Source organism: Esox lucius, chromosome 25 (assembly GCF_011004845.1).
Source record: "Esox lucius isolate fEsoLuc1 chromosome 25, fEsoLuc1.pri, whole genome shotgun sequence".
Lineage (NCBI taxonomy): Eukaryota > Metazoa > Chordata > Actinopteri > Esociformes > Esocidae > Esox > Esox lucius.
The window spans coordinates 20,795,478-20,861,036 of NC_047593.1; the positions used below are offsets into that span (position 1 = coordinate 20,795,478).

Sequence of the window (65,559 nt, forward strand, 5' to 3'; positions counted from 1 at the left end):
TTCGCTGCCCGCATGTACTCCAGGTTTCGGTTGTCCGTCCAGACGAGGAAAGGGTGTTTAGCCCCCTCTAACCAGTGCCGCCACGCCGACAGAGCTCGAACCACGGCCAGCAGCTCACGATCACCTATGTCGTAGTTCCGCTCCGCCGCACTGAGCTTCTGGGAGAAGAAGGCACAGGGACGGAGCGTGTTACGACTCCCCGTCCGTTGGGAGAGGATGGCACCGAGCCCACAGTCGGACGCGTCCACCTCCACGATGAACTGGAGCGACGGGTCGGGATGGGCCAGGACCGGAGCGGTGGTGAAACAAACGCCCGCTCCGCCTCCGCGATCCACCGCAACCGGGTCGCCCCCCCCTTCAGAAGGGAGGTGATCGGAGCCGCGACCTGGCTAAAGCCCCGGATAAACCTCCTGTAGTAATTTGAGAAGCCTAAGAATCGTTGTACTCCCTTAACCGCCGTCGGGGTCGGCCAATTACATACAGCGTCAATGTGATGCTCCTCCATAGCCACACCCGTACCCCAGGAAGGACACAGACAATTGGAAGAACAGACACTTCTTGGCCTTCACATACAGGTCATGCTCCAGCAGTCTAACAAGCACCCTGCGCACCAACGAGACATGCTCAGCGCGGGTAGCCGTGTAAATCAAGATGTCATCGATATACACCACCACGCCCTCGCATAACCTGAACATGTCCCTGAACACATCGTTGATGAAGGATTGAAAGACTGAAGGGGCATTCATCAAACCGTACGGCATCACTAAATACTCCTAGTGGCCAGAGGTCTTCCACTTGTTCCCCTCCTGGATACCCACCAGGTTATAGGCGCTCCTGAGGTCTAACTTGGTGAAAAAGCGGCCCCGTGCATCTTCTCCACCTACGCAGAGATCAGAGGAAGAGGGTAGCGGAACGGGATGGTGATCTTGTTGGTGAGTCATGTTCACAAAAAAGAAACTTGAGGAGACCTGTGACTTGGAGGGCCTAATGTACCACTGTTCCAACGCCTCTTCACCGCTCCGTCAGTGGTCTGTGTGGTGGTAATACAGTGGCAGTAGCCTTGGAAAAAACCCCAGCCAAGTCCCTGTATTCGGGGGCAAATGACAGGGTCATGGAGAGACAAGCAGGGTGGGACCCTTGGTGTGCCATACGGCGGTGGCCCACTCCCGGGCTTTCCCGGACAGGCAGGAGACGAGCGAGGAGATCTTCTGGGCGTCTGTCGGCGCAGCATGGAACGCCTGGAGTGCGATGTCGACCTGCAGCAGGAAACACTGGCGACACAGCCTGAGGTGGCGCCAACAAGGCCGGTGTTGCGAGGCTCTGCTGGCTCAGCTCTAGGCACTGTACCAAAACGGTGTCCATCGCGGCCTAGGCTGACCAGCGTAGGTGAGCTTTCCTACACTAACTCCGCAACACTGGCCTCACCTTCGGCTCCCCTTTGCTCCATATTGTATTCAGGGTGTGTTATTCTGTCAGGTTCGAATGGAAATGAGGAGCAGAAAGACAAAGTCATACTTGTTCACTGTATTTAATAGATAGATAAATGGCGTAGCCTGACAATGCTCTTAGCAGGCGAGACAATAACACACAAAGACAGGGGAAGCAGAGGGAACATATATACTGGGGGGAATGATGAGGATGAGAACAAGGTGCGCTAAACAAGACAACAGGTGATATTAATGAATGAGGTGGGCGTTGGTGTTAGAAGACCGCTGGAGCCTGCCTGCTGCAGGGGGAGGAGAGGCAGCAGAGGGGGCAGTCGTCACAATGACAGAGGAAATTTCGAGATCTTTCCAGATCTAGAATGTGGCCTTGAGTGTGTGTACGCTCTTTCACATGTTGAGTGAGATCAAAAGTGTCAAGTATTGCAAAAAGTTATTTGGCATTATTGTCTGTACTATTATCTATGTGGATGTAAGAATCCCCTGCAATAATAAACAAGTTATAATCAACTGATATAACACAGAGTAGTTCAGCAAAATCGTCAATAAAAGTTGCAGAATATCGTGGAGGTCTGTAAATGGTTAAAAACTAAATTCTGGGGGTACCCTTCAATGTAAAACAGAGGTATTCAAAAGAAATAAAATGACCTAGTGTATTTTCTTTGCACTGGAATGTTTCTTTGAACAGGGCAGCCACTCCTCCTCCTTTCCTACCATTTCGACACGTATTCATATAGACACATTATTCAGGTGCTGTCTGGTTAAGAATAGTAGCACTACAATCTACTGTTTATAGCCACCTTCTGTTATAGCCACGTTTCAGTGAGAAACATAAAATCTAGGTTGTAGGATATTATAATGACATTTACCAAGAATGATTTGTTGGCGAGAGATCTGATATTAAGTAAAGCCAGTTTAATAGATATAATAGGGGTTCCTGGACGAGTAGGTTGATGTGTTACAGTTAACAGATTAGACAGGTTTTATTATAATTTGCACGATTCCTTCTATTTCTAATCAACACAGGAGTAGAGATACTGGGTCCTAGCTTATAATCAAAACAATCAGCATTGCTATTTCCACAATAGCAGGGACCGAAGCACATTACTGAGTATATTCTGTGCTCTGTGGAAATAAAGGACAAGGTTGTTAACGATGTGGCTGTTGTCTAAGCAATCGTTTTACATGAGGGAGAGGAGTGGGACATAGGGAAAGATGAGCTCTCCTCTCTTTGGTTAGAACTAGCTCCCTGATTGGTGAGTGTGGTGGGGGAGGGGGGGGTGAGTGTGGTGGTGGGGGGGGGGGGGTGAGTGTGGTGGGGGGGGGGGTGAGTGTGGTAGCACATGGAGGTCTGTGTGACCCTCCAAGGACATGCCTCCCCAGACCATCACTGACCCACCGCCAAACCGGTCACACTGATTCACAATCGTTTATGCTTCCTAACTGGACCTAACTGGACAGACTGATATTCCTGAAGTATAATTGACCTGGTGTTGTACTGGGATGATTACCTGTTCCTTCCATTTTTTTGTGTTTACAGCAGTTCGGCCAACTTGAGCAAAAAAAGTCTGTGGAAAGTAAAATTGTTAAAAGAAAAAATGATTTCTAAAATCGATCAACATATACTCTTCTCAACAACGTGTCACAATTAAATGTGTGGGTTCTCTGACCTTTCTCATGTAGACGGGTGACTGGGAGGGCTTATTTTCATACACCTGTGCCGTGAAACGAAACGTAATGAAAGCCCACTTAAGAGTTGCTAATCACTCAGATGAAATTGGAAATACATACAACAGTTGTAAGATGTATAGCAATTGTAACAATACGATTTGGTACATTTGAATTTGTAGTGGATGCCAATTATTGTGAAACATCAAGGAAAATAATTATTTCTTGATTAATAATGTCTTTTCACAAAACATGGTACTTCAGTCCAAGGTTACATTTCAGGGTGATATCAAAATATTAAACAACAATTATATTTTCACAGCATTTTTGCATATATTTATAATGGGTGCTAATAAATCTATAGTGGATATAAAGTCTACACACCCCTGTTAAAATGCCAGGTTTTTGTGATGTAAAAGAAAGAGACAAAGATAAATCAATGTCAGAACATTTTCCACTTTTAATGTGACCTATAATGTGAACAATTCAATTGGAAAACAAACTGACATTTTTGAGGAATAAAAAAATAAAACTCAATAATAACCTGGTTGAATAGACCCTTGGGTCATAGGCTGGAATACACCATACAAGGGTATTTTATAGGATAAATCTTTCTTACAATTGTCTGTGTAATAGTGTGCTATGAACACTGACCACCTCCTGTGTGACCTGGCATGTGTTAACTCTGTAATTATTGGAGATCATGTAAGAACAATGGAAGATCAACATTTTCGACTCATGCTCATTAAAGATTCTCCCCTGACTTGTTGGTTTAAAGACTCTGTTCATGGATAAAAAATGAACAGAAGCTAACAGAAGAGATCTGGTAGAACACACAGGCATAGTGGAGGTTTAGAATGACACATTATGGAATATAAAGTAATAACTACTCTATATGTTTGAGTACATTGTATGTAATAGAAACATTCCATTTGTCTTGATCACACCATAGATGTTAAGAAATTATTTTCCAACAACTTGTTAACTCAGAACTGGAGAAGCCTCACTGGGAAGGATTATTGTTTAATTTCATTGTCGAAATCACCTGCAGCACTGAAGTAAATTCTGCTGTCTCAGTCCTTGTCACTGAAAACCCTCAAGGACAGTTCAATAGGATGTACATTTTTTGAATGTTCAGACTGAATGAATTGAAGTGGTATTTTATGTTTGCTCAGTTACGTGTCTGTCCTCCTCAGAGAAAGTACGACTGATGCCATGCTGGTGTTTGCGCTGCATTTTTTAAAATAATGTGTTTATTTTATTTTACATTTTGACATTAAGGACATTTGTGTTGGTCAGTGTCCATTTTGTTAATTACATGTATTTTGATTTTATGTTGTTAAACAATAACTCGTGGGAAAGTCCAAGGGGAATGAACACTTACAGTAAATCAGATCAGTTTACAGTAAGTAACCCGTTTACAGTTCTGAAAGTCTGAACAATTGGTGCCAACATGGATTGACTCAGCTCTGGCAGTACTGAGGCCAGCTTCCCTAATGTTCAAGAACAAGGTCAAGTGGTGTCACAAATGTCATTTACGGCCGTTTTCATTCTTCCTCCTCCTTCTCTGCTTCGTCACCTCTTATACTTATTCTTCCTCTTGCTCTCTGATCTTCCAAAATACAGGTGAGCTCACCTGTAACCCGTTTTATTCATCCAGGCATCCAGACAGTGTGTTTTTATGCTGGTCAGTGTTTACTACTAGACAACTGTTGGTGGAAAAATGATTTGAGTTTGGTATTTTGTTTTTCACATGACAACAAGGAGACAACTGTGCATTGCAACTGTGCATTTTTTTAAATTCAACTGGAATATGTGTGGGGACAGGTGAATAATCCTTATGGGTTAGGTAGATTCCTTCTGGGACTTTGGCCACTCATTTTGGGTATATCATTCACTTTACCAGTTTTAGCAATGTTATCGATTCTGTAAAACTATGTACCCTTCTCCACAACAGACATTATGGTACACACCCCAAAACCTGGAAGACCTTGATCCCTGTTTATGAAGCTGCCATTCATCACTTTGAGGCAATTATCTGCTCACTTCCATAACATTTAAGGGTGTGCCATGGTGGTGGTTGATAATAGCATACCAAAGGCGTGGCATGAACTGTGAGACAGACCAAAATAAGTTTCTGTTTCCCCATGACCTGAATTTACATATCGGTGTGAAAATCTTCTCACTCAAACAACATCTAGATACTCCATGAGGGACAATGGAGCGAACAGGTTTAACTGTCACAGTTACACCAAAGGTAAAATATTTGAACAATGGACTTCCAAAAATCTGCCCTCACTAGTTCTTGTAAACCTTGGTGGACTGGTGGTTCCAGCTGATACAAAATAGTAGTATTTCAGTTTCAAATGCCAAATCAGTGGTGACCTGAACCAACCGGAGCTGTGCCAAAAAATACTTTTGCGAAGAAACTGCCTTTCCAGTGACAACACTGTGGAACCTGACACAACTCAGATCCCACCATGCAGAGAGGCTGGTAGGACCAAGCAGCTGGCAGCACAGGCATCAGACACCAAGACTGTAACAGACAACAGACATCCCTTTTACCCTTACACCACAACAGACACAAAGAATCACTGACCAGTCTGTCAGTCATCCGGCCACATCGTCCCATTCTCATTTCCACCGGTCAGATGAACGTCCTCCGTGTTTCTGTGTCCAGTGGGAAGGAAAAGGTGGGTGGATGAGCCAACGCTAATTAGCATTACCACAGTGCCTGAAAGTTTACAGGATCATAGCTAGCAATTGGGCTGACATTAGTTACTTTATCTCAGCTTAAGTTTATAAAGGCCTGAACAATTTATTTTAAAATGTTTAGTAAATACAGTCACACGTTTTTGTCCATTATTTTATTTAACCTTGATATAAACTGGAAGGCATTAAGGTCTCTTTCTACTGACAGGTGGATAAGGACACAATACAATAATATGACCTTTCTATATTCAGCCTCAAAGTCTCTCTATTCTCTCTCACACAGAAAACGCACAAAAACCTGTTCTATGTGCATAGAAGTTATGGCCTTTAATTCTCATTGTTGAGGCATTGCGTTACAATGCACAGGTACGTCAACATTTTGATCTCACAACTGGCTGCTGTTATTCTTGGGTCCTGTCCACCCCCTTTTAGAGACCTGCCCAGCTTGCTCTTGTGCCTTGTCATTCCTTCATCATTATGGTTGTTGGGGAATGTTAATCAGGGAGATGAGAACCATGTTTAATTTTATTCAACCTCACTGTTAATCAGGATGATGAGAACCATATTTAATTTTATTCAACCTCACTGTTAATCAGGGAGATGAGAACCATGTTTAATTTTATTCAACCTCACTGTTAATCAGGGAGATGAGAACCATGTTTAATTTTATTCAACCTCACTGTTATTCAGTGAGATGATGCATGACAGCCCAACCTCAGTGTGCCTGGCCTTTATATCAGCAGGTTGGTATCAGACTTGTTTAAAAGTCCGTTTTAGGCTAATGGCCCTTAAAAGGGTTCTGGGCGTCACTCATCTCAGATCGAAGCCACCAAACATTGAAATGAATTGCAAGAGACTCTTAAGCTTGACTCCTCCCACCTCCCCCCCAATAAAATCAAGTCTCTATCTGACAGATGTGGCTCAGGCTGCTGCCTCCACTGCATGTGAGCACTCTGAATCAGGCTCGCTGGCCTTTCCTGAGACATAAATCATGCAGAAATATGGGGAAAAGACATATTTAGAATATTAGGAATGACATAAAACCTGAGGTATCAACTTGCTGAGATAATTTAATTGAGGGAACCTCAGTCTTTTCTGTGATATGGAGTGGTCTTGGATTCATATACTCTATGTTAGATCATTAACTGCGCGTGAACGTCTACAGTTGGGCGTGTGGGAATACCTGTCCTCCCACCTGACATTTCAGAGGACCTTTCCCCCACCCAGAAATCTCGTAAAATATCTGTAGAGGAATGACATGAGTCAGACTGATGTTTTCTTGATGTCAGGCACATTTCTAACACACGCTGAGGGACTCTTCTGGAGGTGTCAAAATAATGGCTCTCACCCGCAAATATCAGTAGAAGGTATTTCCAGTTGAGGTCATAGTCTTTCATCAAAAGCCCAGGTCTAAATTCTCTGTCTAGTGTCCCTGCCTCCACCCACTAGAACACCACCTAGTGCAGGTAAGAATGGAGGAGGGAGTGGTTGCTTGGCAACCGGATCATTAATGACACTAAGATGAAAGGAGGTGTTTTTGCTTTCAAATGAGGGTTGTGCTTTTGAGAACGGGTTCATGCCTACAAAGTGACTTCACCATAAACACTGTGCCAGTAAAATCAGGGGGTGGAAATCCTGACACTACAACAAACCAAAATGTGACAATGTTTTCAGAGCAGTAGGGAAATATGTAGTTTGGAAGAGCCCTTCATTCCTCCCATTTGGATTTACAAAGGTGCTTTTTAACTATTATATGTGTTTTAGACTGCGACAAGAGTTGATGTTATATTCTAGTTGTTTACAACTTTGCTCTGACTATGGAGATTTTCTAAGATAGGTAAAACAACTACAGTGTGAAAATTCTTTTTTTTAATTAATTCATCCCAACAAGGAGTTTGCCAGTTTTTTTTAAATGTTATATTCGTTTATAGTTTGGCTAAAAAGGGAAGAACACATCTTTGTAACTGCAGTCCCCAAATAGAACTTAAATAGATGTTCTAACCAAGATTCCACCCTGAATGCAGGTTGAATGGAAACGCTGTCCCACAGTAGACTGCACTCAGTGTTTACACTCCCCTATCGCCCAGCTTTGTTCTGTGACTGGGGAGTTCTATTCTCTCCATGTTACTGTTAAAAACAACACAGTTGACCTACAGGTTGGAGTCTGGTGATTTCTGAACAGGCCTAAGTAGCGACGTCATGGGGTTAGTGACCGTCGCGCGTTGTGTGTCTTGGACGTGTCCGTTCAAAAGCTACGGAAAAGATTCTGCGTCATATTCTCTCGGGTGATCTAAACATGCCCCCTGAGACTTAAGGCGCTGGCAAAATATGGGAACTGACAGATTAGTCAGCCACCACAGGAGGGCCCATTTGGGTTGGGTCCCACTGTTCTCCAAAGGGCTCTTACCAGGACTGTCAAAACTTGATTCTTCAGAAGTTGGCTCCCACACGGCTTTATTTTCGCAGGGCTTTATGATGCATCTGACTGTTCCTTTTCTTTGTGTTCCCGGAAAACCGTCCACCTCTACAGATCCACTTTCAGGAAGCCTTTTATATCTGATGTTATCAAATACTGTGGTGTGGAGGTCTGTCAAAGCCAACCAGTGAACTCTCCAGTATGGCAGGAATGTAATTCAAGACAGCTGACACTCAAACGATATTCACACTGATGTGTTCCTCTGCCTCCAGCCTTGTTCAAAACAATAAATGACCATACTAGGAATCTGAGGCATGGCTTAACGGCTCTTTTGTCCGATTCCAATAGAATCTACAGTATGATATTATTACACAACAGTATTCCTTATCTTTTCCAGAAACTATTTTATATCAGTTTTCAGAAACTATTTTAGATATAAAAACAGACAGTGAAATAAGGGAAGGATCTCTGCACACAGGATCAATGCAGTTTTAAATGTATTGATCTACCGGTATACTGACCCTGATCAGAAAATATATATATATATATAAAAACAGAACATTTAACAGAGTTGTTCCATTTGTTTCCTAGGAACAATTCACTCCCCCCATCTGACTAATTGAGATGTTCAGTTCTGTTCACTTCTGTAGAGTTTCTCTCTGAACCCTTCTGTTTCCACGACAACAGAGTACAGGATAAAGCATTGAATCTGACTTGGGCGGGAAGGACACAATCACTGATCATCTTCTGCCTACACAGGAATGCCGTTCTCCAACCCTGCTCCTGGAGAGCTCCTGTCCTGGTTGTCCTCACCTCAACCCTGCTCCTGGAGAGCTCCTGTCCTGGTTGTCCTCACCTCAACTGTAACGGTCCCAGCCTGATGGGACCGTTCCGCTTCGTGTTTTCTGTTTGTCCTTGACTTGTCTTGTCCTTGTTTGGTCCTTCCTGTACTTCTTTCTGTTTATCAGTCTATTCCTTTCACCTGTGTTTAGCCCCCACCTGTTTCTGTTCTCCTTGTTACTCTGTGTATTTAGTTCAGCCATGTTCTCCCAGTCCTTGTTGGTCATTGTTCCATGTCTGTCAATGTATGTGGTGAGTGGTTTGTTTTGGTTGAGACCTTGTGTTTCGTTTAAAGGTTTCAAATGCTTGTTATTGTTTCAAATGCTTGTTATTTTCAATAAAAAACCCATAACATTGACTGCCACTCTGCTTGTGCCTGGTTCCTTCAATCTCCACCACTAAACCAACCCTGCTCCTGTCCTGGTTGTCCTCACCTCAACCCTGCTCCTGTCCTGGTTGTCCTCACCTCAACCCTGCTCCTGTCCTGGTTGTCCTCCCCTCAACCCTGCTCCTGTCCTGGTTGTCCTCCCCTCAACCCTGCTCCTGTCCTGGTTGTCCTCCCCTCAACCCTGCTCCTGTTCTGGTTGTCCTCACCTCAACCCTGCTCCTGTCCTGGTTGTCCTCCCCTCAACCCTGCTCCTGTCCTGGTTGTCCTCACTTCAACCCTGCTCCTGTCCTGGTTGTCCTCACCTCAACCCTGCTCCTGTCCTGGTTGTCCTCACCTCAACCCTGCTCCTGTCCTGGTTGTCCTCACCTCAACCCTGCTCCTGTCCTGGTTGTCCTCACCTCAACCCTGCTCCTGTCCTGGTTGTCCTCATCTCAACCCTGCTCCTGTCCTGGTTGTCCTCCCCTCAACCCTGCTCCTGGAGAGCTCCTGTCCTGGTTGTCCTCATCTCAACCCTGCTCCTGGAGAGCTCCTGTCCTGGTTGTCCTCACCTCAACCCTGCTCCTGGAGAGCTCCTGTCCTGGTTGTCCTCACTCCAACCCTGCTCCTGGAGAGCTCCTGTCCTGGTTGTCCTCACCTCAACCCTGCTCCTAGAGAGCTCCTGTCCTGTTTGTCCTCACTCCAATCCTGCTCCTAGAGAGCTCCTGTCCTGTTTGTCCTCACTCCAACCCTGCTCCTGGAGAGCTCCTGTCCTGGTTGTCCTCACCTCAACCCTGCTCCTGGAGAGCTCTTGTCCTGGTTGTCTTCACTCCAACCCTATATATATGAAAGTTAAAATGCTGCCGCTTCTGTATTGAACCACCAGGCGGCAGCATTTTGCTACTTACAGCCATAGCCTCATTACCAATCATTAAGATTTTCATGCAAGCTCCTTGAAAGCAAGTCCTGGTCAAGAACGCGGCAGACATAGTGTAAAGCACCATTTGGAAGATTATGAGAGTAAAGGATAATCTATAAAAACGATAAGACTCGTACACGAGACAGCATACGAAACTCAACTACACCAGACTTTATTTCAAGTCAAGCGATCTGACGTGACACAGGTCAATTTATAGACCCAGGTCAGGCATAAGCAATTAGTGACAAAAAACCAATTTGCTCTTTTACAATAACAAAACAGAACATACTTAATAAGGAATAAAACACCTACAGTCCAATACATGCATTTTCTTTTACCTTCTCGTTCATTTTTAGATTAACTTTTCATAGATAGTTTTGCAATTTGATATAGTTGTAGGACCGTTGTAGCGTTGACAAAATAATAAATGGAAAATAATTTGCGATGAATGTGAAAGGGCATTTAGTTATATTGTGCATCACAGCAGATTCTATAAAATTTCCAAAGAATTGTTACGCATTGATGTTTTGCATTGATGTTACGCATTGATGTTTTGCATTGATGTTACGCATTGATGTTACACATTGATGTTACACATTGATGTTACGCATTGATGTTACGCATTGATGTTACGCATTGATGTTACTCATTGATGTTAAGCATTGATGTTACGCATTGATGTTACGCATTGATGTTACGCATTGATGTTACGCATTGATGTTACGCATTGATGTTACGCATTGATGTTACGCATTGCTTATTTGTATCTTATACAGGGCTGTAGAATTAGGGGAGGGGGCGTCATGACCCCCCTTCCCCCCCTCCACGGAATATTACAGACAGGTCAATGTGACCCCCCTGGAAAAGCATTTTTTTTTTTTTATTTGATACTTTCTATGCCAAGTTCTTTTCGAAACACAACACCCTACAGTACACAACTGACCAAATACCGATATAACGTTGTGGCACCACCGTATTATTCCAGAGCGCCGTTCACATGGTTACTGGTTAAATTCTTCCTGTTGCGGGTAATACGATTTTGTTGTACTACAGGACCATCCTTTCTCCCTCCTCAAATTACCGGTTTATTGAGGTTAACCTTCTCAATGGTCTTCATTATTCATTCATCCTTACCGTTACTTCCAACACCGCTCTCGGCTAAATACATCACTTCTAAATCACACATGTCGTATTACATGTTCTCCAGAAGATGACCCCCTTGTGCAAAAAAGCTTCGAGCAATGAAGCATTTTTTTCGAAACAAGCCTCAATTGTTCAGAAATACTCGGTTTCCTGTCCCGAGTCTCAGGCATTCAACATTTAACAACTATAGAAGCCAGGGATTTACAAGGCTTGGGAAAAAGGCGCGTGATCATACGAAGCTTCGGAAGCCATTCATCACGTAGTGATCATATATCCGAATGATAAATCTATGAGGAATGCTAGATTTAAACATATGGTCATAACATACCGTGGCTCCAATGCTTGATTTAAGATGTGATTTTAAAAACTGACGAGCAAAGTTTCCTGAGGTAGAAATGAAAAAAAGCAATATTACAAATGTGTCAACAAAACAATACATAATGAAGTTTACATTCGGACTCGAACTGTGTTTTCCAAAGTAATTACGCATCTGTCCACAACTCTACACGTTACACGCTACAGCTATAACCAGCAGATGTGCTCAAGTTTGTAAGACAATTTTATAGTCTATATCATTTTTAATCTTTGTATGTTTTCTTATTGTATTTTTTCTTATTATTATGTTTTCATTTGTTTTGATGTTTTCATTTGAGTTTGTTTTATGTAATTATATATATATTATTTTCTTTGTAAAGCACATTGAATTGCTTCTATATAAATAAACTTGCTTGCTAGCCTAGTGCCTTAAAACGCAACACCGGACCCCGAAGCCAGTTTCACTCCGTTTTTTCAATGCAACTTTCTAATCAAAGGACTTGGACACAATATCAGTGCAACTGATCAGGTAGAACAGAAAACCAGCAGGTTCCAGACCTAGTAGAGCAGTGTTTCCCAATCCTGGTCCTGGGGACCCCAGGGGGCACATTTTAGTTTTTGCCCTAGCACTCACACACCTAATTGTAATGTTGTCTAACCACTACACACTCGATTGACGCAGGTGTGTGAGTGCTAGGGCAAAACCAAAAACATACCAGTACCGGGATTGGGAAACACTGTCAGGTAGGGTAAGAGTCGAATACTCCTGATCTAGGGTATATTGGATAACCACCTATTATTGATAATAAATTATGTGCAGCACAAAATAATTGACATTCACGGGTCCATCCATCCATCATCTTCCTCTTATCCGGGGCCGGGTCGCGGGGACAGCAGTCTATGCAGAGATGCCCAGACTTCCCTCTCCCTAGATCTCTAAGGGAGATTCAAAGGTTACAATGTGAATCTCATAACTTCAAGATTTGATTATTAGGTTGTAGACTAATCTAGTTTCCTGTGTTTTAAAGCTTAGTTGTAAAGGCCATTTCAGACCCTATCAGATGGTTTCGTGACGTCTCATTACAACAACGCTTTTACATGTTCTCTAAGCCATATTGCAAAATCTGTGGAATGGAAGTTAACCTAGTTATAGTATTCATGTTTTTCAATTTTTTCCCCTTGTGGCCTCCATAGTCATTTTCTCCTTGCCAAAACGCAACAACTCCCTAGTAGGTTTGGCTGTCGAAGCCCAAGAAAGTCACAAAGAAAGTACATAATGAATCACTTGTAAAATAAAAAAAAACACAAATCAACGTGACAGTCTAACGGTGACCCCTCTTCAGTGTAGAAAGATATCACCGGGGTGTATTCGTCACCCAAACGTACTGCGAAAAAAATTTCAACAGAGAGAACGTTCATTTCCAAACACTGTTCAACATAACGTAAACGCTGTATTCTGTTTAGTGCAAAAACGTTCTGAGACACGTCGTTTTCCGGAATTAATTCACCCGTTATTTATTGCCGTTCACGTAGAAATGTGGTATGTAGAACACACATGGCTCTCACGGCGTACAATTTGCTGATGAGGAATGTTTACATATCAATGTGTAATTTTCGAAAACTTCAACTGGTACAACAAAAAACTCCCGACGCTGGCGGAAGTGCAAGCCCCGCCCAGCCTATTGGCCAACTACAGTCCGTTATATGTTGTGTCTCCGCCTTTCGCCCGGTTCTTACAGTACCAGGAAGCTAACCTTGGGGACGAACATTTCTTGTAGCGAGATATATATTTCATTAATTTGATAGTACAGCTGAGACATATAAACCCAGGCGCTTTGGTTTTGAAAACAACGGAAGAGAGAGAATGGAGAATGGGTTATCCTCGACCGGTGACGTCCAGTTGGACAACGCTGTCAATCAGTGGTTGCGCTTTGATAAGGTAGGCTAAGTTGTGAAAACGTGGAAAGAACATCCAATGTGTCTAGCTAGCTTGTCACAACCTAAATCTAACTTCTGTTTTTCTAGTTTCTGGTTTGGGCAGACGTCGAGGCTAGTAACGTCGCAGCAAGCGGGTTGCAAGAACATAATGCCGCACTAGTGGCAATTTCATTGTAGCTTGGTACTAACATCCGTGTTTATTATTTACAAAAATCATTTGGTTTACTGTTGGATCTGTTGGTGTTGTAGTTCCCAATTCAGAGGAACCGAATGGGGCTTCTTGTACACACCAAGAGAAATTCATGCGTTTAAAGAGGAAAGAGATGCCACCAATTAAGCAGAATGACCAAAGTAAATGTGATCAGTCTCACAAGGTTGTATTTTCTTGCCCCCTCCTCTGACCCTGACCTTTCGTAGGAGGGTCTATAATCAAACTAGAGATGGTTATGAAAACACGCGCTCCCCTCTTAGTGACATTATTTCCGCGCAGAATCTCCTGACAGCGGAGTTGGTGCGCAGCCTGGTGACCGAAGGAGCAGTGGAGGAGCTGAGGAAATGCTTTGGCTCTAGGATGGAGTTTGGGACAGCCGGCCTCCGCGCCGCCATGGGCCCTGGGACCGCGTGCATGAATGACCTCACCATCATTCAGACCACACAGGTAGACACTGGTAGCACATACACACTGGTAGACACATACACACTGGTAGACACATACACACTGGTAGACACATACACACTGGTAGACACATACACACTGGTAGACACATACACACTGGTAGACACATACACACTGGTAGACACATACACACTGGTAGACACATACACACTGGTAGACACATACACACTGGTAGACACATACACACTGGTAGACACATGGTCATTGGTTTTACCTGTTTATATGCTGTTAACACAACCATGCTTTTAGTGGGTTATCAACAATTCTGTTGGTCTTTCCCTGTCCCCTCTCCCCCCTCCCTCCCCCACTTCTCTCCCCCCCTCCCTTTCTCTTTCCCTCCCCCCAGGGTTTGTGCAGTTATCTGGAGCAGTGTTTTGGAGATGCTCTGAAGGCGAGGGGCGTGGTTGTGGGGTATGACGCCCGGTCCCACCCCCCCAGTGGAGGAGGCAGTAAACGCTTTGCCCAGTTGGCGGCGGCCGTGCTCACCAGCCGAGGAGTCCCCGTCCACCTGTTTAGTGACATCACTCCGACACCTTTTGTGGTACGTCGGTTCAGGGCCTCACGCCACCTCCTTAATGAGGCTGCGCATCAGCGTATTGTTCCAGTCATACTCTTGGGATCTTGTCCATCAGCGTATCGTTCCAGTCATACTCTTGGGATCTTGTCCATCATTGTATCGTTCCAGTCATACTCTTGGGATCTTGTCCATCAGCGTATCGTTCCAGTCATACTCTTGGGATCTTGTCCATCAGCGTATCGTTCCAGTCATACTCTTGGGATCTTGTCCATCATTGTATCGTTCCAGTCATACTCTTGGGATCTTGTCCATCAGCGTATCGTTCCAGTCATACTCTTGGGATCTTGTCCATCATTGTATGTTTCCAGTCTGTAATTGTCTGTGTTTATTAATAACTTGATGGTAAACCACTGTCAAACCACATCTACTTTGTCTCTTCCCTCTCTCCAGCCCTTCACTGTCTCTCATCTAGGACTGTGTGCTGGCGTCATGGTAACCGCCTCTCACAACCCCAAACAGGACAATGGTTACAAGGTAACAGAGATTACTGTCTGAATGACCTCATCTGTTGATAATGTGAGGGTTGTTTTCTAGTGTCTCTCCATCCCCCCTCAGGTGTACTGGGAGAACGGAGCCCAGATTGTGCCTCCTCACGACCAGGGTATCTCCGCAGCAATCCAGACCAACCTGGAGCCCTGGCCAGACTCCTGGAACACCGACTGTCTGACTCACTGTCCTCTGCTGAAGGATCCCTACCTGGACACAAACACACACTACTACAGGACCATACAACAACACTGTCACTACAGGTAACACACTACTACAGGACCATACAACAACACTGTCACTACAGGTAACACACTACTACAGGACCATACAACAACACTGTCACTACAGGTAACACACTACTACAGGACCATACAACAACACTGTCACTACAGGTAACACACTACTACAGGACCATACAACAACACTGTCACTACAGGTAACACACTACTACAGGACCATACAACAACACTGTCACTACAGGTAACACACTACTACAGGACCATACAACAACACTGTCACTACAGGTAACACACTACTACAGGACCATACAACAACACTGTCAATACAGGTAACACACTACTACAGGACCATACAACAACACTGTCAATACAGGTAACACACTACTACAGGACCATACAACAACACTGTCACTACAGGTAACACACTACTACAGGACCATACAACAACACTGTCACTACAGGTAACACACTACTACAGGACCATACAACAACACTGTCACTACAGGTAACACACTACTACAGGACCATACAACAACACTGTCACTACAGGTAACACACTACTACAGGACCATACAACAACACTGTCACTACAGGTAACACACTACTACAGGACCATACAACAACACTGTCACTACAGGTAACACACTACTACAGGACCATACAACAACACTGTCACTACAGGTAACACACTACTACAGGACCATACAACAACACTGTCACTACAGGTAACACACTACTACAGGACCATACAACAACACTGTCACTACAGGTAACACACTACTACAGGACCATACAACAACACTGTCACTACAGGTAACACACTACTACAGGACCATACAACAACACTGTCACTACAGGTAACACACTACTACAGGACACACACACACACACACACACACACACACACACACACACACACACGTGTGAAACTGGAACTCACACCTCTCTAACTAAATGTCTCTTGTTAGGGACATCAACAAGAAGTCGGAGGTGAAAATTGTGCACACATCCGTGCACGGTGTCGGACACCGCTTCGTCCAATCAGCGTTTGAGGCCTTCGACCTCCGACCCCCATACGCAGTGGAGGAGCAGAAAGATCCTGACCCAGAGTTTCCCACAGTGAAATACCCCAACCCTGAGGAGGGGAAGGGGGTCCTGGTGAATACACACACACATGCAGTTTCTATTTTCTGGTCCCCATGAGGGTAGCTGTACAAACGTGTGTGTGTGTGTGTGTGTGTGTGTGTGTGCGCGCGCATCTAAACAGACGCTGTCATTTGCCCTTGCTGAGAGAGAGGGAGCTAGCATAGTTTTGGCCAATGACCCAGATGCTGACCGCCTGGCCATCGCTGAAAAGCCCTCTGGGTAGGTGTGTGTGTCTGCATGCGCTCAGGGTGTGCGAAGCATTTCTGGAATCCATTGTGTGTTAGTGTTACAGGCGTGCACAACACTGCTGTCTGTTCGGTGTGTGTGTGTGCAGCGACCAGTGGCGTGTATTCAGTGGTAATGAACTGGGGGCCTTGCTGGGCTGGTGGGTGTTTCGCTGTTGGAAGCTCACCAACGCTGAGCCGTCGGCGGTGAAGTCGGTTTACATGTTGGCGAGCACCGTCTCCTCCAAGATCCTGCGAGCCATCGCCCTGAAGGAGGGCTTCCACTTTGAGGTGATGCACTCTAATAAACACCACACCAACGAACACACTGATATGCACATTTGGTATAGCCACACACGCTTCTCACACACACCTACAACACACACATTTAGTATAGCCACACTACATAACACACTCAGCCGTCAGACGGGGTCTTTAAAACGTTGTATTCTGAAGAGAGGGTGTCAGACCTTCAAACACTCACTCAAGATGCCAGTCAAACCTGCGTCACATGGACGGCATGGCATTCACCTAAAAACAACCACTTCCTCTATTAATGAACTAATAAGTATTATTCAGCATTTTACTCCCCAGTCGTTTTTTATGAAATCACTTTCTGACTGTGACATCACTTCCTGTGTGTACAGGAAACACTGACAGGTTTCAAGTGGATGGGCAACAGAGCCCGGGAACTACTGGACCAAAACAAGACTGTACTGTTTGCCTTCGAAGAGGCTATAGGTACGCACACACACACATGGACACACACACATTGTAATTGAGTTAAAACAGCTGACTCCATTGAGCTGTTTTGAGAGGTTGTATGTCAAGAATAGTGAGGAAAAGTACTGTAAGACTTTTTCCTTAGGGGGAGGGGGCATTTAGTTTGGGGGGGGGCATTTAGGGTTAAAGATAACCTCTGGTGCATGAGGATCGTGTGTGTCCCATTAGATGCAATCCTAATCACATTACAGGAGACCCACGCATCCAAGCCATGTGACCTTAGTGTGTGTGTGTGTGTGTGTGTGTGTGTGTGTATGTGTCAGGGTACATGTGTAGCTCGGCTGTCCTGGATAAAGACGGTGTGAGTGCTGCAGCCATTGCGGGGGAGATGACATCATACCTGGCCACCAAAAACACCACCCTTTCACAGCAACTGAGCGCCGTCTACGAGGAGTTAGTGACTAACACACGATTCCGACCCTGGCCGAGGGTTATTGTTTGGCCCATGTATTCTGTCAGTGTTTAATCCATTGAAAAGAAACTGGATTTAAGAATAAGACATAAGAATAAGAAATACAACATTTTTAAAAGCAAGTATTAGAAATGTGTAGTTGATTCTCCATAAACCTGTTTTTACATCTGTGGTCTGTCTCTGGTCTCCACTCCTCCCACTCAGGTATGGATACCACATCAGTAAGAACTCCTACTTCATCTGTCACGACCAGGAAGTGATCCGGTCCCTGTTCCAGAGGCTGCGTCACTATGGTAACGAAGACAACGACCAGGACGCCGTGTCATACCCCAGCGAGTGTGGCGGCTTTGCCATCACAGCTGTCCGGGACCTGACCACTGGATACGACAGCACCCAACGAGATCAGAAGGCTGTAAGGAGAGAAGCACACGTTGTTACACACACACAAACACACACACATTAGACAACACGTCTGAAAGTAGATGTAGTGTAGCTTACGGTCAGGTGACCTCTGCCCTCTACACCCCAGGTGCTCCCCACCTCCACCAGCAGTCAGATGATCACCTTCACCTTCTCCAACGGGGGCGTGGCCACCATGAGGACCAGTGGAACGGAACCCAAGATAAAGTACTACACAGAGTTGTGTGCAGCCCCCGGCAACAGGTACCGGTTCACCCACAGACCCACCCGGGCCGGCACGTTGGCGTGGCCCAGTTTAAACCGAACTCTCTGTCTTTCAGTGATGTCGGCGTTCTGCAGAAGGAGCTGGACGATCTGGTCAGTGCCATCGTCGAGAACTTCTTCCAGCCAATCAAGAACAACCTGCTGCCTAAGCCAGAGTAACACGCACACACATACGTTGCTTTCTTAACATTAGGAATGCAATCAAGAGCTTGCCTTTAAACAACATTCCCTCACAAACATTTTGTTTTGAGAACACACATTCCAGAAGTGGAAAGCCTTGTAGCTGGACTTAAACCTAGCAATGAGTGTGACCTAACACAGGGTTAACAAACTGTTTCAGGACTACTGTAGTTTACTGGGGCTTCAGTAGCTGTGAATCAGCATTGGCTGATTAACATCTGTACTGTTCTGTGTATCTGTTTTATGGTTGCAACATTCTGGTCAGTTTATCCATAATTACAGGGTTTTGAGACAATCCACGTTGGAGGATTCTTGATTTCCTGCTTTTTCTGTCCTGATCCTGGGAGTTGTTTTAGGAGAACCTGGGAATAAGTGTTTGGATGTGTGTATTCTAATCTGTCCACACTAGTGTAATGACTGCTACTGTATTAACGGGGACTGTAACTGGGAAAGAACTATGGCAATAATGGGACTTCTTTCAAAGTTAATTACTAATGTAGCTTAACACATTGACTGCAAGCTGCGTAAAGAGTGAAGAACATTAAAATGTGAGAAGTGTCTTAAGTTTTAATGTGATATAATTTTGTTTTATTGTTCTTAATGTCATGTCAGCGCTGCCTCAGGATGTCATTGTTTGTGTTTTTAGGCCGATAATGTCGCAAAAGTTCAATAATATGAATAATTATAATGTGTGAACTGTCCTGACTCCTGCTCCCACCTAGAGTCACATGTGTTTTTGTTTTAACCCTCAGCTAACCTTTTTTCTGTTATTTAACCTGTAGTTTTAACCATTAGTTAACCAACTGTTAACTAACCAGTGGTAACATGCTCAGTCAGTGACGGAGTAGCCCTTACCTTAGTCAACCCATTGACCAATGGCTGCATGCCTCGTCATCAACGGTGTGATTTAGCACCTAATTACAGTAGATTGGTGTCATGAGATGTGATCAGCTGATCTGTAAATTGCTATGCAGCCGTTCTGGAATATAGCGCCAACAACAACCAAGCAGGGGAACCGCCATTGACTGCATCATCGGCCGTAAATTGGTATACCATATGAAGTTCGCTGATAAAGTGAACACCTGTCCTCTGTGCATGTGTTGTGACATCTGGTAGGTGTCTGACGCATTGGTGGACCGGCAGGCCTGCGAGTTACAGAACTCTGCTGCCACCTAGTGTCGTGATCGCCCACATCCTTAACAGGACGGTTGCACTCAAAGAGTGGACAGCACCTGGGACCTACATCCAGACCTCAGTCCTTGATTAACAATTTAAAACATCACATCCAAGCAAGTAGAGTGATTGAGTTTAGTTACTAGTTACGCACCTGACGAGGAGTCATGAGACATGTTGATGAAAATTGACAATTCGTCGCCCATGGCATTAGACGTGACTATAGTTTGCAATGAATTATGGGTGATATCAACCTAACACTCCTAACATCTGGAATAGTAGCCTCAAGCGGATGTGGATTTTATTTTTGAACACTTTTGCAAACTATAAACACTTGCTAAAATCATTGTGGTGTGTATGGGAGAGCCGGAGGATCAAGTAAAAAAAAATTGACGACTGGCTGTAGTGCTGTGTCCGGCCCGGGAAAAGGTTAGACAGCACCGAATACGTTTCCGGGCGCGTGCGATCCGAATAACGGACCACTGGATCTCCGTATTTCATAAATGGGCGACTGACGGTGGTCCCTGAGTCAATTAACAGAACAGAACTGTTGACGTAACCTCACTGTTCAAAGTTGGTAAGTTACCAAAATGGTTCTACTTGCAACTGAATCTCGAACAGTAAAGGTATTATTCAAAGGGTTACCCCACACGGATAGCCAAGTAACCCTTTTGGACTCTCTTATTACTCAATAGTTTGGCAAAGAAAGATTGGTAAATTAGTCAAGCTGCTTGCAAGCCTCCACCGCTGCTCCTGATTCATTCAGATGTTTTGTGTTTGCCACCCCAGTTACCCAACCCTGATCAAGACGGCAACTTTTTAGCACGACTTGGCTGGGTGGAGAGAAAAGTATGTAATGCAGTAAATAATGCAATTCACTCTGAATGAGATGGTCTCCTAAAATTACAAAGATGTAAAAGAAAAATAGCGAGGCTGTGTATTCTATTTATATTTCTTTACGAGGGGGCGACAGACTTGTCAAACTGAGAATGGGAGTGCGTGTTTACACGTCCGACCTTTTACTGAGTTGTGTAGGCTGCACGGACCACACGCTTCCTATAACGCAGCGTCGTCCCTGCGAGGACGTCGAGTCAGCCAGACAGCCCCGTGTGTGTTTCCGGGCAGGTGCGATCCGTATAACGGACCACTGAAGTCCGGAATACGTTTATCTCTCTAATTCATTCGATGTGATCTCGCTTTACCGCCATCGGAACTGAAGGTGCGATACGGTGCGTATGTTTTCCAATCGTACGTAAAGTAATTTGTCTATAAGCTTTATCGTATTCATTAGTTTCGCCCGATTTCTTTTCTGGCATTGAGACTTCCGTTTGAGTATTTTCTATGTAAGTTGTGATTTCGTGTTTGTTTGTATTTAATTGTGATAGCGTCGCTAAGGTATGATTTCAACATTTAATTCACTTCCTCATGCTAACATTGCCGTTTGGCCATTCGCACCAGACTCATTCAAACCATTATTATGCGGTTAAGACGCTTATAACATTTGTCTGAAATGAATGACTGAAACCGTTAAATTCAGTTGGAACAGACTTTGTCGGCATTGCGAGTAGATGAAGTATTTGAACGGTAGCATGGCCCTCCGCCACGACTGGCCTCAAAGGTGACTTACCTATGGAACTGGCCCTGGTTAGATTTAGTTTATGGAATTGGGTGCTATTGTGGATGTTGTGAAGCGAGGTTATACTTAAAGAGACCACCGATGACTCCAAATGTCATCTTCCATTTGTGCCACGGAGAAAGACGCACACTGACACACATCAAACCAGAGCTGGCGCTGTGCTCACTAGGCTGGATCGCGAGTTATTTGCTTTTGGCCCTGATACCTGTCAGTGTAAGGTTGCACTTTAGTTAAGATCGTCCAGAAATTGTTCGAGACTTGTTTTGTTGCTGACTGTACAGGATGCATTCCCATGCAGATAAAAATAGCAAGTTATATTTACACTTCTGGCATCCCTAAGTGTGTGTGTCATGGAGGTTTATGTGTATGTTGACTGACCGTGGTGAGAGTGTGAAGGTCATGTTGGACTCCTCGTCAGCCCAGATTGTGTGTGGATCAGGCCTCCTGTTTGATGTACCCTGAGGGATAGACACAGAGCTAGTGTTGAAATATAGAGCTGGAAACTTTATAAGGCTGGTTACCCTCTTCATGACCCCATCACCTACTACTCTACTTAGTGTGTGTGTCTCTGTGTGTGTGTGTGTGTGTGAGAGAGAGAGAGAGAGAGAGAGAGAGAGAGAGAGAGACAACCACATAAGCTGCAGTACAGAGTTACTGTAATGTTTTTGTTCTAGTCTTCTGTAACTCTGTGCATGGTTTTGGTTGTCTCAGTCTTCAGTAACTCCCTGTAATGTTTTGGTTGTCCCAGTCTACAGTAACTCCCTGTAATGTTTTGGGTTGTCTCAGTCTTCAGTAACTCCCTGTAATGTTTTGGTTGTCTCAGTCTTCAGTAACTCCCTGTAATGTTTTGGGTTGTCTCAGTCTTCAGTAACTCCCTGTAATGTTTTGGTTGTCTCAGTCTTCAGTAACTCCCTGTAATGTTTTGGTTGTCTCAGTCTACAGTAACTCCCTGTAATGTTTTGGGTTGTCTCAGTCTTCAGTAACTCCCTGTAATGTTTTGGTTGTCTCAGTCTTCAGTAACTCCCTGTAATGTTTTGGTTGTCCCAGTCTACAGTAACTCCCTGTAATGTTTTGGTTGTCCCAGTCTACAGTAACTCCCTGTAATGTTTTGGTTGTCTCAGTCTACAGTAACTCCCTGTAATGTTTTGGTTGTCTCAGTCTACAGTAACTCCCTGTAATGTTTTGGTTGTCCCAGTCTACAGTAACTCCCTGTAATGTTTTGGTTGTCCCAGTCTACAGTAACTCCCTGTAATGTTTTGGTTGTCCCAGTCTACAGTAACTCCCTGTAATGTTTTGGTTGTCCCAGTCTACAGTAACTCCCTGTAATGTTTTGGTTGTCCCAGTCTACAGTAACTCCCTGTAATGTTTTGGTTGTCCCAGTCTACAGTAACTCCCTGTAATGTTTTGGTTGTCCCAGCAGGTGTAGGTCCATAGGTCAGCCATGGAGGGCCTCTACTTCGAGGTCAAGCCATCTGCCCCCCCTTCCTCCCCCTTTCACCTCACCCCTAAACGCTCCTCCTCGGCCTCGTCCCTCCTCAACCTCGCCCCTAACAGAAGGTCCTTCACATCCTCCCCCCTCCTCACCCCCCCAGGGAGAAAACAGGCCCCCAGTGAAGATGAAGAGGAAGAGGTTCAGTACACACTGACTCTGATTGGCTGCCTTCCCGTCCACCCATTAACTACCATGGCCATGCTGCCTTGGGTAGTGTCTGAGATCGAGAGGCCCCGGCCTGGGGAGCGTCTGATCAGCCCAGGTCGACACCCTGGAAACGGGGGTGGACTCCCGGAGGGAGAGCGAGTTTCCATTCGAGACAAGGTGGTGCGCCTCTCTGTCTCCTCCTCATGGGTTCGGTGTGTATGGACAGAGGAGGAGGAGGAGGGCAGCAGCCGGCCATGGGACCCCCTTACACACACCCATGTCCGCCAGCATGTGTTGTTTGAGTGCAGGCCACATCGAATCGCCAAGCTGCTCCACAACAGCAGAGAGCCATGTAGCTTTGGTTGTCTGGTCCGAGACAGAAATCTGTGCCGCTGCTACAGCTTCCACTGTCACAACCGGACCAAGGTAGGCTGTCTGTGTGTGTGTCTGTGTGTGTGTCTGTGTGTGTGTCTGTGTGTGTGTCTGTGTGTGTGTCTGTGTGTGTCTGTGTGTGTTTGTCTGTGTTTGTAATTGCATGCGTTTATGTAGTGTGCTGTTTGTCACAGCATGACCAGTTGCATGTTACACACACATTGGCTATATATATATATTTTTTTTTTATTTTTTGGAATGTTCAACTGTTTGTGGAATATACCCCAAGGGAGGGGATGAGAGATCAGGTGAATTGAAAGAGTTTGTGAGAAGAGAGAAGACTGGTTGTGAAGAACTGTCAGAAGACGGTCATTTGGTCACTCAGGGAGGGAGGGCTATATAAAGGTGTGACTCTTTCAGAGGTGTGTGTGTGTGTGTGTGTGTTTGTGTGACCGCTTCAGTATTTGTTATGTCTCAGTGTGACATCAGATACATAGTGTCAGCAACATTACAGAATGCCTCTAAATACGCACACACACACAAACATGCACACACACTTCTCATACAACTAGTTATAAGGTATTTTCCTTGTATCAAACAGGGTGTAGATAAGGTTACCACAGAGACCACTTCCTGTGTTTGTGTGTGTGTGTGTGTGTGTTCGTGTTTGTTTGTGTGTGACCGCTTCAGTATTTATGTCTGTGTGACATCAGATACATGGTCTCAGCAACATTATAGAATGCCTCTAAATACACACACGCACACGCACACACACACACTTCTCATACAACTAGTTATAAGGTATTTTCCTTGTATCATACTGGGTGTAGATTAGGTTACCATGGAGACCACTGTGTGTGTGCGGTCGTGTGTGCGTGCGCACTGACCAATTATCAACTCTGTCTGATTACTCTCCTCCTCCTGCTTCCTCCCTCTCTGTTTCATTTTCAATTTAGATGGCATTTATTTTGCCAAAGCAAGTGGCAAATGATAAATACATAATGTTTAATAACAAAAGTTCAAGAAAAAACAGACATTCTAAACTTTACTCACACAAAGACGTTTTGAAAGGATAATGGCATTTCTGAGGTTATTCGCTGTCTCTTTCCTTTCTCACATCTCTCTATTCCTCTCTGTCTCTGCCCTTCATTCTTTAATTATGTCACTTGGGCCAAGCCACCTGTTGCTCTGATGCACACAGAGAGGATATTTGTGCCCTGAAATACAAGTCATTGTGAAGAGGCTTTTATTAGCTCCAATGACCTCCCTTGTTGAGAACCAATTCTAATTTAAAATGACAACTGGGCCGAACAACACCGTTCAAATAAACAATAAAAACAAAACACTATTTACATTGTAACATACAGATAGCTTGTTTAGTTTGTTTTTGAATGGGTGAAATTAGTGTCAATGTTTGCAGTTTGTGTAATGTTTACCTGATTGTTTCCCCCCATAATTATCAAGTTTTTGTCCTATTTTCCTCTTGCTTTGTCAAATAAATCATACAGAATGTTCCCATACCAACATGGCTCTTTGAAATGTGATTTGATTTAAATTATTTTCAGGCGCCAGGTGGCGTAGTTGTACACTTTAATAAAATCGAGTTGGGGAAACTTTTGAGTTTTTTTTATTATTGTTTTATGTACAGTGCGTGCCATCGGTGAATGGGACGTCATAGTGAATTCCCTGGATGTCTCTCTGCATAGCAATTTAGAGATAATCTGTTGCTGCGCGGACGTTATACCGGCTTAGTGAAACGACAGTATTTCGTTTACATGAGGAGTCTAGCGCCAAAAGTTTGACCAGTCGGGTCCGGGACGGTGTCGCCCTCCTCTCCCCGGGCATTGGCGCATTATGACAGTTTGCAGCAGCGCGCGCGCCATTGGGTCGGAAACAGCGGTTTATTGAAGGGAGGGAGGCACGAGCGAGGAACAGGAATCAAGTTAACTTTGTTCTGCTCCGGGCCAACGGAAAACACACCACCCTGGAAGCTAGCTACCCTGCTGGTCAAGTTTATGGCGGATGGGATGAAAGCGCGGCTACAGAGATTCAATTTATTCAATGTCAAGACACAGCCGAAACCTGTAAGTTGCTTGTAGCCCCAGTGCTGTACACCTTTTGAAACGTGTCTTGTGTTTTCCGTACTGTTTTCTGCGGTCCTATTGTTAGTGCTCACTCGCACCAACCACGTTACAGTACAGTAGTCCGCTAATATTAACGTCAGCTAGCTACCAGTACAGTCTACTTTGATTAGCTCCAGTACTGACTGTACTGGCTAACTGGAATTGTGATGGGAACGTGGTTTTTCCTCTTCAAATGTGTGGTGACATAAGAATGCGTTATATTTTTATGTAACAAGTTGAACTTGTAGGTTGTTGTGAAGTTAATTTTACTTTTTAGATACGGGAAGACTACATGTGCAGTACTGTAACGTCAGTGTTATTTGCTCAGAGTGAATTAGCTCCTCACAATAGCCATTAGCTGCGTTTGACGGCTAGAGAGGTGCAGCAGAATTATATTTTAATTATCGTTGTGTAGTCAGCTAGGTAGACTAATCCATTACTGAACAACTGGGTGATGTGCCAAACGTTCATCGGCAACTGCCCATGTTACGTTTATAAGCTAGGTAAGCGCCTAAAGAAATGCTTACACAAACACAGTTTTGTGTACTTGTGACATGGTACGAACAGAAGGAATCTGTATATTTGGTTTGTTAATTTAGTAGCAGTTATGATGTCTCTCCGTAAGCTATTGTGTTAAATAGGGATGTATATTCAAAGCTAACGTTAAGGGAAGTGTGATGTCATATGGGAATGACATAAGTGATGGTCTGCCTGTTTTAGGGTCAGTTTGGGCAATACACACACACACACACACACACACACAATATGAAAAATGACTACTGAACTCTTCAGTGCCGAAAAGAGCTGCTTGGTGTCATTTTCTTGTTTAACTCTGGTGCAATGTACATTTTCTTTGGATTGCTGAGTGGTGGGTGTTTGTGTGTTTGCTTTTGCAAGCTTGTTTTTGTGTCACAATCAAGGTTGTCTGATAACCGGCAGCATGAATGTCTGTTTCAAAGTCACAAGGTGATAACAAGCAGAATATACATCTGTGTCAGTTGAAGTTATGAGAGAAGACTCCATTCTTAGATAATTTAGCTACAACCATAAAGTCTAACTTCTCTCTGTCCCCCTTTCTGACGATTATGGCCTTGCCTAGTCGCAACAGATCCACTGCAGGTGGTATTTGATATTTGCTGACATTGGCTTTCCCACTTTCTAATCGCAGGTTGGGAGAACCGATGTGTGACTTAGAACATGAGGCAAAAATATTGCGTTTTACCTATTTTGCAATCAGGGCAGGCCAATTTAAAAGAGTGCAGTTTATTATCGAGGACAGAGATCAGTCAATGGTAGCAATTTTCAACAATAGGAGGCTTATTTTGTCAAAGGGATATGTCCGTTTTGTTACACATCAGCAACTGTCCACCCTCCCAAAAATAAACCAAAATGAATCCCTTTAAGTCTGGGTTTCGCCAGTAAAAAAACATTCAGCAGTCGTTATTGGCCTCAAGATGGCAGATTGGTGCATTTCTACATCACATAGTTCTTCATAATATACAGTGTGCCATATGGAGTGGACAATATACAGTGTGCCATATGGAGTGGACAATATACAGTCATATGGAGTGGACAATATACAGTCATATGGAGTGGACAATATACAGTCATATGGAGTGGACAATATACAGTCATATGGAGTGGACAATATACAGTCATATGGAGTGGACAATATACAGTCATATGGAGTGGACAATATACAGTCATATGGAGTGGACAATGTACAGTCATATGGAGTGGACAATATACAGTCATATGGAGTGGACAATATACAGTCATATGGAGTGGACAATGTACAGTCATATGGAGTGGACAATATACAGTCATATGGAGTGGACAATATACAGTCATATGGAGTGGACAATGTACAGTCATATGGAGTGGACAATGTACAGTCATATGGAGTGGACAATGTACAGTCATATGGAGTGGACAATATACAGTCATATGGAGTGGACAATATACAGTCATATGGAGTGGACAATATACAGTCATATGGAGTGGACAATGTACAGTCATATGGAGTGGACAATGTACAGTCATATGGAGTGGACAATGTACAGTCATATGGAGTGGACAATGTACAGTCATATGGAGTGGACAATGTACAGTCATATGGAGTGGACAATGTACGCAGTGTGCCATATTGTTGGAAGCAGCCGGTGAGTGTAGACCAGACAGTAGGCAAGCAGAGTCTTGAAGGGGGAAAGGAATGTTGTTACTGATCTTGTGTAAATCTGTGGTGCATTGTGGGTCCATTGTAAACGACATGACTGATTTCCATATGATGAGTGTATGACGCCAGTGGTGTGGCAGGGAGCTGTGTGGAACAGCCCTGTGTCTTCGGCTGGCCAGGCACCCTTGATAATAACACAACTGCTACAAGGCCAGAACTATGACCTGTAGCCTGTCAGTAGCCGGCTGGTTGTCTGTCTGACGGAGTGACTGTCTCTAATTAGAATGCATGTGTACATGCATGAATCCATTTCCAAGACGGGTCTGTGTGTGTCATGGTAGTCACCCTCAGCCCATTGTGTTTCAGCCCTTCTATGTCAACACACTTTCCCCTGGTTGGTTTTTGGGCAACAGTAGGAGTCACATTTAGTTGTTCTCTCGCCCTCCCACCACCATTTAGAGTCACCATTATCATCATAACGTAACAAATACCTAATGTTACAGTTCTGGGAAGTTAGCCGGAAGAGAAATTAATTGACTACTTTATCTGCAGCTGCAGTGCATGACAATCCACTCATGCAGAGAATGGGGGAGTTAACTTAGTCTTCACTGATGACTTATAAGAGAGTTGTGAATTAGGGATGGTGACTGATTAACTGGTTCACTAACATGCTGTTTTTTTTTTAATCATCTCTTCTGATGACACAGCAGCTGTCTTTAAGCTGATTAAGCTAACTGGCCGATATTGAATATATGGCCTAATTTACAACTGAATGCTTCCCTTCTGTCTCTATTCAGGTTATTGGCTAAATGCTCATTCTACCTGTTTGGTGCTGTAATTTGTCCTTTTCATTTAAAATGTTAGTTATTTTGTTTTAATTCAGTTGATTTAAACTATAACTTTCAAGATAGATGATCTAGTGCAAATATAGTCTACTGCCGGTTTAATGACTTCTCATTGTCAATAAATGGGGGACAAAACGATACCTTTTACTTTTTAGTATTTTGAAATCACTACCATTGGTCTCAGCCCTTACTGATACTACCAGGTAACTGTTGAAATGTCTAAAAGGGTTTAGGGCTTGGTGATGGGAGCTACAACGTTCCTTAAACAGTGTGGCTGAATGCATTTCATAGTTCCCATATTTCACACATTTGAATCTGTCCTAAAGGGCACTGTATTGCTGTATACATCATACCGGGTTGTGGCGGGTTGGAGTCATGTGGGTTTGGGGCCGTGGCTGGTCAAGGTCGTGGTAACCACTACCAGCCAAGGGGGGGGGGGGGGGCCTTCTTGCCTTCTCTCCTCTCCCCCTCCTTGCCTTCTCTCCTCTCCCCCTCCTTGCTTTCTTTCCCTTTCCTCTTATCCCCCCCCCCCCATTTTTTCTCGTCTTGTGACTGTCACTGCTCTAACTTTCGGCTGAGTGGTAGAAACCGGCCTGTAAACATCTGTGTATGTAGTAGTTGTAAGGGTGGTGCTCATTGGCCAATTGGCCAATCCTTGTTTTATTCTCCAGTTCGGTCCAAATTATCCATTTCATATGATGAGCAGAGAAATTGTTAATTTCTCAGTACTGTGAAAAAGTGTTTGGCCCCGTGAGGATAAAGACAATCTTATTTCTTAAAAAACCCACTGAAGTAAAGTCAAAGAAACATGAATACAGTTTCACCTGATGTTTGTGTGGTTGTATTTATGTCTGTGTTTGTTGGCGCTTTGGTTCTTCTAACGGCTCTCGGGTCTCAGACAGGGTGGTACCTTTAGCTCTGGAGCTTAGCTGTATGACATCAGTGTCTTGAACAATCTCCCAGCTTCGTTTTATCCCTCTCTCCTTCTGTTTCATCCCTCTTTCGCTCCATACCTCCATCTCTCTCCTCTCTTGACTGTGTGAACCTTAACCTCTGAGCTGATTCCCTGATTCACATGACCCTAGGAGGATAGCAGGGACTGATGCCCATGGTACCCGGGTCAGCAGTTCCCCCCCTCCATGCCTGCCTGACCCGTCATGAAAAATTTGGCTAAGAGCCGCGGGACACTGGAGGGACACTGGAGGGACACTGGAGGGAAGGGCTGGGGGAGATATTTTCTTTTTTTTGCAATAAGGCACTTATTACAGGAGTCACAAGCACCATGCATTTACTGTTTGACAAATTCCACCACTGGCCAGGTTGAATGTACTGCACATGTGCAACCAATACTTGTTAAAACTTGCACAGCTAAGCGGATATAAGCGCCCAGACTGGCTGGTTATGAGGCAACCTGCACATTGTGTGTGTGATTCTAATTAGACAGCTCTGGTTTCCAACTTCTCTTTCTTGTCATTTGCTTCCTACTTGTACACTCCTGAGCTTTGTGTTATGGTGTGTTTTCCACCGGAAAAGAGAGAGAGACACACACACACACACAGACACACCATGACTGGGTGACTGTGAGAGGGGTTGAAACAGCTCCTATGTCCCCCCCGGTTTCCTGTTCTTTCACTGAACAAGACCTGCGTTTGTGACACTCTTTCTAGAGACTGGAAATGCTGCAGTTTTTAAGAAACATGTTAAACCTGTTGAGGGAGACAGGCAAAAAATACTACTTTCAGTTAGGAACTGGGGTTTGTTGTAGGAATTAGCATAGCCAGTTTGACAGGAGTGGTCATTGGTCATCCAGGCGTCAGCTGACATCAGGATCAATCCTATGACACTATCAGATTTTGGGCTGATTATATAATTGTCAGGTTACTCACTCACTCTGTTTGGTTCTGTTTTTATCTGTGGGGGGGGGGGGTTGTAATTAATGAAATGATGGTCTTGATATCGTTATTAATTGAATCAAATACACAGTCATTGTAGTAGATCAGAGAGGCATTTCTATCTTAAAGCATGTATTTCTGTATAATTTACTGTTAATTTAATGTATCCAATGCAAGAATGAGGAACACTGATTGGCTTTCAGCAGGGCATACAGTAAATATTTAGTGTTTCATTTGGAGTCTTGTTGCTTTGCCATATGTTCTACTATATTAGTCATGGCCAACACCGCACTAGATTAAAAACTAGAAATATAGTATGGACATGAATTAAACATTCTTCTAAGGCGTTCAGGTGCCTTTCTTTTCAAAAGTCTGCTTATTATTTACAGCAGCTGACAATCTGGATGGTCCTAATTGTCCTGTTTCTCTTTTAAATCTTAAAGCCAAATAGAATAAATCACCTAACCAAAGAAATGACAAAAGCAACTGTCTCCAAAATCCTTATGGTGGATGGGATGTTTCAAGGCTGTGTTTATTCTAAAGGCTCAAGGAGCTTGGACTCTGTCAAGTACCTGGAGATTTTACAGCAAAATCTGCCTTTTCCTGCGGGCACCGTTTTTAACAATATTCCCTGTATTAGTTGGGCATCATCCCTTAAGTTGAGTATTGAAGTGCAATATGAAATGCTTGTGGAGTTGGTTTACAGTGGAGCATGTTACCCAAATATTCCCCACTGTACTAATGTGATGGATCATAGCCAGTCAGCCAGCCAGGGTGTCAATCTAACCAGTCAGTCAATTAGCTGGGTACAGTCAGTCTAACCAGTCAGTAAACTGGGTAGAGTCAGTCGGTCTGCCGGGTAGAGTCAGTAAACTGGGTAGAGTCAGTCTGTTCAGTGTACCATTCTAGGGTCTGTAGGCAGGCAGATCAGAGACATGACCTCATAGTGAGTCACCACTCCTGTTTAAATTGCCTCTCTCTCACACAGTCTGTTTGGTTGAGTCAGGTCTAATGCTCTGTTAGACCCGGATCAACTACAAGGGGGATTTTCCAGAAACCAGTTTGTATTTGGTTAGGTTTAGGGGAAAGGGTTAGGTTTAGTCATTGAGGTTAGAATGAGCATGCTTACAGTCCAGTCCACACATGAATGCCTGTTGTGTGTCTGTTATGTAGATTATTAGGATTAACTAGTTGGTATCAATCATGTGTGAAACTATTTCCTCCCTCCCAGGTTCCTGAGATCATCAGTGCGCTGCGTCAGGCTGGGAAGAGCTCGGCGCGCAATGATGACCTCACAGACCCCTTACAAGCTGCTTCTTCCTCAGAAGACTGCACTTCCTCTTCATCCACAAACTCCTCTTCCTCCTCTGTCTCCACGACCAATGCTTCCGTTAGTGCCGTCTGCACCTCGACCATGTTTGCCAAGCGGTTTGAGGTGCTTTTCTGCGGCAGAGTGACCGTTGCGCACAAGAAAGCGCCACCGGCTTTGATTGACGAGTGCATAGAGAAATTCAGCCAATCCAGAGGCACCGAGGGAGGGGCTAAACCAGTAAGCAGCGGGGGATTTGTCAGTGGGCTGCGGAGAGCTCTGACTTTCCCGCTGGCGCTTAACGGTAAACCAGGGGATGAAGAGCAGGATGCAGTGAGAGAGGGAGGACAGGACAGGGGGAGGGAGTGGGCCCCTGCTGGTGAGAGGCCGATGTTTTTTAAACGCGACCCCAGTTTCCCCTGCCTGGAGGCTCTGGATGAGAACGGCCTGTCACCAGAGCTACACACACCCCCCGGAGACCCACGCGCCGCAGGAGTCCAGCCTGCCAGCCTCCAGGAGAACAGGACCATGCTATTTATGGTAACCGCATGCACACCACACATACACACCGCATGCACACCACACATACACACCGCATGCACACCACACATACACACCGCATGCACACCACACATGCACACCACACATACACACCGCACGCACACCACACATACACACCGCACGCACACCACACATACACACCGCACGCACACCACACATACACACCGCACGCACACCACACATACACACCGCACGCACACCACACATACACACCGCACGCACACCACGCATGCACACCGCACGCACACCACGCATGCACACCGCACGCACACCACGCATGCACACCGCACGCACACACCGCACGCACACCGCACGCATACACACCGCACGCACACCGCACGCATACACACCGCACGCACACCGCACGCATACACACCGCACGCATACACACCGCACGCACACCGCACGCATACACACCGCACGCACACCACACGCATACACACCGCACGCACACCACACATACACCACATACACGCCACGCACACCATACACACACGTTTATCTCCTGTCTCAAACAATCTTTTTTTAGCAAATTGCCCATTTATTGCAAATGCAAAACAAATAGTTTCAATTAAAGTTTTTTCCTAGATGCTCTGTGGTAAAATCTGTTAGCTGTAGTTGTCTTACGGGTAAATCTGTTAGATGTAGTTGTCTTACGGCTAAATCTGTTAGCTGTAGTTGTCTTACGGCTAAATCTGTTAGCTGTAGTTGTCTTACGGTTAAATCTGTTAGCTGTAGTTGTCTTACGGCTAAATCTGTTAGCTGTAGTTGTCTTACGGCTAAATCTGTTAGCTGTAGTTTTCTTACGGCTAAATCTGTTAGCTGTAGTTGTCTTAAGGCTAAATCTGTTAGCTGTAGTTGTCTTATGGGTAAATCTGTTAGCTGTAGTTGTCTTATGGGTAAATCTGTTAGCTGTAGTTGTCTTACGGGTAAATCTGTTAGCTGTAGTTGTCTTACGGCTAAATCTGTTAGCTGTAGTTGTCTTACGGGTAACAGATTTACAGTTTGGCCTCTGCTCTGCTGACTCTTCCTGATCACATGTGCTGCAGATTCCCCATGTAATCCATGACACCAACGCTCAACGCCCCCTGGTTGACAAACTAGTTACAGACAACATAGGAAATAACTCCGTAAGAGGCCAGACTGGCACCTGCAATAGTTATCAAAATACCCTGTCTGTGAAAGTTGGATGTGGAGTGACCTCACATTGGGAGACTTTGCACTTTGACCCTGCTTTTAATGCCGTTGACTCTAAACAAACACACTAGTTCACTATCTTTGACTTTGTTCAGCCCTACACTCAGTAAGCATCGCTGGTAATTTTTCATTTTCTAATGACAACATTGACATCTAAAGATGTGTTTTGTCATTTCATTGAGTGGCTACGATCATGTTGAATTTTTTAAGTAGCTGCTCTCTTGCCAAAAAGGTGGGAGACCCCTTGGTTGCTATAATATTGTAATATATTATTCCAAATGTAGTACCAGTGTGTGCTGTATGTCAGCAGACCCAGTCAGTATATCAACGGTTCATCATGCTGCATGTTTTTGTTCTTCTAGTGGTTGTTGATTTCATTGTCATTTATTGCAGGTGTCTCTCGTGTGACCATGCTTCAAATATGGATTTCTGAAAACAAAGTTCTGATCCAGACATTTTTCTAATGTCCTGCCTGTCAGCATCGCCCCTTTGTGAAGTGGTGCTTTAAGAATGTGTTGTACGACATTAACAGAAAGGCCTCCCTAGGATCTTATAATGGAATCCCCTATTCTCTTAGGCAGCCTACAGTAGGAGACATTTGAAAACATTTCATTAAACCTTCAGACAAATGCGTTAACTTTGCCATGAACAGCAATGCCCTCTAGCTGCAAGCCTCGAAATACATCACTGCCCCTTCAGAGATAGAAAATTGCTTTTTACCAGACTCTAGAAATGTAGGTAATTTGTGCCTGATCCCACCTCCTCAACATTGACTGTGTGAACTAACAGGGCCGACTGAGCCAGTTGGAGGAGTTTAACATTGACTGTGTGAACTAACAGGGCCGACTGAGCCAGTTGGGGGAGTTTAGGGGGTATTTTTCCTGAGGCAGCTGCCTCTGTTCCCTGTGATTCAACCCTCTCCATGACTCATTTATGAGACACTCGCTCAGGTGACACCTCCGTGGATGAATTCTGTGCAACCCTCTGCCACTTTTTTAGACTTCCTGTTTTCCTGTCCATGTGGGAAGTTGTCAGCATTGAATCAGGAAATAGAGCAGGAAGTTGTCTGTCACAACAGAAACATCTCTATTAACTCCTTCACCTCATGCACAGGATGTTTTGGTGACTATTACATTGTTCTTGTCCTGTGTCCTCTGTCTCCCTTTAACATTCATAGAACCGTACACAGGCCCTCTTCAGACCCCTTCAGGTTTTCCACTTGTCCGTCATTCTCCTTCTGAGCTCAGTTTTGGACGTAGCCATCTATCTCTCCCTGCTCTCTGGCCCTGGCCCAAACAGGAATGCTGACTCAGCCATGACAAACACAGCACTCACCACAGCCCTGTGTTTAGCCGGAACACACACACACACACACCCCAGGCGTATTACTTTCATGAATGGGGAACTAGATGAGAACATGTTGCTCCGCGTGTTTCCAGGTTGGCCGCTCTCAGATCTTCCTGGTCAGTCCTGACACCAAGAAGGTCTCCATAGAGAAGAGCTTCAGGGAGATCTCCTTCTGCTCCCAGGTGACTGATGAGGATTTTACTGTTTTACCTGTCATGTGACCCACCTCCCATCACCCCCTCTCCTCACCCCTCTCATCTCTCTCTTCGTCTTTCTCCCCCATGTCTCTCGTTCTTCAGGGGATTCGTCACGTGGATCACTTTGGCTTCATCTGCAGAGAAACCGTGGAAGGAGGGAGCTGTACCTTCATCTGCTATGTCTTCCAGTGTACTGATGAAGCTCTGGTTAGGCGGGGGGGCTGAATGGAAGGGGGAGGAGGGAAGTGGGTGGGTTGGTTAGGGGAGCCGGGTCTGAAAAGCTGGCATTTAGTTGGACCGAATGGTAAGATGTTCTGAATTAATCACTGTTATCTTTCCTCTCAGGTGGATGAGATCATGCTGACATTAAAGCAGGCATTCTCTGTAGCCGCCCTGCTGCAGAGTGAGAGGACCCAGAGCCAGCAATGCGATGGTTGCCCCATGCAGCAGCTCCACAGGTTGTGTGAAAGGATAGAAGGTAGGAAACTGTCCCTCCAGCTGGGTCAAAGGTGACAGATCACCTGTTATACCCGCAGTCACTGAGATGGCTACAGGTGTATTAGGTCTCCTTAGATACAGATTATTAGAGACAAACTGTCTTTGTGAAATACTCATCCCATGGGACATTTAAGAGGACCCTGCTGGTTTTTGTGAGGGCCCCTTTTCCGGATGGGTTAACACTTCTCCCACTTCTGAGTTCGTTGGCATGTGGAAACAGACAGTTAAAAGGGTTTAGGATGGGCCTTAACAAGCTCAATATAACGAGAGCTCAATCCAGAAACAGACAGACACACCGATTAAAGAGACTAATGAGCCGGAGCCCAGCTGCAATGAGATAAAAAAAAAAAATCTGTCTGTGTTTACACTGCGTGTCTGTCTGTCTGTCTGTGTTTACACTGCGTGTGTGTTTTAACTGTGTGTGTGTGTGTGTGTGTGTCTTATCTCCAGGTCTCTTGCCGTCTAAAGCCAAGCTGGACTTACAGAGACATCTGTCCACCCTGGACAACCAGGAGCAGGCTGCCATCTTTGAGATCACCATGGTAACCCTGTGTGTTGGTGTGACGGTGATGTGTGGGTCTGCTGTTTCCTGCCCCAACGCTCAGCCTCCCGCCCCTTCGTCCTTCATCCAATCCCCACCCTTCATCCACCTCCCACCCCACCCGCACTTCCATCCACCATCCAATCCCCATCCTTCATTTGCCTCCCACACCTCCCATCCTTCATCCACCTCCCACCCCGCCCGCACTTCCGTCCACCATCCAATCCCCATCCTTCATCTGCCTCCCACACCTCCCATCCTTCATCCAATCCCCATCCTTCATCCGCCTCCCGCCTCGCTCGTCCTTCATCCAATCCCCATCCTTCACCCCCCCCCCCCACATGTAACCATGTGGACTGCTGGTTATGAGGACACCTGTGTCTTCCCAGTGTGTTTTAGTGTAACAAGGACAAAACCTGTTCTACTAGTCCCTTCATTCATTGCCAGTTGTGTGTGGTTTGGATGAGTGCAGCTGGTGCTTATGCTTTATTCTGTGTCCTTGTGCTACTTCAAAAAAAGAGGACCTCCGCCCTCCTTAAGAATCTTCCCTTTATTTAGAAACCCAGGGAATTAGACAGGGTTACGGGGGCGGGCTTGAAAGGTGGAATAGCGAAGGTAGCTTGAAAGGTGGATGAGGGGAGATTGCTTATATACAAGGATCCCACAACTGGATGGAAGAGATGAGTCTTCTGACATGTAGCATGATGAATAATGATGGCTCTATCTCTGGTATTTTTGGTACAACCCCATGTTTTTCCAAATATCTAAATCAAGTGTTCACTTCCCTTTACTGAAAGTAAATGAATGGGACATGGAAAATCCCTGTAGATCATGCATTGACCAGTCCTATGCTCTAACATGTGGGCTGTTAGTGAATGAGAATGCACTTTTTGGGACACACTCAGTGTTAGGATGCCACCTGCTGGTCATTTTGATGAACTGACACTCTTTGTTGTTTGTGTATTGAATATTACTTTTGTTTCTTCCTATGTGCGCGTGCGTGTGTGTGTGTGTGTGTGTGTGTGTAGCGGGCCCGTCCTAAGAGTGACCAAGAGGAGAATGAACTGGTGATGGCATCTTTGAGGAGTCTTTATGAGGACAAACAGAAGACTCACCAACACACACACTCTACCAACAATACACAGGTACATAGACACTTTGTCACAGTCCACAGCCCCACCCATCCCCAGTCTACACTAGTCATACAGAGACACTCTTATCCAGAGGAACTTCCAGGAGTAATTAGGGTTAAGTGTTTCTCAAGGGAACAGGTTGTTTATCTTATCAGCTGTGGGATCTTTGGTCTGGCTACTTTCCTGCCCGCCCCTTTCAAAGTCCCCTCTTCTGCCACGGAGTAACAATGTACAATGTGCCCAAGCAGTAAACTAATTGTTCATCTCTCTCTCTCCCTCCTCCTGTCTCTCTCTCTCTCCCTCCTCCTGTCTCTCTCTCTCTCTCTCCCTCCTCCTGTCTCTCTCTCTCTCTCTCCCTCCTCCTGTCTCTCTCTCTCTCTCCCTCCTCCTGTCTCTCTCTCTCTCTCTCCTTCCTCCTGTCTCTCTCTCTCTCTCTCTCTCTCTCTCTCTCTCTCTCTCTCCCTCCTTCTGTCTCTCTCCCTCTCTCTCTCCCTCCTTCTGTCTCTCTCTTTCTCCCTCTCTCTCTCCCTCCTCCTGTCTCCCTCCTCCCTCCTCCTGTCTCTCTCTTTCTCTCTCTCCCTCCTCCTGTCTCTCTCCCTCCTCCTGTCTCTCTCTCTCCTGTCCAGGTACCAGAGGGTTTCCCCCCAGTAGAGGTCCAGTCATCTAGCAGTAAACTGGAGCAGTTTAGAACCAGAGCTAAACGTTCCCTGGCAGCATCTCTGGAGGGCATCTGGAAGGTAGGGGGGGTGGATGGGTGGGTGGGTTGGTGTATGGATGGATGGGTGTGTGGGTGGGTGGGTGGGTGTATGGATGGGTGGGTGGGTGGGTGGGTGTATGGATGGGTGGGTGGGTGGGTGGATTGGTGTATGGATGGGTGGGTGGGTGTATGGATGGATGGGTGGGTGGGTGGGTGGATTGGTGTATGGATGGGTGGGTGGGTGGATTGGTGTATGGATGGGTGGGTGGGTGGGTGTGTGGATGGGTGGGTGGGTGGATGGGTGTATGGATGGGTGGGTGGATGGGTGTATGGATGGGTGGGTGGGTGGGTGGGTGGGTGGATGGATGGGTGGGTGGATGGGTGGGTGGGTGGATGGATTGGTGTATGGATGGGTGGGTGGATGGGTGTGTGGATGGGTGGGTGGATGGGTGTGTGGATGGGTGGGTGGGTGGATGTTTCAAATGTACTTGTGTGTACTAACACGTTTATGTGTGTGTGTTTTCAGGGTAGTAACAGAGGCCGGCCTCAGATGGAGAATAGTGAAGGAGACAGCAATTCATCCAACTCTACACTAAACTCTACCGGACAGGTAACTCATACCTATACAGCTCCAGAAAAAATCAAGAGACCACTGCACCTTTTTTGTTCCTTTACAAAAAAGTTGAAAAGGAAGGTTTTGAGTGAGGAATGGAAGCGTTCAATGTGCCGTGGTCTCTTAATTTTAATCCTTCTGTTCCTCATTTGAAACCTTCCTTTTTGTCTCTTAATTTTTTCCGGAGCTGTATATCCAGATGTTATTATTTAAAAAATCCAAAAGCGTTGAAAGTTCCCAGGAATTCAGTGGGATCCATGACTGAACTAGAAAACGCTTGGGGAACCTGCCAGAAGAACAGTAATCTCTATCAGTCAGCTGTGGACAAACTGAAGCCACTCCTGTGTAAATATGATGGGTTCATCTCTAGTGTTCTCCTCTCCTGGCCTTTACATAGACATGATTAACACTGAAGCTGTGGAGGAGCATGGCAGAACTACAGTCTGACTCCTCTCTGTGTTTTCTATCCTCCCTCCTTCTTTCCCTCTTCTCTTTCCCCTCCCTCCTTTATACTCCAGGATCTCTCCTTGGAGGAGCCCCTCCCCTCCTGCTCTTTACACTCCTCCCCACTGCCCCCCTCCTCTTCGCTTAGGTCTCACAACTCGACAGGCGACCTGAAACGTGTGGGCACTTCTCCTCTCTTGCCTCCCTCTGCCGTGTCGCTCTCTTCGTCCTGCGGGGAGACGGACTCCCAGAGCTTCAGGAGGAGGGCCAACACCTTTAGCCACACCCCCAGCCCATCTTCTGCTGACCACACCCCCTCCCAGAGACTCCATCACTCACCCCAGGACTCCAGCTCCTCCACCAAGCCCAAACTGGTTCGACACTACTCCGTCAGCACTGGAACACCACACCAGAGCAAGTAAGGACTGACGTGTGTGTGTTTGTGTGTGTGTTTTTGTGTGTGTGGACCTGGTATCGGAGCGCAGTGTTGAAGTTCAAACCCTCCCAGAGGGATGTGTTTTGATGGGGTTATCTCGCTTTTCCGTTCTGATGACTATGATGCAGACCTCTTGCTAACTCGTTATGTTTTGGTGAATTGGCTGGAACACATCACAGGGACTTGGGTCAGCGTTCTCTACAGGGCTCATGGTTTTAATGGTTGGTTTCAGCCCCTGCGGTTCTCTTTAAAAGGGACTCTGTCCTGTCAAACTTCTGGTCAAGACGTCATGCGCTTCCTCACGTGCTTCCTCACCCGCTTCCTGGTGTGCTTCATGTACTCCTCCCTATTATCTTTACGTTTCTTCTTTCGTAAGGAATTCGTTTCCTCCTTTTATTGACTCCTTTATTCCCTGTGTCTGTCTGCTCTTCAGAAGACTCCAAGGTGACCAATCTCTTCCTTTACCCTCATCCCTTTCTCCTCTCCTCACTCATCCCTCCTTCCCCTCTCTTGGGTATCATCCGGTCAAACGAAGGTGAGTAATTGTTTTTTCCCTCTGGTCTTCTGTCTATAATTATCACTTCTCCAATTAGCTCGGTCTTATTCTACTTGTTGTATTTTTGCTCTCTCTGTTTCTGTCCTCTGTCTTCCTCTATACCGCTGTTCTTCTTTCCCTCCCTCTCTGCCTTCACCCATCCCTCTCTCCATCAGTCCCCTGGTAGGTCTGCGTGCTCGTCTCCATTCCTCCTCCTCAGTTCCTAACTTCCTTAAGTTCCTCCCTCCGGTCCGTGAGAACGACCCCTGTGACTCAAACACGAGGAGGTAGAAAGTGCACGCGCACTACAGTAGTGACGTTTGTATCCACTAACCTGTGCAGGTGTGTCGCAGCACCTTGTTGTTTGACGTGTCAGATGTTTGTGTCTGTGTAAACTGTCAATACAATGGAACCTTGTCTGTGTGTGTGTGTGTTTTAGGTCTAACTATACTGTACAGTAAAACCAGAAGCAATTGGACTCATGGGGACCTTTTGCCAGTCCCCATGAGGCAAAAGTCCATTTCCGGCTCAGGGTTTAGGTTTAGGGTCAAACTTACAATACATTTTAGAGTAGAACTGGGGACTCTTTAAGGTCCAGGGGTTGTTGGTTTAGTTTAGGGTTAAGGTTAGGCATTAAATCTAGGTAAAGTTTAGGCATAAATGTTACTTTATTGTGGTTAAGGTTAGGGTTAGATTAGGTTTAGGTTAAGGTTAGGGTAAGGTTTACGTTTAGGGTTAAGATTATGGCAAGGGAGCATGCAATTTCTATTTCCTGGTCCCCATGAGGATAGCCATACAAACTTGTGTGTGTGTTTAAACCATCTACCATGGCCTGGGTTTATACTTTGATTGGCTCGTCAGGCATGTGTTATTGTCTGCTAACTCTCCTCCGTGTGGTGCAGTATGTTCCCTTTATAGATTCACTGTGGGTCTAATTTTTGCCGGACCGCATTAGCGGAGCCGTCCTAGAAGAGCGAATGTCTCTTACTGAGTGAATCTGTCCATCCGTCTCTGACAGACTGACTACCCCTTGTTAAATAGCGTAGTGGTTAGAGACGCGGGTTACGCAACAACATATTCTGAGTCCGACTCCCGTAACAGCCTAAACACATAATGCTTGAGGTTCAGGACAGACAACAACCTTATGTAGCTACATAATAGGAAGCCTAAAATAAAACAGTTCTGGTGGATATTAGCTTTTTTTTCCGGATAGACAAACACTTTGCTGCCTACACGATTCTCTCATCTTTTCACTTGACAAAAGTCAGTTATCTTCACCTATATTGAAAGATCCTCAGTCTCATTCACCAATGGCTAATTAGCTGTTGAAATGACCTGTGGTAAAAGAGGATTTGTTCAGAATTGACAACTTCGCTGGCTGCAACCTTCTGTAGCTACGGGAGCCTAAAAGGAAACCGTTTACTGTAGTGATGGCCAAACAAGGCTTCATTAGCGTTATTTTAGCAGCAGGATATTATGCTGGCAGCACTTCGATTTTCATTATCACAATAAAATCCCTATTTGAAATGTATAAGGCCATATTGCTAACAATCTAGGATGTACAAAAACAACAGACAAGAACAACATTGGAACGGACATAAAATGACAGACTTGATTGACAGACTAGATTAACTATATCGCCTTATATGGTTCAATTATGCTTTTATTTAGAAAAAGAAAATCTGAATTAGCTGCTAGCATAATATCCTACTGCCAGAAGAATTCATAGATACTATTTGTGGTGGAGGTTAACCTAATAAGAAACATTACTCAGTTTAACACGATATTTGACGTGATGTTAATTCATGACAACATTATATAATGTCAATATGCTATACTGACACCCGGCTAACAGTCAGCTCTGTGGTGTAGTGGTTAAAGACATAGCCTTTCACGTGGGAGACCTGAGTTCAAATCTCGAGAGGGCAGCCTCAATCAATACTTTATTTTGCAGGTTTGCTATATTTGTGACTGACCGTGATGTTGGTCTGTGTTTTTAGGTATTCATCTAAATGTGCATTTAATTGAATGAATGTGTGAAGCTGCTCTGTCCAGTCGGGTAACTGAATGTCTTTTAATGTGTGTGTGTGTGTGTGTGTGTGTGTTTCAGTGACGTTGCTGCTCTCTCCAGTCCGGTAGCAGAGTGTGTGGGAGACAGTCCTCTACGAAGCCGCAGACACTCCTGGAGACAACAGATCTTCCTACGAGTCGCTACTCCTCAGAAAACGGACAGAGATGGTACGACAACCACCCAACCATGCACACACTGGAGGGAGAGTAAACAATCTGAGGGCTGAGTTTGTTAACCACCTTAGATAAACCTGTGTGTGTGTGGGCAGGGCAGGGCTGGGCTGCAGCTGTTTTGTGCCTTCAGGTTGCCTTATAAAAACACATGCACACAAAACTACATGACACAACTGGTTGATCACGTCCTGGATGATGATTGGACTAGCAGTGTTCCAAGCCTTGTTGTATTTGCCGCCACAGACACACCTCTGGCTCCGTCTGATGGCTAGGGCTTTCATAGCGGGGGGAGAGGAGGAGATCGGGGGGAGAGAACCAGGGTGTGTCAGTTCTCTCTCTGTGTGCGTGTGTAAATTGCAGGACCAATGCAGTGACAGGACCTGGCCACTGGGTGGGAGTGTTGCTTTGTTTTACCACTCACTAGTCAGATTAGGTGACAAGTTTCCCGCAACGTGATTGAAGATTTTACCAGAACTTGGGTCTCCCAAGGTCAAGCTGCCCTCCTCAGTCGGGGTTGATGTTTTGACCACGACCCTGGTTGAAGAGTGGCTGAGGAGCCCCGTGGGTGACGGGAGGGAGAGGGAGGTGGGGGGGGGGGGGGAGAGGGAGGTTATGGGGGGTGGTGTAGAGGGAGGTTATGGGGGGTGGTGTAGAGGGAGGTTATGGGGGGTGGTGTAGAGGGAGGTTATGGGGGGTGGTATAGAGGGAGGTTATGGGGGGTGGGAGAGGGAGGTTATGGGGGGTGGTATAGAGGGAGGTTATGGGGGGTGGGAGAGGGAGGTTATGGGGGGTGGTGTAGAGGTTGATAGACAGAAAGGAGATGTGAGAGATGGGGTGGAGAAAAGAGGTTGGTGTTAACAAATACAGTTATTCCTAATGAAATGGAAGGTGAGACATACAGGGTGAGACATACAGGGTGAGACATACAGGGTGAGACATACAGGGTGAGACATACAGGGTGAGACATACAGGGTGTACAATGAAATGCTGTCAGCATCTAAAGTGCGAACTACGCCCCTGTGGATGTGTGTTTCAGGGGATGCATGTGTGTTTGAAGTCATTATGTGCATGTGTGCTGGGTGTGTATAAGGAAGTTATGGGTGTGTGTCCAGGTTATGTTGACAGTCCCACACAGAGTGACAGGAAAGCGCCTGCCTTGTTGACCCAGTTGCAGGGACGTTGGGTATTTGTGTGTTCAGGGAGTTGGCTCTGCTGGAGCCTGACTATTTGCACAGGGAGGGGACACTGTTGCACTGTGTGTGTGTGTGTGTGTGTGTGTTTTAGGTCAAATTTTGTCTGGTTTTACTATACTGATGGGGACATTTGGTTCCCATGAGTGTCGTTAGACCTAAAACACACACAGGCCCCATGAGGCAAACGTCAATTACCGGCTCAGGGTTTAGGGTCAAACTTACAATTCATTTATAGTTAGAATTGGGGTTCTTTTAGGTCCAGGCGTTGTTGGTTAAGTTTAGGGTTAAGGTTAGGCGTTACATCTAGGTAAAGTGTAGGCATACATGTTACTTTATTGAGGTTAGGGCAAGGGAGCATGCCATTTCAATTTTCTGGTCCCCATGAGGATAGCCATACAAACGCGTGCGTGTGTGTGTGTGTGTTAAAAGTCGATCTGATCCTCTGAAGTAGTGTGTTTATTCAGTGAATGTGCAGATTTCAACATCATTTGTTCAGAGCCCCTCCCCCAACACACTCATCACTGTTTGGTTTCACTCATTAACTATCTTCCATGCTTCTGACTCTCTTCATGGCTCCTATTTGAGGGCAGGGGGTGAGGGAGAGGGGATGAGAGGCGAGACGGGTGTGGGGTGAGGCGAGACGGGTGAGGGGAGACGGGTGTGGGGTGAGGCGAGACGGGTCACTGCAGATACTGTGTGTTAATATAACGTGACTAAGCCAATGATGTATTTCTTGACAAACTCCTCTCAAACGACGTTAAAATCACGTTCATGCTCGCTGGAAATAACTGTTATCAACAACGGGCCGAGGATAACGAGAGATTGGCCTGGTAACTGAGAAAGATTTGAGGCCAATGAATATTAATGACGGTGAAGATTCTTCGCGGTTAGGTGGAACTGGGATGAAGCACCGGGGGCGCAGAAAGGGGCTACTGAGATGAAGTCACTTCTTGTGGGATGTTCTACCACCGCTGGGTGGAAACCCATTGAACTGGTGGAAGGTCAAATTAAGATTCCCCTGCAGTACATGCGCTTCCCTATGCCCTCTGGGCCATCCAAGCGGGTGTGTTCAGCTGCTGGACCATCGCGCTCGCCACTGAGCATGTTTGAAAATAAAAATCAATAGGCTTGCTTGGGAATCAGATCAGCTTGCCATGGTTTGGTAATCAGAGTCCAAAGACAGTTTTTATATTTGAAATGTTTGTATAAACTATTCATGGTATGTCCACAGAGGGCATTGTCTGCCTCATTTAAATCTAGTTGGCATACTCATCCCAAAATGGGAGTCCGATTGATTAGATTTTTTTTGTTATTTTAAATACAGGCCTAGGTTAAAAATCACTTATTTTTCATTGATCTTTTAATGATTCCAGCAAGGTTGTATAAGAGCGTTGCGATCATTTTCAGATTATTTGTTTATCTACACATACCGTATCTCAAAAAAGTGAGTTACACCCCTCACATTTTTGTAAATATTTGATTATATCTTTTCATGTGACAACACTGAAGAAATGACACTTTTCTACAATGTAGTGAGTGTACAGCTTGTATAACAGTGTCAATTTGCTGTCCCTTCAAAATAACTCAACACAGCTTTTAATGTCTAAACCACTGGCAACAAAAGTGAGTACACCCCTATGTGAAAATGTCCAAATTGGGCCCAATTTAGCCATTTTTCCTCACACTTGTTAGTGTTACAAGGTCTCAGGTGTGAATGGGGAGCAGGTGTGTTAAATTTGGTGTGATCGCTCTCACACTCCCTCATACTGGTCACTGGAAGTTCAACATGGCACCTCATGGCAAAGAACTCTCTGTGGATCTCAAAAAAGAATTGTTGCTCAACATAAAGATGGCCTAGGCTATAAGAAGACCCTAAAACTGAGCTGCAGCACGGTGGCTAAGACAATATTGTTGTTTAACAGGACAGGTTCCATTCAGAACAGGCCTCGCCATGGTCGACCAAAGTAGTTGAGTGCACGTGCTCAGCATCATATTCTGAGATTATATAATAAACGTATGAGTGCTGCCAGAGTTTGAAGGGGTGGGGGGTCAGCCTGTCAGTGCTCAGACCATACGCCGCACACTGCATCAAATTGGTATGCATGGCTGTCGTCCCAGAAGGAAGCCTCTTCTAAAGATGATCCCCAAGAAAGCCCTCAAACAGTTTGCTGAAGACAAGCAGACTAAGGACATGGATTACTAGAACAGTGTCCTGTGGTCAGATGGTGTCAAGCGTGTGTGGCGGCAACCAGGTGAGGAGTACAAAGACAGGTGTGTTTTTTGCTTATAAGTCAAGCATGGTGGTGGGAGTGTCATGGTCTGGGGCGGCAGGGCAGTATTCCAACATGATAACGACCCCAAACCCACCTCCAAGATGACCACTGCCTGGCTAAAGAAGCTGAGGGTAAATGTGATGGACTGGCCAAGCATGTCTCCAGACCTAAACCCTATTGAGCATCTGTGGGGCATCCTCAAACGGAAGGTGGAGGAGAGCAAGGTCTCTAACATCCACCAGCTCTGTGATGTCGTCATGGAGGAGTGGGAGAGGATTCCAGTGATAACCTGTGAAGCTCTGATGAACTCCATGCCCAATTGGGTTAAGGCATTGCTGGAAAATAATGGTGGCCACACAAAATATTGACATTTTTGGTCGAATTTGGACATTTTCACATAGGGGTGTACTCACTTTTGTTGCCAGTGGTTTAGACGTTAATAATGGCTGTGTGTTGTGTTATTTTGAGGGGACAGCAAATGTACACTTATACAAGCTGTACACTCACTACTTCACATTGTAGCAAAGTCTCATTTCTTCAGTGTTTTCAAATGAGAAGATATAATCAAATATTTACAGAAATGTGAGGGGTGTACTCACTTTTTGTGTGATACTGCATGTCCACGTCTTGTAAAAATGTTACCGTCAGTGATGGAGAAGCCCTAGTTGAGTGTGAGAGGTGTTTCCTTGTGGCTGTTGGTTCTCTAAACAACGCTCTTCTCCTTGAGGAGGTGCTCCACCCTGTCTGTAGTATGGGTGGAGCACCACACACAAGCTTGTTGTTTTGTACACATGATTGTGCGCATTGGTCTGTATGTGTTTTTACCGTGGTGTTTAAAATGTTCTATTACGCTGTTGTCTGTTGGGTACTTCTAATACTATGCACTAATAGTTTGAATGGCAAAACGCACCAATGAATGCAGCAGGAAATGTGTCTTTCTGCTCGTGCTTGATTCTGCCTTTGGTCTTCCCCATCAGTAACTTTAATACAAAGGGATTTATGTCTTTTTGGGGGGTATTTTTCACAGTTTTACCCCTGATTCTGTTTATGGGAAATCCAATTTGTGCTAATAGCATTGCATCATTGCGCAATTATTTTAGCAGTTCTCTGAAAAGTTGAAGCCCCTCTCGCCAAGCCGCTCTGCTTGTTGTCACACCCCTCGCTCAGCCAGAAGGTACTCGCCTGTCCCAACATACACGAAGGAGAATGCATTTACCGGCCAACCGTCTTGTTGGTGCTTGCTGGTGCTCAACCCACCACAGACCTCACTAGAGCATGGCGATGCAACCCAACAGACTTTGGGCGGTGCCGAGTCAATTTGCACTGACCCATTCGAGGCCATGGGTGTTTCTGATTTGCCACAGTCAGGACCTGAACCCACACGCCACTTCACCACCACACCGTGTGGGAACGTTTGGTATAAATTCTCTCAAAGTCTTGATGTTCCCTTGTTTGACCTCAGAGGACGTGACTGGAACTTTCCTCCAGCCCAGCCGTTTCCTCCCTTCTCTGTTTTTGAAGACGTCTTTTCCCTGTCAGAGGTTGTTGTAGACGCCTACTGTGTCCTGTTGAATGTCAGTTGATGATTTGATTGACAGTAGTAGATAAGAGCCCATCATTATTATGAATAAGGTACATTTTCAAAATATATTGTTTATTAAAAAAAAACGTGTATATTGTTTAATTTTATATCATTTTTTTACCGTCATGCATTGTCTCCCTCCCTCTCTCTTTTTTACTCTGTTTTCTTCTCTCATCCTTTCCCACCTCGGCCTCTCTTTCCCCGTCCCCTTCTCCATCTCAGAAAGGGGCGACTCTTCTCTAGAGGGTAGGGTACTGTCTCTGAGCCAGGGGGGCGCGGTTGGGGGTGGAGACAGGCCGCTGGGCGTGGTTCCAGAGGAGAGGAAGAGGCGTGGCCAGGCGGACCTCCGAGAGCTGTGGAGGAAGGCTATCCTTCAACAGATACTACTGCTGAGAATGGAGAGAGAGAACAACAAGATACAAGGTAGAGCACACATTTAGAACATCCCTCATTGGGCTTTTATACTGTAACTGGCTAGTGATGATCTGAGTAGTATCTTTTATTTTGACAGCAGTGGTTGTCAGTCCTGCACCTGGGGGAAGCTCCAGAATGGAGTCTCTGACGTGCAGGGAAACATAGTACAGAGATAGATTGTTCCTGGACCTCGAGCTTCCAGCACAGCACTGCCCATCCCGCTATGGGTCAGGTCCTCCTGACAATGTTTACTAAGGCAGACACGTGCTACCATGGAGATCTGCCTGCGCCCTCCCATCTGCCCTTCTGCCCATCACAAAGGGCCTTTAAGGGCAATTTTTTATTTTTTTTCCCAGGGAATGTGTAGACCACACCCGTCTCCCCTCACCTTACACCCACAGAAGTAAACAGATACTACACATCTCCCCACATACTGCATGCATCACTACCCACTGTTTAAATAGCGTAGTGGCGGAAGACTACACCGTCTACACAGCCTGAAGCCTCGGATCCAATCCAGCCACAGCAACAATCGTCCCTCTACTTACGGGCCGGCAGAACTAGTCTCGCCTGGTTCCTTTGCTTGTTTTTGATTGTGTCTGTGTGAGGCGTCGTGTGATTGGACAGGTAATGAAAGCTTGAACCTATTCAACCCTGCTCATCTGTACACTATGAGGTCTAACTGGTATGTCTTGGTGAACCGCAGGGATTCTCTAGAAATTCAGCTAAACAAAGCTCTGACATACCAATGAAGACATTAAATAATGTGTGGGTGTGTCTGGTTTCATGTAGTCCCAGATCACCTGCGCCGGAGCAACGTGATGTGGCAGGCCTCATAAAATAATGAAAAATATTAGGCCTGAGGCCGGAAATGTAAGCCTAAAATCCCCTGGAATTCAGCAAAAATGTGGGCAGGAGGGTAGGGAGGAGGAGACTGAGGTGACACGGAGGAGGAGGAGACCTCTTCCATGCTTCTTCATGGGTTCAGCTCTAATAATGGCTAGTCCAAGGGAAAAGCCGGCATGTATGGTAAGAATAGAAAGGACGTTATAAAATAATTTTGCTTAAATGAAAAAATAGGGCTTGTCTGTCACACTGGATTTATAATTAGGTTTTTTTACTTGTACTTGTTAGAGAGACTCTACACATGGCTTACCAAAACTCTACCCATGGCTTACCATAACGGACACCAGAGACTGTTTTAGCTGGCCTTTTAATGTAAAGCACAATCATTTTGCTGTGTTGTTTTCGCACCCTGAGTTGAGCCGTGAGTTGAGCCGTGAGTTGAGCCGTGAGTTGAGCCGTGAGTTGAGCCGTGAGTTGAGCCCTGAGTTGAGCCCTGAGTTGAGCCAGAATTGTGTTAAACCTCACCGGATATTTCTCCCTTCACCCTTGCTCATTCCACTGGCTTTCAGGAGAAGACTGCCCTGCCGTCCTGTCAGGCTACAGTAACGTGTCCTTTGCCAAGCGCATGGAGGGGCTGGGGGAGTGGGAGGGAGGGGCTGGGGGAGTGGGAGGGAGGGGCTGGGGGAGTGGGAGGGAGGGAGGGGCTGGGGGAGTGGGAGGGAGGGGCTGGGGGAGTGGGAGAGAGGGGCTGGGGGAGTGGGAGGGAGGGGCTGGGGGAGTGGGAGGCCAACAGGTTAAGAGAGGAACAATTTGTAAAAACTGACATGGAATCACCCATATCCAGTGTCCATTTCCCTTTTTAAACAAATTAAATGTCAAAACCATAGGACCGGACAGTCACTACTTCAACATCATTTTTAGTTTGAGTGAGTGAGGGAAGGACCTCGACCCCAACGCATATTGGTTTTTAATTTGAGTGAGTGAGGGAAGGACCTCGACCCCAACGCATATTGGTTTTTAATTTGAGTGAGTGAGGGAAGGACCTCGACCCCAACGCATATTGGTTTTTAATTTGAGTGAGTGAGGGAAGGACCTCGACCCCAACGCATATTGGTTTTTAATTTGAGTGAGTGAGGGAAGGACCTCGACCCCAACGCATATTGGTTTTTAATTTGAGTGAGTGAGGGAAGGACCTCGACCCCAACGCATATTGGTTTTTAATTTGAGTGAGTGAGGGAAGGACCTCGACCCCAACGCATATTGGTTTTTAATTTGAGTGAGTGAGGGAAGGACCTCGACCCCAACGCATATTGGTTTCAGGTGGGGGGGACTTGCAGGTTGTTGATTAACCCTTAGCATGCTGGCAGATTCCTGATTACATTCTTGTCCTAGAGTCCAATATGATGGCTGAAGTGTGTCTGTGTGTCTGTGTGTCTGTGTGTCTGTGTGTCTGTGTGTCTGTGTGTCTGTGTGTCTGTGTGTCTGTGTGTGTGTGTGTGTGTGTGTGTCTGTGTGTGTGTGTGTCTGTGTAGCGTCAGAGAGTAAGCGGCTACGTCTAGACTACGAGGAAATAACTCCTTGTCTGAAGGACGTCACACTCGTCTGGGAAGGCATGCTGGGAACTCCAGCCAGGTCAACCGTGAAGTTCAACCGCGACACAATCCACACTGCTGTTGGACAGGGTAACACACACACCATCACACTGCTGTTGGACAGGGTAACACACACACCATCACACTGCTGTTGGACAGGGTAACACACACACCATCACACTGCTGTTGGACAGGGTAACACACACACCATCACACTGCTGTTGGACAGGGTAACACACACACCATCACACTGCTGTAACATGAACACCTGTAATGTCTGCGGTCTACTGCCTCCAGGTGATGTGTTCTTTCCTTAAACCTGTTCAATTCCTCATTCTTTTTTCTCTCTCTTTCTGTCTCTCTCTTTCTGTCTCTCTCTTTCTGTCTCTCTCTGTCTCTCTCTGTCTGTCTGTCTGTCTGTCTCTGCCCGCCCAGGAGTTCCTAGGCAGTTCAGAGGAGAGGTGTGGAAGTTTCTTTCTGAGCAGTATCTGTTGAGCCAGACTGTTCCCTCCAGAACTCCAGCCAATAATACGCCTTATAAAGAACTACTCAAACAGCTGACTTCCCAACAGCATGCCATCCTCATTGACCTGGGTAAGACGCGCGTGGGGTGGCTGGTCTCCCATCTGTCACCTGAGGCAGGGTGATTTCTGGGTCTATTGACTGACTGGGAGTATGTTTGTCACGGTCTCTATCAGTGTGATGCTCTATGGAACGTACTGGAACAGATGCTTTGCTCTCACACACACAGTCACACACCCATGTATTTACATCTTTTACGCTAACCTCATTGTAACACCCCCACCCAACACCGCGCGCACACAGCAAACCTGTTAACACTTTCTGACACACACGGCACTCCGCCGAGACGCACATGTACAAAGTCACATCATGTAGTTCTTTACTTCACACAATGACAACATTTGTTATTGCCTTGAAATACAAACCTAACTCTCATTTTAATTTGTGAAAATGTCCAAATTCAGGTTATTGTTGTTTGAATTTCGTCCAGGCATTTTGAACAGCTGACATTGTTCTAGCCAGAAATGCGATGACAACGTTTGTTGCAAAAATGTCTTCATGTCTAGCGCTTCTTAGTATTAACCTTCAAATTTTACACAATTATTCGGTCTCTTTTGCAAATGACAAAATGTGTGTGAAATCAACAGGACATGGTTGGGTGTGAACCCTGACCCCAAACACTTTGTTTATCATCTGTGTGTCTGTCCCCCACCCAAAAAATACATCTGTCAGGTGTGAACCACACAGCTCCAGTTACTGCTTTGTTGACTTTAATCTTACCTCCAGGCCTACAGTACATTTAAAAAAAAAAATCATATTGATATTGGATTTTCTAACCGTTTATCTGTTTTCTTTGATAATATTTTGATAATATTTTGGACCAGATTGAGCACTCCGCCACTTTAAATCCTAGTGCATTAAATGGCCGATTGCCAGTTCCCTCATCAATGGCATTTGGCTGTTACATCTATTCCCTGGTTCACCAACGCCCCTTCACTATGGATTCACTATGGATTCAAAAACCAGTCATTTTTGGGGAAAATGTTCAGTATTCTGTTTTTTTGTTAACGCACCTTTGTCAGCAAATTTTTGGCGTTGGCCGGGTGTTGAGCAGTGCCTTGTTTCCAGAAGAAATGCTTGGCAAATGCTTGGCATTTTGTCTGGTGTGCTTGAGGGGGCCTACAGCAGGATTGGGTGTTGGAGGACTGGAGCTTGGAGCCACAGGGCAAAGTGACATAAATGTTAATTAACAATAAAATAAATCACAGTTCACTGTAAACACTCAAACGCTTTAATGGCAGAGAGCTTTTCGAATGTTAAATGATTCAAGATATAAAAAAAGAGAAACGTCAAAAAGGAGAGTATTGGTCCAGACCTGTGCAAGCCTCCAGCTCATCTTACACAACATGCTGGCTCAACGGGGGCTTTAGTCTGTAGGCTGCCTGTTTCTCAATAAATCATGCTTGATATCTTGTGTGATTGCCAAGGTTGCCATGTCAATGAAAAGGAAGTATTTAATATATATATATACACACACACTCATGTCTCTTTCCCTCTGTCTCTTTCAATTTGGTCCAATTCAAATAGCTTTGTTGGCTTCGGTAAATAAGTAATAATAAAACCAACACAATTACGACAGTTAAAAACTAATTGTGATGTCATACAGTCAGTAAATGGCCTCACGCCACGGCTATTAGCCAATCAGCCTTCAGGATTCAAACCCCTCTGTTCAAGCCAAAGCCGTAAGGCACCAGGTCTAGCGTCCAAAGACGCGTTCCCACCACAGGAACTTTACCCAGGAACTAGGAACCTTTTGAGGAACTCACTGCGTTCCCACCGCAGGAACTTTACCCAGGAACTAGGAACCTTTTGAGGAACTCACTGCGTTCCCACCGCAGGAACTTTACCCAGGAACTAGGAACCTTTTGAGGAACTCACTGCGTTCCCACCGCAGGAACTTTACCCAGGAACTAGGAACCTTTTGAGGAACTCACTGCGTTCCCACTGCAGGAACTTTACCCAGGAACTGGGAACCTTTTGAGGAACTCACTGCGTTCCTACCACAGGAACTTTACCCAGGAACTAGGAACCTTTTGAGGAACTCACTGCGTGAGGAACCAGTGTATAAATACATTTCTGGAGACTATATTTTACCCCAAAAACTGTCTCTGCCCAGGGGGGGCGGAGCTTGCAGTGTTGAATGTTTCTGAATTGGATTGAAGGCAAACGGCGAGGAGACGAAGCCCACGGGTTAATTGCATTGAGCAATCATACAAAGGTTTTCCTTACACAGTTTTATAATAAATATCAGGAGACATTTAATATATGCATTATTTAGTGGTAACCATAAAAATTGAGAACTTGGTCGGGAATTAATGTCCTAGCTATATATTTACATATTCTCTGGGGCGCATGAGCTGTTGCATGGGAACGTCAATCATCCAATTAATCATCCATCCAATCAGCTGACGCTGAACATGCATACATTTAAACTATTCAAGCAGCCACTATCAATCATACTTACACGATATATGTGCCTTTTACTCCGGTCTCCAACAATTCATTATTTGTGTACAATTATTTTGTTTTACGCTAACATGAAAATAAAAAAAGCTACTAACTGTGATTACACAGATTTAGCCTTCCGAAGAATTTCTAGATTTGGTGCAAATGTTCCTTCAACATTAACTTGGAGCTCCTAATTTAGTTTTAACTCTGAACTGATTTCTGCACATGATTGGTCTCCAAGCCGTATTATCTGTAATGTATTTAGAGGTGTGACAGAAAAGCTGGGTGGATAATGTACATGACCGGGGAGAGTATTCTGCACTCATTTCGCATGTGTAGCAGACAGACATTATCTTTTATTCAGACCGCAACCTGCATTTGACATGATGAATTCCAAAGCAATGAGAACCAGCATGCATTATCCATTCACATTAACACCATCAAAGACGAAGTCCTGGTCTCATTGCGTGTTTATGCTGAGGACCAAAATCCAGCCGGAATTGCATACGGCGATCCATAATGGTACTCAAATATCCTGCAAGTTAAGTGAGCTGAACATTATTCACACTGGGAGATAGTGTCAGTAGAAGCTTACAAAATGTAAACAAGTTGTTATTTATACTTGTGTGTTGCACATTTGTATTTTGCACCTACATTTTTGGAAATAAATAGCTATGGAACCAAATGTATAGTGGCAATTTGCGTAAATCTGAAAACAGAAGAACTCCCACACTCTCTCGCTTACTGCTGAAATATTTATTAAATCACAACAAATAATGAACAAAATAAAGTATTCGCGTTGTCGTGAATCCGTCTGTCATCTCACGGTTAATCTCCTCAATAGCTTGTAAAATTGTTTGGTTTCTTTTCTAAAATTTTAGTTTTCTGTATAACAGGTTTCTAACTAAGCCTCAGACAAGTTAGATGAGGTGACTTGTATCTTCGTTGAACTCTTGGTGTTGCAGGGATTTGTTTTTTTGACCCTTTTTTCCTCTGGGATTCCTACTGAGACTCATGTGTTCATGTAAGCATTTGTAGTTGTCTTCTGGACAGGTTAGGGTCAATAATCTCCTTTGTTCGATGAGTATGTTTCTACACACCCACAATTATACTTATTGTAAAGGTTAGGAGAACCTTCCAGATGTCTGCATGCAGGGTTTCAGAGGGATGTTTCTGATCTCCATCTCTGAGTCTCTCTGTATGTCTTCCAGGTCGGACCTTCCCCACACACCCGTATTTCCAGGCACAGTTAGGGGCTGGTCAGCTGTCCCTCTACAACTTGCTCAAGGCCTACTCCCTTCTGGACCCAGAGGTATACACACACACACACACACTCATATAACACACTCATATAACACACTCATATAACACACTGACAGGATTCATTAATCTACTTGTTGACATCTGTGTTGAACCCAAACCCTGTGTACGACAGACAGAACTGACTGACTCTTCCAACCCCCGTACGACAGACAGAACTGACTGACTCTTCCAAACCCCGTACGACAGACAGAACTGACTGACTCTTCCAAACCCTGTACGACAGACAGAATTGACTGACTCTTCCGAACCCCGTACGACAGACAGAACTGACTGACTCTTCTTAATATTGGCCTGGTCATTAGAGAAGTGTTTTTTCTGCTCTGGCGGTGGTCAGTCACCTCTGCATGGCCTCATTTCCATCTCTGTCTTCCAACTTTGCAACTTCATCTCTGGAAATGAAGCTATCAATCAAAAAAAGTATATCTTAATCATATTTCTTTGCCATTTGATTCCTTAAAAAATAAAAAGATTCCACTTTCGCCCCCCCCCCCCCCCCCCCCCCCCCCCCTCTGTGTCCAGGTGGGTTACTGCCAGGGTCTGAGTTTCATAGCTGGTGTGTTGTTGCTCCACATGGGTGAAGAGGAGGCCTTCAACATGCTCAAGTTCCTCATGTATGATATGGGTCTCCGCAAACAATACAGGCCTGACATGATCATTCTGCAGGTAACACACACACCGACACACACACACACCGACACACACACACACCGACACATAGACACACCGACACACACACACACACTGACACAACAGTAAATATCTCCTTCCTCTCCTCCCCCTCCTCCTGAGGGTAGATCCAGATGTACCAGTTGTCTCGTCTCCTCCATGACTACCACAGAGACCTGTATGTCCACCTGGAGCAGCAGGAGATCGGCCCGTCTCTGTACGCTGCTCCCTGGTTCCTCACAGCCTTTGCCTCACACTTCCCCCTGGGCTTTGTGGCCAGGGTGTTCGGTACGTTGGGCAGACGTGTGTGTCGGTGTGTGTGTGTGTGTTTGTGTGTGTTTGCCTGAATGTACCCACGTGGTCCAATTCACAACTTCTGTGCTAAGATCAGGATTGATCCACTGAAGTTTGAATGTGCTGGTCTCTGTAAATGTACTGGTTGGGTTTTCTCCAACCGCTTGGTTTTAAACATTTTCCATGTAACCATACGTTCTGTGGACAGACACAACAACACACAGACACATTCTTTAGCGCATACTGACCCGGGATCCAGATTTCACCTAGGAACGTTGCCTCTGAGGGAAAATGTTATATGTTATTCTAAGGATAAGATTTAGTTTGAGGTTAGCAGTTAAAATAGTGGAGGAAATTAGATTGTAATGGAAATGTGGTGTCCTTGCAAGTGTGAGCGTGCGCGTGTGTGAGCGTGCGCGTGTGTGAGCGTGCGCGTGTGTGAGCGTGCGCGTGTGTGAGCGTGCGCGTGTGTGAGCGTGCGCGTGTGTGAGCGTGCGCGTGTGTGAGCGTGCGCGTGTGTGAGCGTGCGCGCGTGTGAGCGTGCGCGCGTGTGAGCGTGCGCGCGTGTGAGCGTGCGCGCGTGTGAGAGAGCGCGCGTGTGAGAGCGCGCGTGTGAGAGCGCGCGTGTGTGAGCGCGCGTGTGAGAGCGCGCGTGTGAGAGCGCGCGTGTGTGAGCGCGCGTGTGTGAGCGCGCGTGTGTGTGTGTGAGCGCGCGTGTGTGTGTGTGAGCGCGCGTGTGTGTGTGTGAGCACGCGTGTGTGTGTGTGAGCACGCGTGTGTGTGTGTGAGCACGCGTGTGTGTGTGTGTGTGTGTGTGTGTGTGTGTGTGTGTGTGTGTGTGTGTGTGTGTGTGAGCGCGCGTGTGTGTGAGCGTGTGGACACTGATCTCCTCCTACACAGATAAACACAAACAAATCTCTTCAAACACAGATATAAACACACACACACTTCTTCCTACTACTAAACCACATAAAAATACCTACTCAGACAAACACATGTACACACACACATCTCTTCCTAACACATGTACACACACACACACATCTAACCCTAACACATGTACACACACACACACACACACATCTAACCCTAACACATGTACACACACACACACATCTAACCCTAACACATGTACACACACACACACACATCTAACCCTAACACATGTACACACACACACACACATCTAACCCTAACACATGTACACACACACACACACATCTCTTCCTGCACACAGACAGACATAGAACACGTGTTGTAATGCTTCTCTGACATGAAACTGGATTATGTCTCAACTTCAAGCTCTTAGTCAACATAGAGACGTGTGGCGTGCGTGTGGCGTGCGTGTGGCGTGCGTGTGGCGTGCGTGTGGCGTGCGTGCGTGTGGCGTGCGTGTGGCGTGCGTGTGACGTGCGTGTGGCGTGCGTGTGACGTGCGATCCAGTTATTGTTGCTGTCCTGGTGACTTAGACCTTCTCGTGTTTTTTTTGTCAGTGTGTGGTGAAAAAAAAAAAAAACAAGTCAATGACTTGCTCCGTGCACAAATAAGTCATTATTTAGGTCAATCACATTTGCACAGGAGACTGTGCTGTCAAAGGAGACTTCACGGTTTACTTTTGTGTAACTGAGGTAATGTTTGTTTTCTTGCTAGTTAACCTTAACGTTACTTAATTGTCAATACAGTTGCCTGTTTAGTATCGCCATGTGAACACTCCCAACTAAAACCTCTGAAATGAAACAGATTCCAGAATATATAACAGTTTTGAGCGAGGAGTAGATACGTTTTACCAAATAATAATTACAGGAAATTACATGTGTTGAAACAACCAGAAATAAAAGTTCACGGTCTCTCACTGATTCTTCCCCTCCGCACCACTTTCCCCGTTCGCAGACATGTTATTTCTACAGGGAGCGGAGGTCATTTTCAAAGTGTCGCTAAGCCTCCTGGGTAGTCACAAGCCATTGATTCTGCAGCATGACAGTCTGGAGACCATAGTAGACTTCATCAAGACCACCCTGCCCAACCTGGGACTTGTTCAGATGGAGAAGACCATCAATCAGGTAGGTCAGGGTCATTCACAGTAAATGTACTAACATGTAGTAAAGACAGTCCTGCATGTTGAGATGCACACAAGCAGCTCCGTGTTCCAGGTATGTTGCCGGGAGGTGATATCTGTTCATCTCAGCATGCCTGTGGACACTACTGACATTCTACCTACTTAAACACATGCTGCCTGAATTAACTCGTGAGGTGGTGGGGTTGTTAAAGGGTGGTTGGGGTTGGGTTGTGGTTATGGGTGGGTGGTTGGGTTGTGGTTTTGGGTGGGTGGTTGGGTTGTGGTTTTGGGTGGGTGGTTGGGTTGTGGTTTTGGGTGGGTGGTTGGGTTGTGGTTTTGGGTGGGTAGACAGGAGGTGCTAGTGTTTTGGGCCGTAACGGGGAGACAGGAGGTGCTTGTGTTTTGGGCCGTAATGGGGAGACAGGAGGCGCTTGTGTTTTGGCCCGTAACGGGGAGACAGGAGGCGCTTGTGTTTTGGGCCGTAATGGGGAGACAGGAGGTGCTTGTGTTTTGGGCCGTAATGGGGAGACAGGAGGTGCTTGTGTTTTGGGCCGTAATGGGGAGACAGGAGGTGCTTGTGTTTTGGGCCGTAATGGGGAGACAGGAGGTGCTTGTGTTTTGGGCCGTAACGGGGAGACAGGAGGTGCTTGTGTTTTGGGCCGTAACGGGGAGACAGGAGGTGCTTGTGTTTTGGGCCATAACGGGGAGACAGGAGGCGCTTGTGTTTTGGGCCGTAACGGGGAGACAGGAGGCGCTTGTGTTTTGGGCCGTAATGGGGAGACAGGAGGCGCTTGTGTTTTGGGCCGTAATGGGGAGACAGGAGGTGCTTGTGTTTTGAGCCGTAACGGGGAGACAGGAGGTGCTTGTGTTTTGGGCCGTAATGGGGAGACAGGAGGTGCTTGTGTTTTGGGCCGTAATGGGGAGACAGGAGGTGCTTGTGTTTTGGGCCGTAATGGGGAGACCGCATCAAGGCCCTTCCCAGAGGAACTATAATCGCCTGTTAAACAATGCAGTGTTGTTAGACAACAGGCAGTCAAACCCTGGGTTAAATAACATTATAAATAAAAATAGTTGATAGAGTGAACAGACATCAGGCTTCATCCACAGTGATGCTGTGTGTGTGTGTGTGTGTGTGTGTGTGTAGGTGTGTGAGATGGACATATCCAAACAGCTGCAGGCCTATGAGGTGGAGTACCATGTCCTGCAGGATGAGCTGTGTGACATGCCTGCTCACCTCAACCAATCACAGCGCGCCGCCCAGCTGGAACGGACCAATCAAAGCCTCCGACAACAGAACCTTGACCTGCTGGAGGAACTGCAGGTAAACAAATTAACATGCGGACACACACACACACACACACTCTCTCTCCAGCCGTGGGTTGAGTTGGTTTGTTTCTGCAGGTTTCCCAGGCCCGTGTGTGTGGCCTGGAGGGCCGTGTTGAAGGCCTCGTCCAATCAGAGAGGTTCCTGAAAGAACAGGTTTGTGAGCTTGAGAATGAGAGAGACAATCTGCAGAGCACTGTCGCTCGCCTCAATACACTCCTCGCCGCGATGGGCACGCGCGCCCCAAATGAAGACCTCAGCCCGGCCCTGGACACACACTCTGTCAGTGAAGGGGAGGGGGCTGGTGTCCCCGATGGGGTGGGGCAGAAGACTGGAGAATTACCGCTGAGAGAGGCACCTGTTCCGTGGGCCATGGCCCCGCCTCCTCCCCTCACTCTACCAGAATAATGATTCTGTCTCAGAGAGAAACTGACTCTGGTGGGGGGATTTTTTTCCTGGATGCAAATTATGTGGTACCCCCCCCATACTCTGAACTTTAACCTTATTAGCTCCAACTCAATACCTTATCAGTGCACTGTAAATGAACCATTTCATTTTGTTGTTTTTTTAATTCAATGCAGTAACACAGCCAAAGCAACCGAATACAGTCCTCTCTGCTCCACTCAGAAGTATAGTAGAGCTTCAGCCCCAATGAACCTTCACCACATTGACTCTTCCTGTTGGACGACGTCACTTCCTGCATTACAGGAAGCTAAAGAGATTCCCATTGGTTAGACTTTAGACCTTGCGTGTGTGGGGGATTATATGACATGAGTGGACCATTTGGAAGAGAGTCGTGCCAAAGAAACAGAGCGGAGAGTCTCTCCATCCTCTGGTCTTCCTGATGATGTATCTGTGTAGGTGCTTTACATTCTGTTTCATTTTGACCTGTAACAGATTGGTTTGGGGATATCTGTAGTCTGGAGAGCTGCGTTACCCAGCTGTATATTGCTAATACTATCTGCTATGCAACGTGTGTGTGTGTGTGTGTGTGTGTGTGTGTGTGTGTGTGTGTGTGTGTGTGTGTGTGTGTGTGTGTGTGTGTGTGTGTGTGTGTGTGTGTGTGTGTGTGTGTGTGTGTGTGTGTGTGTGTGTGTCGATGCCTCTTGTTCACTTCATTTGCATAACTTCCTGAATGACACTGATTGGTGGTTGCTTTGATTCCTGTCTATTTGCACATCATGTTTATCTTTTAATTGGTCATTATTGGTTCTGGAAAATACATTTCATATCCTTTCACTAAGTTTACTGCCTCAGTCTCCTTTATTGTGTCTGTTTCTTTTTTGCCATTGAAAATGCACCATCATGGGATTTAGATATTTGTATCTTAATTTATTTTCAATTAATTTTTAATTTTTTAATTAGGGTGTAGTTTTTGTAAATGGGTAAGGAAACCATACAAATGAATAACCTTTTAGAGTATTCTTGGCCTGAGATTTAAGGCGCTAGAAGGCATGTGTTGTCCCTATCTTGGTTTTCTAGACCACTGGACTGACCCCAGCCATCGCTCCCTCACTTCTCCTGGACTAACCCCAGCCATCGCTCCCTCACTTCTCCTGGACTAACCCCAGCCATCGCTCCCTCACTTCTCCTGGACTAACCCCAGCCATCGCTCCCTCACTTCTCCTGGACTAACCCCAGCCATCGCTCCCTCACTTCTCCTGGACTAACCCCAGCCACCGCTCCCTCACTTCTCCTGGACTAACCCCAGCCCCTGCTCCCTCACTTCTCCTGGACTAACCCCAGCCATCGCTCCCTCACTTCTCCTGGACTAACCCCAGCCATCGCTCCCTCACTTCTCCTGGACTAACCCCAGCCATCGCTCCCTCACTTCTCCTGGACTAACCCCAGCCCCTGCTCCCTCACTTCTCCTGGACTAACCCCAGCCCCTGCTCCCTCACTTCTCCTGGACTAACCCCAGCCCCTGCTCCCTCACTTCTCCCGGACTGACCCCAGCCACCGCTCCCTCCCTTCTCCTGGACTAACCCCAGCCCCTGCTCCCTCACTTCTCTCGGACTGACCCCACCCATCGCTCCCTCCCTTCTCCTGGACTAACCCCAGCCAGACAGTATTCCCAGACCACTCCTGGACAAATCCCAGCCAGTCGGCATTGTACAGATGGTTGTTGAAGGTTTGTCCAATCGGAAGATATATCTATGGTACCATGTTGCACTTCTGAGATGCCTGATATCTGCCGATGCTATAAGTAACCTTATCAACAAACCATCAGTTGATAAGCAACTGCTTGCTACGGTAACAGTTTAAATCCAGAGAACCCTTCTGGCTTCTGACCGGGGACACAAGAATACAAATTCTATTTGACTTTCATGAAGCCATTGATTTTGTCAACTACAACATCCTGTTCGAAAGACTGGAGCAACCAGCTGGTCTCCCTGGTTTGGTCCTCGTGCAACACCCTCACGATTGTTGTGCAAGGCCTGCCTCCAGGTCCTAGCCTTGGACCACTGCTGTTCTCAGAATACACATGCCCCCTTCGACAGAGAATTCCAGGCTATGAACTCATCGGCGCCCACTCTGACATCTCCATGACACTGCAACTACACCACTTCCTGCTTCAATACCATTAGAGCCTGGATGCACAAACATAACTAGCAAAACAGGTCCTTCCCCTCTTTCATGAAAATCTTTCTTGGCTCTGCCTGTTGGTGTCCAGTCCCTCTTAACAGATTCCAAAATGGACCAGCTACACCCCCATCCTGTCACTCCATTACCTTACCCTGTTACCAGACCACCCCAGTCTAGAACTACATTACCCCAGTCCTGTTACCACCCTGTCTTGTAAATACGTTACTCCTATCCTGTTGCCACGTTGTCGCTATCATGTTACCACACCACCCCCATCCTGTAACTGCATTATCTATGTTACCACACATCCTCATACCTGTGACTACATCTCCCCTATCCTGTTACTACTTTTCCACTATCCTGTCACCACATGACCCCTGTCCTCCAGACCCTGGATTGGCTCTCCGTGAAAGAGTATGTACTTCAGTGGAAGTCTCTGGGCTTTACATGTGCCTGCCCCTCCTATATTTCACAGCTCCTCAAGCCACAGGTATGGTCATGTGAAATTGTCCAATACCACCCCATTGTGTTGGGCGTCAGGTTGCTTAATGTTTTCTCTTTTATTGTGTAAATGAGAACATTTTTTGTGTAGATTCTCTGATGCTCCTGTATCTAGAAGTATCTTTAAACCCTGTTTTAGCTGCGTCTGTTGGTGTTGGTGTATCACCAAAGTTAGAATCCAAGCTATCTTCATGGAATTAAAATTCCAATATTATGGTCAGTTTTAAAATATAACAGGTGCTTTCAAAGCTGGTTATATTATATTTCCTTTCAAAGGAAATGCTATGCACACTGATGCCCACTTATAGCAGGGTTATTCAACTCTGGTCCAAGAGAGCTGAAACAGTAAAGATCTTTTGCTTTTGTGTAATACTTCATTGCAGTCCTCTGGTGATTCAGGTCTTAATCAGTCTTATTAGAAAGAGTATAAGAACCAGAAGTGTTCTGGTCCTCCAGAACCGGTGTTAAATATACTCGATGGAAAATGTTCATCCTGTGTTTCATAATCTGGGGGGGAAAAGTCCATGAAAAGTACTCTCTGATAACTCATTGGTGACATCCCTGTTAGTGAGCGTTTCTCCTTTGTGGAAATAATTTGTCCACATGGCAGGTGTGTTGTGTCAATCAGCTGAATAAACATGATCATTACACTGGTGCACCTTGTCCTGGGGACAATAAAAGACCACTCTACCGCACTGTGAAATCTGCCATTTTGTCACACAATGCATTGCCACAGGTGTCAAGATTTGAGGGAGCGGGCATTTGGCACGCCGACTGCAGTAATGGCCACCTTGAGCCGTTGCCAGATAATTTGGTGTTAACCTCTCTGCCGTGAACTACCTCCGCCGGCGTCTTGGGAGTATATGGAAGTACACCCAGAGACCATGTGTAACCACGCCAGTCCTGGACCTCACATCTGGCTCCTACACCTGCTGGACCTATTGAGACCAGCCTCCTGGTCGGCTGAAGAAACTTTGGGTTTCCTCAAATCAGTGCTTATCTTCAATGACTCCTATTGTGCTGGAGAAGTGTTCAATCCCGGTTCCATCTGTTGTTATTAGTTGTAATAATATGTCCTAAACCCCAGGGTCTCCCCCACCCGTGCCTGAATTGCATTATTGAAAGAGCCTTTGTTTTGTTTGACAAGGGCTGTACTGTGGCTGTTGTCTTGTCTAGACATGCAGACCAACACGCAGCTATGTAAAGGAATGGCTTGTCCTAAATATTTGAACCCTGTGTGAATCTGCAGGAACCGTGGCTCTGCAAACTACCGGGAGGATGTCCAAGGAGGACAGTGGACTGTGATGTGTTGTGAGGGAGGTGGGTTTGATGAAGTGGAGTAGGGTGAGGTGGGATTGGGTGGCGTGGAATAGTGAGGTGGGGTGAGGAGAGGTTGGGTGGAGTAGGGTGAGGTTAGGCTCTCGGCCCTGACGCTCTTTTCACTCAATCCAGTTCTCCACCTTCTGAACGCACTTCCATCCAGGTGGAATTTAAGCCTTTATCTTTAAATTAAAGATTTGCTGTTCCTGAGAGTTTCTCTCTTGTTTAATTAATTTCAAACTAGCTTAATTGGTAGGTGAAACGTTAGTTTTCCAGAGCATGTTTAAAAATGTCATCTTACCATACTAAAATCAACATGTTGAAATAAATGTTTTACAAATTGCCCCAGAAGAAAAAACTAAAATGTAAAAAGGTGCTGATAGTTTAAGGGCCTGTTTCTCAGACACAGATTAAACCCTATAACAAACACAGATTAAACCCTATAACAAACACAGACTAAACCCTATAACAAACACAGACACAGATTAAACCCTGTAACAAACACAGACACAGATTAAACCCTATAACAGACACAGATTAAACCCTATAACAGACACAGATTAAACCCTGTAACAAACACAGACACAGATTAAACCCTGTAACAATGGGGTTTTCTATTGAACTTGATTGAAGCGTAATCCATGTCTGCCTGGTTCGGGGGGGTATAGGCATACGGGGGTGGGGTATAGGCATAGGGGGGTGGGGTATAGGCATAGGGGGGTGGGGTATAGGCATAGGGGGGTAGGGTATAGGCATAGGGGGATGGGGTATAGGCATACGGGGGTGGGGTATAGGCATAGGGGGGTGGGGTATAGGCATAGGGGGGTGGGGTATAGGCATAGGGGGGTAGGGTATAGGCATAGGGGGGTGGGGTATAGGCATACGGGGGTGGGGTATAGGCATACGGGGGTGGGGTATAGGCATAGGGGGGTGGGGTATAGGCATAGGGGGGTAGGGTATAGGCATAGGGGGGGGGGGTATAGGCATAGGGGGGTAGGGTATAGGCATAGGGGGGTGGGGTATAGGCATAGGGGGGTAGGGTATAGGCATAGGGGGGTGGGGTATAGGCATAGGGGGGTGGGGTATAGGCATACGGGGGGTAGGGTATAGGCATACGGGGGGTGGGGTATAGGCATAGGGGGGTGGGGTATAGGCATAGGGGGGTGGGAAACCGTAGGTCCATATAACAAACCCTCTCTGTATTTAGACATGATTACATGATTCTAGGTTTATAATAGTGGGTGGTGTTTGTCTGGGTTGAGTAGCTGGTGTTGTGAGAGTTTGGTGTGCGGTGTCAAGGTTTAGCGGGGGGGTGTGTGTGTGTGATGGTGTAACTACTGGCTGTAGAGGGATGAAGCGCCACCGTGGGTGTGTTGGCTCTGACCTGTCATCACCTCAATGTGTCCATTCATCCCTCCCTGCTCCAATATGACTACCTCTCTACAGACAGACAGGCATTGCCTCCTAGGTGTATTTATTCTCTCCTGGGCTAGGAGGGTCCTTACTGTCGCCAGGAAAACATTATTTGGACACACTCTCACACACACACACTGGGAGGGGGAGGCGGTTATTTCTGAACCCCGGAGAGGAAGTGGACTCCCAACAGGGTGGAGACAATACAAAGAACCCCCGCCCAAACACACACACACACTAAAACACACACAAACAATGTGTGCATGTGTGTGTATTGGTGGCTTACTAGCAATGTGTCGGCAGGGTCATATAGAACGACTGTCCAGGGGAAGCAGATCAACATACAGGGTCATATAGAACGACTGTCCAGGG

General features: G+C 45.8%; 2 protein-coding genes across 9 annotated transcripts; both read left to right on the plus strand.

Annotated features, from left to right (window-relative positions):
• Window positions 1-13,533: 13,533 nt before the first annotated feature.
• Window positions 13,534-19,731, plus strand: pgm2 (phosphoglucomutase 2). The gene is made up of 13 exons (XM_029118480.2): window positions 13,534-13,758; window positions 14,248-14,415; window positions 14,780-14,974; window positions 15,401-15,484; window positions 15,566-15,759; window positions 16,707-16,896; window positions 17,006-17,103; window positions 17,219-17,399; window positions 17,756-17,849; window positions 18,155-18,284; window positions 18,508-18,715; window positions 18,833-18,966; window positions 19,044-19,731. Exons 1-13 carry the CDS (start codon window positions 13,684-13,686, stop codon window positions 19,144-19,146), a joined length of 1,854 nt encoding a protein of 617 aa, XP_028974313.2. The 5' UTR covers window positions 13,534-13,683; the 3' UTR covers window positions 19,147-19,731.
• Window positions 19,732-20,227: 496 nt separating this feature from the next.
• Window positions 20,228-60,013, plus strand: tbc1d1 (TBC1 (tre-2/USP6, BUB2, cdc16) domain family, member 1). 8 transcript variants are annotated; one of them, XM_034290975.1, is made up of 23 exons: window positions 20,228-20,917; window positions 23,394-24,041; window positions 32,255-32,872; window positions 35,530-35,619; window positions 35,737-35,841; window positions 35,980-36,112; window positions 36,583-36,674; window positions 37,702-37,818; window positions 38,433-38,543; window positions 39,030-39,113; window positions 39,635-39,978; window positions 40,430-40,531; window positions 40,708-40,818; window positions 42,642-42,769; window positions 48,046-48,246; window positions 50,616-50,765; window positions 51,111-51,269; window positions 54,917-55,017; window positions 55,548-55,691; window positions 55,823-55,982; window positions 57,879-58,048; window positions 59,189-59,365; window positions 59,446-60,013. In XM_034290975.1, exons 2-23 carry the CDS (start codon window positions 23,418-23,420, stop codon window positions 59,773-59,775), a joined length of 4,251 nt encoding a protein of 1,416 aa, XP_034146866.1. In that variant the 5' UTR covers window positions 20,228-20,917; window positions 23,394-23,417; the 3' UTR covers window positions 59,776-60,013. The 8 variants fall into 8 exon arrangements, with proteins under 8 accessions (XP_034146866.1, XP_034146867.1, XP_034146865.1 ...); XM_034290976.1 differs by having other exon boundaries at window positions 23,397-24,041; XM_034290974.1 differs by lacking the exon at window positions 20,228-20,917 and adding an exon at window positions 21,232-21,588 and having other exon boundaries at window positions 23,397-24,041.
• Window positions 60,014-65,559: the final 5,546 nt, after the last annotated feature.

Bases quoted from the DNA above. Each gene is read 5' to 3' on its own strand.
- pgm2 (XM_029118480.2), top strand. From the start codon at position 13,684: ATGGAGAATGGGTTATCCTCGACCGGTGACGTCCAGTTGGACAACGCT. The intron at 15,485-15,565 runs GTAACAGAGATT...ATCCCCCCTCAG, and splicing joins AACAGGACAATGGTTACAAG to GTGTACTGGGAGAACGGAGC. The intron at 17,400-17,755 runs GTGATGCACTCT...CTGTGTGTACAG, and splicing joins AGGAGGGCTTCCACTTTGAG to GAAACACTGACAGGTTTCAA.
- tbc1d1 (XM_034290975.1), top strand. From the start codon at position 23,418: ATGGAGGGCCTCTACTTCGAGGTCAAGCCATCTGCCCCCCCTTCCTCC. The intron at 38,544-39,029 runs GTAGGGGGGGTG...GTGTGTTTTCAG, and splicing joins CTCTGGAGGGCATCTGGAAG to GGTAGTAACAGAGGCCGGCC. The intron at 59,366-59,445 runs GTAAACAAATTA...TTGTTTCTGCAG, and splicing joins ACCTGCTGGAGGAACTGCAG to GTTTCCCAGGCCCGTGTGTG.